Raw genomic sequence first — 72,089 nt, forward strand, 5'->3', positions numbered from 1 at the left:
TGAAACATCCGCTTCTCAGTTAAGCATTCCGCCATCATGTGCCGTGCAATGAAATCTGTTGTGTTTCGCCCCTGGAGAAACCTTTTCATCCATCTACAAAGAATCCGGACTTTAATGCGAAAAACAAGGGTCGCACATTTCAGGAAACGTTAACGTTGTGTAACCACTTCGCCTGGATGACAGTATGTACAGCACGTACCGAAAGCTTTTTGTTTCATCTTCAGAGAGGCTTTAGCAAGAAAGCAGATGTAGCTTTTATCAAGAGTAGCTCTCGCAACAATTGAAAAAAGTCGTTGGAGAAATTTAGCAAGCACGAAGGGTCCGAAGCCAATAAAGCAGCAGCTCCCACTTAAGCAATAGACCGCACTTTCCAGAAGTTTACCAGCGTAATAAAACCACGCGGGATGTTGGGAGCTTGTAAATCACGAGCCGCAGGCGAGTGATTTACAAGCTTTTCGAGTGTACTCCCAACATCCCAAGTGGTTTTATTACGCTGGTAAACTTCTGGAAAGTGCGGTCTATTGCTTTTATGAAATAACTACTTAGACAAAAACGCTTAGAAATCGGCGCTTTTTATTTTGTAACTTGATCAAGTTGTTTATTCTCTTCAAATTCATCAGTAAGGCGGGAGAACCAATCACAAATCGGGATCTATTTTGAGCATAAACCTGTTGAATCGCCGAAGTTTGAGCGAATGAATGAAAGTGTTTTTTGAGTTAAATTACTGTCTAACTCTCACAAAAAAATGGGTAAAAAAGGTTAATGCCTTGGCGAAAGAATGCTTTTTATCAGCAGATAGCAGTTACTGATGAAAAGCGGACAGCGGCTTGGTGAGTGAAAAAACTTCACTTGTTTTGAGCTTGGCCAGGTCTTCTTTTTCTATTGCTGGTTTGTGCATGGTGTTTTGCATGCCTTCTTGCTTAAGCTGTTTAATTTTGGCATCAAGCATTTGGTTTGAGAGGACAAAACGTGGGTCGTGAGTGAACCTTATTCCTAAACTGTGTGGTGGTGTGTTTAGATATCTCTCAATGCCATTTCTTATTGACAGAAGAGTCGCACGGCTGTAATTTTCGCCTTCTTTATTTCTTGCTTCGCCGTAGAATTGCCTCAGATTCCTGTCCAGCTCTTCGACCGCCATTTCCGCCAGACTTACGCCAATAACCTTTTGTTTACTCCACTCTAGGTGAACAGAGAAAGAGGAATTGTGATTTGAGCAGTTAATATCAAATACCTTGTACTCGGGTTGAAGTCGGTTTTATATTGTTTTAAACGCTTCAAGTTATTTGTAAACAACTTGACTTTGGCATAACCTTCAAAATATTACAAATTTTGTACTGTTTATCAATACTGTTTGAGCCGTTTATTTTATAAAATAACAGTTTCAGTGAAAAGCCAGGCTAAAAGATTATTCATGTAATTAAAACCAACCTGTGAATACGGAAACTGCCCACTGTGTTGCCTGCTTGGTTTTTTTGGCTTGTGCATTTTCGACGATCGAGTCAAGTTCTTCGTTTTCCACATCCGCAAATCTTCTCTTTTTGCTCGACCTTTCTTCTTCTGCCTCAGTATTTAAGCTCTCCTTTTTAGAATTTGGCTCCGAATTTTTATTGTGCGGCAAAAGCACATCAAAGCCTGACAATATGTCAAAGTTCGGAAAGTTTTCGTCGCGCTCGTCGGCCATTATCGAGAAATCTCCAGCGGGAGAGCAGCGGGAGTTTACCGGTACAATAGTACATAGGTTTGGCAACTCTATTGACCAATCAGAACGCGCGTAGTATGTTAGTTATTTTATAATAGCCACTAGACGAGCCGGGGCTTTTGAAACAGAATACGCCATTATGCTTATTTGTTAAGGTAGGGTCTATCGATAGGGGGCCACGCAAAAGACGAGGGAAACTTAAAACAGCTTTTGAGTACGGACGGATCAAAGTTCTACATCGGTTAAGCAGGACTGGCACTTTGAGGTTGAAAAGGTACTTCTTTTTAAAAGTTACATGTCGGCATAACCAGTCTCAGACTCAACGGTCTTATAACTGAGTCAAATTCTGAGTGTATACCTTAGGTACCAGAGGCATTTCTTGCGCGCGAGATCACGCGCGAAGCCCCTGTGTTTTTTACTCTAGAGAACGAACTGTAAAGCTCCTTGTTTTTTGCCACACGAAGGCTAAAATAAATTAGTTCTGGCACGTAAAAACGTAGACGGAAAATGATCCTTTGGAACACAGCCTAGCCGGTGATGAAGAGATACTAGGTCTCAATTGACGCCTTACACCTACGCAACTGAATCTCCTTAGGAAATTAGATGCTTACAGCAGTGTTGTTTTAATGTGGTCTACTGTAAATACCGCGAAGGAATTAGGCTTTTGCAAATTATGCTGGCATTTTTTCCGAGTATTTTAGTGAGGCAAAAGCATTAAACATTATTCGAGTATTTTGATGGCATTTTCCAAGATTTTCTTTCAGAGGGGTAGAAAAGAAAAATAATAAGAGAAAATGACAACTGAAACTCGATAAATGGCTTTAACAAGTACAGTCAATTACTTGGCTTGTTAAAGGATCAAACATCAAAGCCTTCATGGATTATAGATGTCTTTATTTTGTTGTGTTACACTGTATTTCATTGATTCATTGTTGTTTATGTGGGAGTCAGTTTACACTTCATTGAATTAATTAATAACATTAATTAATGAAATTGAAAGGCGTGTAATGACTCGTTATCCGAGCATCGGGTTTCACGGTAGACCGTGCATTTTACTGGGAAAAATGGAGCAGTTAGTTCCCGGGGGTTGGGGGGGGGGGGGGGGAAGTTATCCCTTATATGGGCTATATAGGTATATGCGGTCCCAAAGGGTATGGTTTTTCAGCCGCTTTGGTCATAAATAGGGTATCGATTTTAGCCATTTTGCCGCCATTTTGGTAGTAAATAGGGTACCGATTTTTGCACTCTAGTCTTGAATTGTTTTTATTTTGAAGAAGCTACTTCTTCATTATGATGTTCACGACTGTGTACGTGCCGCAATGGCCTGTCACGCGCTGGGCTCCAGGGGTGTTTGAACTGAAGTTGACAAGACACTATCAGGTCATAAATAGGGTATCAAATTTTTGGTCAGGTCATACAGTACTGTAAATAGGGTAGGGAAAATCGCAGATTTTGGTCATAAATAGGGGGTAAGGGTTTTGGGAAGCAGGCCGCACACCCCTATCCAATTTTTTGGGGAGTACCCCCCCCCCCCCCGGGAGTTAGTTAGAGCATTTTAATGGGAATTTAAAAGCATAATGCGCAGAAGCCTAGAAGGAATGCTAGTAGAATTTACTAGCATTCCTAACATACCTTAATCATGGACGCACCGGCATCGATCCTCCTAACCTGCGTAGCGGGTGGTTTTGTTCGCGCGGGATCAAACGTTTTGACGGTGGAAAGACGCTATAAGACCTATAACCAGCCGCGAAACTACGAAAAAAATAGCCAGCTGCGCAGGCTAGGATCCTTCCGTTTTGAGATCACAAAGGTGTCAAAACTTCACATCAGATGATCAAGTTTTGCGAGTAAATAGTCCGGTAGCGCGCAACGGAATCATGCATAAATAATGTGACACTATAAAGAATGTAACACTACACTCAGCTCACGTTTCCGAAAAATATTTCTATTTTCGAACAATTTGAAATGCTCGAGAATACACCGGGGACAAGGCGATCCAAAGGCGATGAAGCTTTTTAAATTGAAGGAACAACTATTGAAGTTTACACGCACTGGTAAGTTGAAAACATTGCATGAATTTATGGCCGATCAAACGTGTTGCTAAATAAGCCCGTCTGGTTTGAGGGGAAAATTACTGTGTTTTCCGTGTAAAGTCGGTTTGCGGACGGTCAAATTTGAACAATAGTGTCAAAATATTTTATTGTCCGCTTTCTTTGCTGTAAGAATAAACCGTTGCATAGTCACTGTTCGTCTTGTTACGGGCTCTCACAAAGTTTATAAAATATTTCGATCTTGACCTTATATACAGTGCTGTCTCAGTACGGCGCGGCAAATGGGTATACAGTCCACTCTCGATAACTCGAACCTTCAAGGGAAATTGAAAGAGGCTCGAGTGATCAGGAGTTCGAGTTATCGGGGGTGAAAGTTTATAGAAAATGGCCTCAAAGGAAATGAAAATTGGTTCCGGTTAGCGAGGGTTCGAGTTATCGGGAGTCGACTGTATGCATTTTTCAATAGACCATTTTCATAATAGTATCATTTGACTGCAATAACCTTTCGTTCTCGTTTTCAAATCTCTGGGACTAAACGGTTGTCTGCGTTCGGTCTAGAGCTAATGTCTTACAAATCTAAAAAAAAAAAAGAAAAAAAAAAAAGAAAATTCTTTCCGGGTGTTCTACGCCTGAAGACCATGACTCGGATCTCGTGGTCAGTAACGACTGCCAAGGCCACAAGTTCGAGGTTTCAAGTTGCCGCTCTTGAACTTTGATCTAGCTGAGACATAAGAAAGACATTTACGCGAGTTGTTGGGAAAATTTTAGTTCAGAAGAGAGAACAAATAAACGGAAACAAAGGCCGGTACTTATATTTGTACAAATCGCGAAATAAACGCGCGTTCGTGGATGATTCCAGAGAGTGTCTGTTGATCGGGTGGAGCAGATGTTGTACGCCTCGCGACAACAAAGCGCTCCACATTTGTCAGATTACATACTTTTCGCGTTTTGAATGCATTATTGAGAGACAATAATCACTCAGTTTCCAGCATCTCCAGGAGTCTAAGGGTCAGTTGAGACGGTGTTTAATAAAACTACGTTCTAAGCCATTTTCAATTTTGCCAACAAATCATGTCTTAACATTGTCTGTTGCTGATGGTAATAAGAAGGCTTGCGTCACAGACTAGAAAACTATTTATCTACTTATTATAAACAGATTTGGAGGCCCACTGATTGTCTTAAGCCGCAGCCTAAGTTAAGAATCTGTTTAAATAACTGGCCGTTATTATTTACTAACATTGAAATTAAGCTGCTTTTTTCTTCTTATAAAGTCAGTAGTATGTGTTTAATAGTGTGAAGTATCCTTTGCCTCTCGATCTCCGTTCGCGTGTTGTCTACAAATTTCCTTGTGCAGGATGTAACAGCCGACATCTTTCAACACGCATCAGTCGCATCTTAATAGGGACTGGAAGTAACTTACAACATCCACAAAAATCTGAGAAATGCCGCAAATTTTCTTCAAAGGAACGCTTTCCTATTGTGGATTCTGTTAGCCAATAGACCACAGCTTCTTTTAAGGTTACCGTATACCTTTAGAAGTGTCTCGTGTCCAAGCGATGTAGCGCGTCCGGTTTAAACTGTAGATACCTAAACCCCTGAATATCAAATTAAAACTATCAAGCTATACCAACAATTTTTCATGACTTCGAAATGCCATCGTCCGAATCACCTTTTGAAAGCTACAAGTCAAAGCAAATTTTGTTTTTCGCTTATTTAATTTCCTCCTCAGTCTCAGGACCCAAAGCGCTAAAAAAAAAAAACAAACGTTCTTTTATTTACGATCCAATGTCCAATCTTTCACAATCTTTCAATCTCTCAATCTTATTGTTACCATTTATCTACTTTTTCCAGAAGAACACACACCTTTTGTGTGTATCCGAGATTTCCCAAGGGCTTTATTTTGTAAATTACAAGTCCATTGTTCTACTTTAACCCAGACTAATGCGATTAAATGTCTCTTACACCCTGTATTCATGACACGAACTGTTACACTCTGTTTTTTTTATATATATATTTTTATATAAGAACTAACGTTTAATTTTTGAGCTGAGGCTGAACGTTCATATATATATATATATTTTGCGATTTGAGGCTGAAAACGTTCTTAAGATGTTCTTCAATTACATGGCATACACTACATGTATTTTAGTAAATCAATGTGGACGTGAACAGGAAACCTATCAAAGTGCATTGCCTGCTGAGATATGGTATCAAGAACCGCTGATTATGACAAACCGAGATGTGTGTCACCATTGTTAATGTTATACAAAACATATGGCGTTACATCCCCGCCAAAATTCAAGGTTTGCTTTCGATGTTCAAGTTTGTCATTTTAACCTTGTTCTTCACCATGCGACATTTGAGTTTCGTAATTCAACATTGCTGTTCACCATGCGACATTCGAGTTTTATAATTCAACATTGGCTGAGGTCACACTAGAGGCTTTACCATGGTAAAAATTGCTTTACCAAGGTAAATTGCGCAACCACCCAGATACCGTAGTAAAGCTGTCAAAGTCATAAAAAATAGATTTGACGCTTTCCATGTACACTTTTTCGCATGATCAGTAAACTTGTACGTGACGAGTACACTAAATGTTGACATGTCGCGTGAGTTCATATCGGCGGTAAGTTACTGAACTGTGACTTAGCGCGTAATAAAATTATGGATCAACAAGAGAGTTGTATTTTCAATTGTTCCCATTTTGCTTTTAATTCTTCTGCTTAGACGAGCACGTAGAATTCACTTCCTTCTTACATACAGCTATTTAGATCTTGGGACCAAAGAAAGTGCAGCGGTTTCGTTAATTAACCGCAGACGGTAAAGACACAGACAAAGAAGAGCGCACAGGCAAGCCTGGGTTTACCCTCGACCACAGGGGTGGTTTGAGGATATGTATAATAACCGGATCCTTCGAGCCCTTTGGAAAGACCGTTTCAGGGTAACACGAGAAACATTCGACTTCATTTGCCAGCTCGTTGAAAGGGACTCAAACGCACACGCGAATGAGCGGGAAAATAAATTTTATGTTTATAAAATATGAATCCACAAATGTATTGTAATTACTGCGTTTGTCCAAAAAAGATGACAAACTGTCAACAAAATAAGCATGGTTTAGATAGACAAGAGATGTACCCACCTATTTTTTTTGGTAACTAGATTCTTATCTGGGGTCAAGTCAACTTTGTTCTTGCCGCTGTTGTCAGGGCAACTTACCAGAGTTAGGTTAACCATGGTAAACTGAAAATTGGGGGTCACACTTGCGGTGCCGTTAACCATGGTAAACTTGAGTTTACCATGGTTAACTTTCTCCAGTGTGACCTCAACCATTGTTGCTTTATACGATGCGACATTAGGGTTTCACAATGAGACATTGGAGTTTTACCTTCCAACATTGGTTGAGGTCACACTGGAGAAAGTTAACCATGGTAAACTCAAGTTTACCATGGTTAACGGCACCGCAAGTGTGACCCCCAATTTTCAGTTTACCATGGTAAACCTAACTCTGGTAAGTTGCCCTGACAACAGCGGCAAGAACAAAGTTGACTTGACCCCAGATAAGAATCTAGTTACCAAAAAAAAAAGGTGGGTACATCTCTTGTCTATCTAAACCATGCATATTTTGTTGACAGTTTGTCATCTTTTTGGACAAACGCAGTAATTACAATACATTTGTGGATTCATATTTTATAAACATGAAATTTATTTTCCCGCTCATTGGCGCGTGTGTTTGAGCGAACATGGATTTCAACAGCGCTAATTCTTCGTCCTTCACAACTTTTAAAATGAAGTCGAATGTTTCCCGTGTTACCCTGAAATGGTCTTTCCAAAGGGCTCGTAGGAGCCGCTTATCATACATTTCCTCAAGCCATCCCTGTGGTCGAGGGCAAACCCAGGCTTGCCTGCGCGCTCTTCTTTGCCTGTGTCTTTGCCGTCTACAAACCGCTGCACTTTCTTTGGTCCCAAGATCTAAATAGTTGTATGTAAGAAGGAAGCGAATTCTACATGCTCGTCTAAGCAGCAGAATTAAAAGCAAAATGGGAACAATTGAAAATACAAATCTCTCTTGTTGATCCATAATTTTATTACACGCCAGGTCACAGATCAGTGACTTACAGCCGATATGAGCTCACGCGACATGTCAACATTTAGTGTACTCGTCACGTATAAGTTTACTGATCATGCGAAAGAGTGCACATGGAAAGCGTCAAATCTTTTTTGACAGCTTTACTGTGGTAAATAGGTGGTTGCGCAATTTACCTTGGTAAAGCAATTTTTACCATGGTAAAGCCTCTAGTGTGACCTCAGCCATTTCCGTTTTGTACGCGACATCCGACTTTCCCAATTATACATCGGCCTCACATTTTAAAATAATAGTTTCCACTCACCATTCGAGTTTCGCATTTTTAATGGCAAGATTCATGTAACATTCAAGTTTCAACATTTAACTTCAATTCACGGATGAATGGTTGACCTTTAGTAGCGAATCCGCTGTAGTAATAGAGCGTGGGGGCAAGGAGTAACGCAAGCACGACACACGAGACAGCTACACGACCGCTCCACGGCAGCACGTGTACGATGGATTCCAATGCCAGGAACGCAAGATCAACGCTTCGTCGTGCAGCACAACAGCTACTTACAGAATTTTTTTTTAGATAAAACTAGTGAGCAGCACGTCTGCGAACTCTTACAGTTGTAAAACGATTTATTTTCTCCTACGCGTTTCGTGTGACTAACGCACGCTTCGTTAGTGAGTTTTACAATAGAACATAAGTGACCTGTATATATACCTACATAAAAAAAAACTAAAATAAATTTTACATTACCGCACTTACGCTAGCGGATTTACATGTAGGAAACAGGCGAAAGGTCTGCAAGGTGTTACATATTTTGTGCGGTTTGCCGTCAAAACTCTTACGCGCGGAGAAGCAATTCCGCTAGCTCCGCAGGCTAACATAACACTGTCACAGCGAACAGTGAACAAACTTCTCTGAAAGATGTTCCATGTTCCTAGGTTTAATCTAGTATTTTGTGCTTGATGCTTAACTTCCGATGTTACAGGAACGAAATAAAGCCGTTCATGACATTAAATTCTTAGTTTTTGTTTTTCCCTTGAATAGGCTGTCATTGTTCGGGTTTGGGCCTTAAATAGGGTATCAATTTTCGTTTGTCTCATCCTTAAATATAGCCTGCGTTACAGCCGGACTTATAGACCTATAGAGAACTCGATATAGTCCGTCTGCGAAACGGCTCCAAATAGCTTGTTCTGGTATCCCGCCGGTTTGCAGGGATATTTGTAACCATTTCTGATTGGTTTAATTTCTAACGCGTTCTCTGATTGGGCATTTTCCTATTGAGCAATCACGCAGTACTCTACGAATAAATAACGAGTTGTTTATTCATCGCACTCAAAAATGATTAGATAGAAGTGATTAGATAAAAAATAGCCCGTGCATGAAAATAACGCTAAAAGCAGACAAAAATTGCATATTTTTAAGCTTACAATTAAGATTTTTTTTTAGCAAAACGCCACATATATTTTCAGCTTGATCAACAGGTTGCAAATTATAGCTACGTACCATTGTGTAATACAATGAGGCGACTCCGATTAACATCTTTTTTAAGCTTTCACAATCAAAAATGCTTCTCCAAGATTCAGTGGAGAGCAAAACTCAGGAGAGCCATAGACGACCACGAAATTACAATTCAGGACCTGTTGCGTGAACTGCTCGTCATCTTCGTCTGTGATAGCAACCCGGGGATAGCAATCGCTGGAATTCCAAAATCATTTAGGTGACGAACCTGGTCTTCCATAAGAGCTTGCAACGGTGATATTACTACAATGACACTGGAACCACGAGGCCTTTCGAAAATATCGACCGCCGCAATCAGAAGACATTGGAATATTAAAGATTTGCCATAGCCAGTCGGCAAATTCACAAAAATATTTTGACCTAACAGAAATTCCCGAAGCGAATTTTCTTGTTCCAGCAGAAGATTAGATATTTCGAACTGCTTTTTTCGTGACTCTAAACGCTCGTTCCCAACTTTCTTCGGAAACAGCCATCGATTTCTTTTGATTCACAACGCTAAAATATATTTCAGAACGGTCAATCGATCAATCTAAGGGAAAACCCGGGGAAGTACAACAAGTTCAAATCGTATTTAGCTTGCTATTTCTAAGTGGCTGTGCCCTCTTCCTTAGTAATTTTTTTTTCTTGAATTTATGTAACACTGTATAATTTCTGGGCACGAATAATAAAGATTGTTGTTGTTGTTGTTGTTGGATCGCAGTTGGAGAGAAGAGTATTGCTCAAGAAGGAACGACCAGTCATAGAAAGCGTTAGAAATTAAGCCAATCAGAAATGGTTACAGATATCCCTGCATAACTGCGGGATACCAGAACAAGCTTTTGGGAGCCGTTTCACAGACGGACTATACCAGGGATTGTATAGACTGTCTGCGACGCAGGCTACCTTAAATAGGGTCAGGGTTTAAGAACCTGGGCGGCACACACCTATCCGAAATTTATGGAAGTACCCCCCCCCCCCTCCCCGGGGGAGGAGCAAGGGTCAAGTTCTCCTGATGCCGTGCTTTGCAATGAAATCACTAATTACTGTCAATATTTGGAAGGCGTCCATCAATGAAACCATATCTTATCAAAAACTAACGATTTCATTTCCTATTCGTATAATTGATTCAAACAAAATTTTACAGCAAAGTGTCACGCTGTCATGCTACCCACTACAATTTCTCATCACCGCGTTTTGCCATATCTTGAATTGTCGGTAAAAAGTTGCAGAACATTTTCGAAATAGGATCTCGGAGAAAAAATATTTCGAAAGAAAAAATTCGCAGACACGTTTTTGTTGTTAATATGTTAATTAAACTAGCTACTGTCCAAATTAGAAGGCAAACGAGCAAATTCCCTTTGAATTTTAGCTCTTTAAAGTGTCCCCTTCAAGTGAAAAAAATTAATTCGAGCAAACAGCGCTAAAAGTTTGACAATTCAATTTATTTCAAATACTTGGTATAGTTAATAGCCCGCGATAAGCTTTAATTTGTCTTGTTACATTTAATTTTGTTCATCCATAGAATTTTGCACTTTGTGTGATAGTTGTAATTATTTTTGTTGTTTATACTATGTTTCTCTTTGTATATTCGGTTTTGAGTGTTAATTTATTATTCCATGCTTCACGCATTCGAATATTGTCCGTTTAATAAACAACTGTAAACGAACTTACAACTGATGATGATCGTTGAACAATCGAAACGTGTCTTGTTACAAACTCAAAGTGGTGTCCATTTTTTATCTGCTTTTATCAAGACCTTTTGAATTATTATGGGTGTTGGGATTTTCGGTTTTTTGGTTTTGGCCATTTTTAGGCCGGCTTTTCTGTTTTTGCACCGTTTTGGTGTCTGTTGCGGTTTGAGGTTTTCCCTTTTATATTTCTTTGGTATGGTATGGTAACTTTATTTAAACACGGAAAATCCTTCAGCAAATATTAGATATACATGTACATTCAGAGATAAAAGAAAAAAGATAACCAAAATCGAACCTAACTAAACTAACTAACCTAAACTACTGTTAACCACATACTAAAAGCTGCTTTACAAGGATGCCGTGTTAAAACTCATTCATTTTAATAGCATTTGGTTTTAGGTTTTCGGCGGATTTGGTATCCGATGTGGTTTTCGGTTATTCCTATTTGGTTTCCGGTTTCTCTTCGGCAATTAAAAAAGACTGTTTATTAACCACATCGCAGCTAGCTATTATTGATTTAGAGGGTTGCATACATGTTTCTGAGATATTGCATTATTTTACAGTTGTGTGCTTAGTGACCTGGCCTTGGATTAGAAGCGAGGCTGGGGGTGACCTTGTTTTGATACAAACCCCACTGCTTTTCATAAGCAAATGCAAACTAGTTAGCATAAGAACAGCACGATCTACGTATGAAAAGCAGTGAGGTTTGTATCAAGACAAGGTCACCCCCAGCCTCGCTTCCAATCCAAGGTCAGATTACTAAGCATACAACTGTAAAATGGGCTATTGTTAAATATAGCTACAACTATGTTATAATAAAAAGTGAATAATGCTCCTAGAGAACAACCACAAATGGACCGTTGGGGGAAGGGAATCTTAATTTGTCTACGCCCCCTTTATTGTTGATTATGCTTCTTTGCGCAATATTGTGTAATTTTTCATATTTCTTCCCCCTACCTTGAGATTCCTGCTTTCCGCGCCTCTTCTTTCCCGCTTTCCTTACACTTCAATTCGCTTCCTCCCCTCTCTCGGAAATGTCTTTGGTGTCAAATTCTCCGGAAACGGTCCATTTGCGGTTAAATAGTGACTATTTTAGTATAATATCTTGATGTATTCTCATTCGTAGTCATTCCTGGTCACTCGTGGTCATTCATTTGCGGTTAAATAGTGACTATTTTAGTATAATATCTTGATGTATTCTCATTCGTGGTCATTCCTGGTCACTCGTGGTCATTCATGTGTACTTTTAGACAGTGGATGTGGATAGTGATGGATATTTACCGAACCGACAATGAGGTGAAAAAATGTTTTAATATATACCACACAAGCTGAATAATTATACCGACCGACCTATGGTCGGAAATTAAACTGGTGAAAATCTGGCCGTACGATGCTCATTCGCGGTAAGAGATTTCTTATGCCGGGCTTATGTTATAAAAATTCCTGTCTTGCTTTCCTGCGGATAAGTACAACTTCTGGAGGCACTTTTTTTAATTGCTTGGGTGTCTCGACTTGAAATAATGCTGCAAACAATTAGATGTTTCATCTTTTACTTTTATAGTGCTCGACAGTTTACAGTAACTTTGATTTTTCACCTTAGAATATAATTAAATAACTTAATTTAATGCCGTCAGACTAAACTTTGTTGCTATTTTTGTATTTTTTTGTGACAGCTAGCTGCCTCGTTTATCGAAATAATTTCCTCTTAAGTGACCGTGGCGAAACGGGAAGCCATCTTGTTTGTCTTCGGCTGCTCGGAGATGAATAGTACTTGGCTAATCACCTCCGAGCTAGCCAATCAGCGCGCGGGAAAGACACTATTCACTTGTGTGGTATGTACTAATTGTCTTTAGTATATACCACACAAATGAGAAGTGTCTTTCGCATCTAATGTTTTGCAGCATGGTTCAACTGAACAACAAGATGAATTTCACTCAACAATTGAGGAAATGACACCTTGGCAACTAAACAAGTGCCTTTCTATTTGTACGCAAGAAAGCGAGAGACAATAAGAAATAGCTTACGCCTGGGCTTACCGCGCGGCGCGCGAGATTTTAAATTTCCCACCATTTGTCGGTATACCGTCAAAAATGAAGGAATTTTTTGGTCGGCGAAAAAATCCATCACTATCACTCCTTTTAGGTGAATGAATTGTTAATTATTAAGAGGAATGTAAGTTCCTGCTGACGACCAAAAAAGTAACTAATTAAACTGTGTGTAATCGCATGTTTGACCATTTTGCAGTCAATACAGGTCACACGTGACTGCACTGATTGCTGTAAGATTTCAATCGAATCTCCAAATTTACGACCAAGTTCTCAAAATTTTGGATTTGCGATGGAGGTTTTCAGAGCTATAGGATAACTTTTTGCGATCGCGAAATTCCCCTAAAGTCCTCTATTGTGATTCAATGAACGATTTTTCCTTTTTGAAACAGAGACTAAGATATATACATATGCCGGATTCACGGCCATAGTATCTACAAATACCGTCATGAAATTAATACACCGTAGCTCATCTGTGAACTTGCCCTAAGGGCAAAATACCCTTCAGATAATTTCACCCGACCCCCCCCCCCCCGCTCCCCTTTACCTCCCCCCACTTATGTTGCCACTGTAATCGCCCGCTAACGACATGTAATTAAGACCCCAATTAATCCCCATAGAAAAAGTCTACTCTAACCCAGACTCGGTCGGTAAAGTCAGGGAAGACTTTTTAATCTTAAATGGCAGAACACTTCTTCCACAGGGCCTTAATATTCGCGAAGAAATTTACTAGCATTTTTTCCCTTTTTATTTTTTTATTTTTATTATTTCGTTTAATTTATCTTTTTATACTTTCAATCAATTTAGTTTTACGTAGTTCCGTTATTGTGCAAATACTTGTAATATAAGTACATGCCCCAATGTAAATTCTCATTGTACCTGAAGAAGGCTGGTTTGGCCAGCCGAAATATAGTGCACTTTAAAACGTAATTCTACGTTGTATCGGTCTCTACTATTTAAAAGCCATTTTAAAAGGATAAGTTTTCAAACGTTTTTTGAAAGTGTCAATGGAACTACAAAGTCTTAAATCCAAATTGTGTCACCAACACTCCATCAAACCAATCCTCCCCCCTGTTGCGTAAAAGTAAGCAAATCCAGCTTTGGGAACTTAATGTGTTAAATTAATCTGTTGGACTCCTTCCCTTCACCCGTTTAATCTGAGCAATAATTGTGTTAGATTAATTTATTTATTACTTCCATATGTTTCACTCCTCTTAGTCACCCCCCTCCCCCTCCCATCTTATGTTGCCTAAACTCAACCAAATCCAGCTTTGGAGGACTAATGTTTTGCAATCAAAGCCGCACCCAGCTTTTCAGTTTTTGGATATATTCAACGAAAAAAAAAAAACAAAGGAAACCAAGCAAAATGAAAAATAAGTAGTTTCCATGAAGCATACAAACCACAAAAACAAGTAGAACAGACAAGATAGCCAACTCGGATAGCTTTTACGCCAGCGGGATTTTTCTCCGAAAGACGTTTTTGATCTAATGGCCCTTATCGACGCTATCCCTGCACTGTGGTGGCAATCTCTGAAAATGAATGGGTACGTGAATGAAAGACCATTTGTTCTTCATGATCAAATTCAACTTGTTTTAACTAATCAGGATGTTTTGATCGACAAAGCGTTGTCTAAAAGCATCTATAGGGAATTAATTTCTGGATTAGTAACTCCGCCAGCAGCACAATTGAGGTATAATGAAAGCTTTGATAATGTCTGTTTGGAATGAAAGGAAATTTGTAATCACGAGAATTTCAATATAAGGTCTCGAACAGGTATCTAGTAACAAATACGTTTTTACAGAAAATAGGCAAAATAGATTCTTCAGCCTGTTCCTTTTGTGGTGTGAATGAAGAAACCGTTGAACATCTATTTGTGACTTGCCTTTTCACTGCAACGCTATGGGAGGAACTTGTAATATGGTGCAACAACATAAATATCCAGGTTTAATCACTAACTGCTATAGATATAATATTTGGTGACTTAGAAAGGAAGGAGGAGTTTCTCTTGTTGAATCACATTATTCTCATTGCTAAACAATATAATTATATACTATTGTAGGATCATCAATTCAAAACCATTCTTTAATATAATGTTCTCTTAGTCAGGGTTTTCATTTGAGGCCGGAGGCCGGACGTTTCGTGCGGTCGTTTGCCATTCCACGTCCGGTACTTTGAGATCAATATTGGCGATTTTTTTTACTACTGTATTATATATTTTTCTTACTAAGGCATCTCATGAACATACTGACTAGAGGATAACAGAATAATCAATTACATTCTTCAAAACGGCCATAACCCTTTTTTCTTTGCTTATTGAGCGGCGGGATATTTTATTGGTTTCCCCTCTTCATTTAAACGGAATTGAAGTGACTATTTCGTGCTCATTCCTGCTCGGCCAAGTCTTAAGGGAAATCCCAAGGTAAAACACGCAACTTGTGTTAGTCAAACCGTTGAAAGAACGAAGAGGATAAGCGAGTTTTTCGTCCCGACGGCCAAGAGAAAACCTACCCTACCAACTGACCATTTTCATTCAGTAATTTACTTTTAAAAGAGAATTTTAGTGAGCGCCAGCATTGCCTAGGAAACTGTTTCCTTGGTTCCAGAAACGCTGGAAATGGCGTTTCTGAGTATTCTATTTTAAAAATTTCCTGCGGGAGCATGCCCCCAGACCCCCCTAGATGGTTGCGCCTTCGGCGCTCGCGAGGCGCCTTACAGGGCCAAGAAAACATTAACGTCCGGTGCTTTCAGAACTATGTCCGCTACTTTACAAAACAGTTGAAAACCCTGCTCTTAGTACGAATCAAGTCAGTTTACTTATTAGAATGCCAGATGTCTACATGGAAGAACAAAAGGCAAGCTTACTCTTTGTGTCGCTTTTGAAGATGAATAGCTGTTTCGAAACAAGCATCCACAATTTATATTATTATACTACAATATCTTAATTCCTGTCTAAGCGCTTTTTGTTAGATGTGTGATTGTGTGTCGTGTTAAGTGTATGTGTATGATTGTTTGAAGGGGAGGAGGGGGGTCGGTAAATAAGTCTACATATTCTATCTGTATTTTTGGCTGTAACTTCTCAGGTGACAAAAATTAATGAAATACAAGCTGAGTTTATCAAGGGCAATTTGACTGCATGTACTATATGTTGACTATTTTTCTTTCACTCTACATCTGCATCTAATCTTTATTCAGTGAGATATGTCCAGAAATGCACGCTAATGAGATGCATGAACTGTATGATAGACATCACAAAGTGTCCCCTACCCTAAATTCTTACCAAAACACAAATAATTCTGTCAAACATGAAGTCATATGAAAATGACAAAAAGGTCTGTTTTATATAAAGTACCCAAAATCAGGGTTAGGTGCATTTCTGGACATAAGTGTATTCAGTCGGTAAAAATCCTGATAAGATATCACACCAACTATTTAAAACAAAAACGTCCGTACATAATTAAAAACTAGAAAAAAAAAAAACTTAAACTAAAAACTCAAAAAAAGATCGGCTTATTCTAGTTTAAAATGGTAAATGAAGTTGCTGTCAAAATTCTTCGGGAAGGGAGTTCTATTCTCTAATTGTTTTTCAAAAAACAAGAGAATTTAAAAACGTCTTTATTTGCTTGAGGAACTCTATACATAAATGGCTGTCACGGGTTCTTCTTTCACTATTGGGTTTCAAGTAATTTTCTGCCGGAATGTTGGTTAATTCATGGGAGAGTTTGTACATAAAGGAGAGTCTAGCTGTTTTCCTTCGTGTTTCGAGAGTTTCCCACTTTAGTTTTCTGTAACACTTCCAAAGTGTGCTCTTTTCCTTTGGCCTTTCTCCAATTTTTTGAATATCCTTCTCGTAATAGTAATCCCGTTCTGAACTTGCGTATTCAAGGATTGGTTGGACTGTGACCCGTACGTTTGTGTCTTAATATATCTGGAAAAATTTAACTAAATTACGCCTTGGAGACTGAAATGTATGGCATCCTTTTTATTCTGAACTTGTTGTCTTCGGTGAGCCCGCTGGGACAAAAACCGTTGTGCACGCATGCTGGTACACGTGATGGATTGTACGCCAATGAGTGATGTTTGTAATACGGTGTCATAATTCATGCTTGAAAAGTTCAACTTCTGATCAAATCGGTCGATCTTCTGCCGTTTTATTCGACTACCACAGACGATTAGAACGGCGGGTTAAATTAGTCGAACTTTTCATGTTCCGAAACTTTTTAAAATAAAATTAAAATCAGGTTAGGCAGATGAAACGTTTGACGTTTTTTTAGTGTGCTAAGCCGGTATCCCAAAACAAACGAAATATGTGCATACGACAAAACATTACAACAAACTTAGAGAACGATCATTCTATTTTTTATAGACGGGAGAGGAACAGTGATGTCATGTTTTTCGTCGCTGACGTTTCATTTGTCTTGGACACTAGGGTAACCATAATTGAAAAATCGGCTTTTAAACCTGGGACAAAAATTACAGTAAGGAGCCAATCCTGACAAATTATCACGAAATCCGAAATTACAGATTTCCCCCCGAGTTCTCGATATTCTCTGCCAGCTTCTCTTCCATCCCCATGTTCCCACCTGTATGTACCAAGGCAAGCTTACATTGTGTGTTGTCCGTCATTTGTATGTCTACAGATACTATGCGAAGACACAAATTGAGGTACATATTTTCGGCTTTGCTGTTCGTCACCCTGCAAGTTCTCCTTGTCACACGGCCGTGGAACGATGCCAACATGAAAGCGACGTTCACCATCAATACGACAAACTCAAGAATGGCAGCAGAGTCAAACACGACAAAGGTGAATATTAGCAACAACAAACCAAGGTTAAATGTGATCATTTTGACCCACATGAGATCTGGGTCGTCTTTTGTCGGGAACATGTTTAACTTTCATCCAGACGTGTTTTACCTTTTTGAACCACTTAATGAATTGAGGATGGTAACGTACGGTGATCGAGATTTAGGCGAGTGGCCATCCTTAGATGAGAAGGCGAACGAAGCATACAGGACCAACTTTTCTAACTTGCTTCAGGACATATTCACATGCAACTTTAAAAGAAATAACACACTCAAGTTAATATTTCCTTATTGGTTAAGAAAAGCAAGAATTGGCAAGTTAGCGTGGAAAAGTAACAACACAATCATCTCCAACGAATTAACAGCAGAACTTTGTAAATCCCGAAAGATTACAGTTATCAAAATCATGCAGACCAGACTTCCAAGAGAAATTGGAATACGTGAACTTCAGCGGGTATGTACCACTGAACCGACACGGTTTGAATGCTTGATAATTCACCTTGTTAGAGATCCCCGAGCTGTGATAACGTCTGCAATTAGGAGAAAGTTTTTTTTGCCTAGGCGGCCAAAGAGAAACCTGATTACTTTAATAAACACAACCAGCGAAGGACAAGAAATCATAAAGAATAACACGAGAATCATATGCTCCCTAGTTGAAGAAAATCTGAATTATGTAAACGAAGAGTGGTCCAACTGGTTCAAAGACCGCTACATCCTGGTTCGTTACGAAGACGTACCTGGGAATTTGTTAACAACAGTACACCGTATGTACGATTTTACTGGTCTGCCAATGGTCGATTATGTTAAAAAGTGGATTATTGGGGGCAAACCGCCCGGCGGTGTGAAAAATAACGAACCCGAATTCGTCATTTCTAATAACGATGTCAAAAAAATCGATCGCTGGAGATTTGTCATCGGCTCGTCCCTGGCAGCCGAGTTTGAAGAGGTCTGCTGGCCACTAATGTACATTATGGGGTATATTTCTATTAACGGATCTGAACATCTTTTACACGATACGAAGTACAGGTTGTGGACTGAAAAGATGCCTTTTTCTTTTGGAGGCCCAAAGATGGCGAAGTAATAGAGTGTATGGCTTACATCCGTCTTTCCATCCCTCCTTCCCTTCCTTCCTTTCTCCCTTTCTCCCTTCCTCCCTTTTTTTTTTTTTTACTTCCTTCTTTGCGTGCTTACATCCATCTTCCCCTTCCTTACTTTCCCCCTTATTTCTCTTTTTCCTTTCTTCTTTCTTCATCCCTATCTTCATCCCTTTCTTCCTTCCCTCTTTTCTTCCTCCCTCCCTCCTTTTCTGTTATCTTTCCTCAGTCTTCCTTCCATGGCTGCAAATATCGGCCGTTCAACGGACAATGTCCGATCAAAATTGGATATTGGCCGGACAAACCTTCAATTTTGCCGTGGGTCTGTACTCTGCTAACGCACAGAGGACGTCAAAACGTGGTAAGAACATCAGCCACGCTACTCGCCTGCGGCTCGTAGCGTACTTCTTTGTTCTCACCACGTTTTGACGTCATCTGAGCGTTAGCAGAGTACAGACGCACGGCAAAATTGAATCTATTAATTTTGTTAATTTAACTAGTAATACATGTATATCACTATGTGTAATGAATAAGTACTATGTAACTCAAACGGTACCATATTTCTTATTTTTTCTAATTTATCTTTACTATAATTAATTGTAAGTGTAATGTCTCTAGTTATCTCTCCAGGTCGCGTAAGAATGATTTGAGTTGAAATCCAAACACTTCATATGGTTCTTATTGAGTTCTAATTACAGGATTTTCTTGAGAGAAACATTGCGACTTTTAAGAGACAGTTTTTCGCCACAATTATCGGTGAAGCTTTGTAAATAGCGGGCTGTTCATTACGTGATTTGTTGGTTTTTTTGGTAAGGAAGAATATCGCATAAAATTAACTAATCGAAATGTAGAGCTAGATTGGAATCTAAGTGGCATTTTCAAACCACAAATTTGGTGGAATATTTTAAATTCAGATGTCGCAGGCAAGTTTAGAACTTCTAAAGTTTTTTGGGTGTTAACATAATGTTTATCATGTCTTACCCATGAGGTGATACTTTTAGACTACAAGGGCAATGTTAGAAAAATAATAAAATAATAATAAAAATAATAATAATAATAATAATAATAATACTAATACTACTACTACTACTACTACTACTACTAATAATAATAATAATAATAATAATAATAATAATAATAATAATAATAATAATAATAAAAATTTTAATTTTTGTTATCTGGGCAAGCTCGAGAAAACAGAAAAGCAAGCAAACAAATGAAATAAATAAACTTTCAAGAACGCGTGACTATTTGAAAGTTGCTTTGTTATGTGTTTGTTTCTTTGTTTTGTTTTTTCCTCCCAAAAATAGTTTTCGTCGAAACAAGAAAGTTCAGGTTTAAGTCAAAATGAATTTGATTTTTTGGGGGCCCAAGGTGGTTAAAATGGACCCTGATAGGACTAAAGAAGAAATTTACTTTAATTTAGTCGTACAAGAAACATGAATATGAAGGGATGACTAGAATTTCGACTTAAATAATTACAGTTATCTGATTTGACTACTGAAATAAATTGTCAAAATTTTATCAACCAAATTTCTAGAGCAAGTTTATAAAGTTTCCTAAATGTTGCACAATGGCAAATAAATACCCCTTGGAAAGTTGTAAAAAGACTAGTTTCTGGCAACCGCGAACAGCTACTTTGTTGGGTATTCACTCCATGACAACAAATCGTGTACTAATTCAATAAGAATGATTGAATGGTAACATGAATTATAAACAGAATAAAATGGACTTAATTAAACTACAGCTTGTTAGACAAGCATGTTGCATTAAATAACCGTATGAATTAGGTTCAATTACCAGACGCTGTTCGCGAAATAAGCCCGCGCTTATCCCTGAAAAGAGGGAGGAAAACCTGGCGTGCGTTTCTCAAAAGTTCCGAGAACTTTTCGGACCTGCGGCCCGTTTCTCGAAAGTCCCTCAGTAACTTACTGGGCCCGATAAGTGTCTTTGGTGCTAAATGTTTCTTAACAAGAGTCAATTTTTGTTAGCTTTAAATAGGACACTCACATGACTTTTGGAGGGCATATATAGTTTATTTGTGGCCCGAGTAACATCATTTGCGCCCGAGGGGAGCGAGGGTGCAAATGGTGGGTCGATGCTACGAGGGATGTTTTGAAGTGTTGACAGGCTTAAAACACGACTCCTGCTGGTGTCGCCCATGTTGTATACTCGACCTTTAGAGTTTGGCTCTGACGAGTATTTAAGGATTTCCTCTCTTGTAGGATATAATTGGTGGATCCTGATAAATTTCTTTCAGCAAAGGTTGATTCTCGATTAAATGCCATTTATACTCCCCCAAACCTAAAGAACATCTTAATGGGTTACTCATTTCAATGTATATAAATTATTCAATATTCATTCTACGCTCAATTTAAAGCGTTACCTTTCTTGTATGTATGAATAAAATCAGAAGTTAAAAATTCTCTCCAATTTGAATATTTTGTCCAAACCCTCCTAGCACATCTCGAAAGGTCGGCATTACAACTGGATAGAATAGCAGACATTTTTAAGTAATGTCGACCTTTCGGAATGTGCTAGGAGGGCTTTGACAAAATATTCAAATTGAAAATGAACAACAGAGTCTTCAGTTGATACGTTGATAAATAAACACTGCGTCACAAAACGTAAAGAAACCAGTTCACATACTATAAGAGGTAAAAAGGAACTTTTTCCCCAACTAATTCTTTGTCTTGGAGAGAGTTTTTAACAACTGATTTTATTCATACATACATGAAGAAAGGTAACGCTTTAAATTGAGCGTAGAATGAATATTGAATAATGTATATACATTGAAATGAACAACTGTCAGTCACGCAAAACAAACACTGCTATAGCACATGGCGGAAAAGAGAAATAGCTCAAGAGGTTTAATTTAAAATACCAAAAAGGATAAATCTTCTCTAAAATATTGGCTGAATGCCCACAAATTTTATTCCATACATTAGTAGATTGGTGTCAGTGCTTTTGAGTTAAAATAGACTTGACCCTAAGTCAGATCCCCCTTTTGTGAAAATAGGCTTTAACTACATGTATGTCACGTTTAATGCATTCTAAAGTTTAGGAGAGGGTATATCGAAAAAAATTGTAACTCAGGCAAAATTTCACAGAAAACCAAAGTTAAACATTCAAATAGTTGCTGACAAATGAAACTTCAATGTGTAAAATATTCAAGCTGTTTGAGCAAGGAATGACGTTTTAACAGGACCGGCAATGTATAGATAAAATGTGGATTCCACAAAGGTAACGTGATTGGGTAGTTTTGAGGTCACCTTGTAAACCGTCTCGCCAACAAAGGAAAAAAATGGCATTGAGCTCAGCAAATGTGATATTTGTTTAAGGGATGTAATGATTGATGTTCGTAGAAAAAAAATCAGCGAAATCGGTGAAAAGCCGAAATTTGCCTTATCCGTTTTAACGCGGACGGCCTCTTAAAACGTTTTCGTAATCGGGTGCTCAGAAAGCTTGTTTATATTTGATCACACAGTGGGCAGGACTTTACGACCTGAACTGTTGCCATGTTACTTTACCTTACAAACGACAATCTGTAGTGACATTTAATTTGCTTTTATTAAATTTTCCACTGTTTAGGGCCGGTAACCAAGGTGGCACATTACTTGCATGTTTCGTCCATTTCATATGTCGAGAACGTGATCTTGATCCAGTCATACTAGACTCATCTGGACTCCCATTTCACGTTTTAAAAGAACAGGTATAGATTGGGCTTCAGAAAAAGTAAGGGAAAAAATTGTTAAATAGATGGGTCTCAGCTGAATGGTCACACTAAGGGTGCGTTCGATTGCCCCTATTCCGAAATAGGAATACATAGAATGATGACAAGAAATCCCTCAAAAGAGGTTTTTGTTACTGGAGTACAAAATGGCTCTTAAATTATTGTGTATCAGCGCAAGTTTGCAGAAATTGAGTCCCAAATTTTTCTTAAAAAATAAATCTTAATGCTATTTCGCTTGTTCTTATTCCGGAGCACGATCAATAAAATACAACCTTAAGGTTTAAATGTTACCTTTTATTTGAGTGACAATATATTTTATATTTGAGAAGCCTAACGGCTTAGTTTTTAAGATAGTTTAGACCCGGGAGTTTAGAATTTCAGTCACAACAGCCAAATCTCTTTATAACCCCGGATAAGCGATGAATAGTTCCATCATTCAGCTTCGACTTGGGACACAGTTGTCAGGAACTGATAGCTGGCTAAACGGACCGATTCGAAGGGGTACCAATCGAGACAGTAACGAGAATCGTTAAGCACAATTTATACTTAGAATGTTGTCTCCTCTGTTCCCATGCAGATCGTTTTGTAGTATGTAATAGTTAGCATAATCTTTTTGCATCGCCGTTCACCTGAAATTTACATCGCAGAAATTTTCAGGGAACGGCGCCTTACTCTCGTTATCTTACAACTGAGCTGTTGCTGGCTATACGAAAGTGCTAGCTGAACCTTTTTTCGTATTTTTACAACACAAGGTGTGCTCCCGGAGAACGAAAGGAATTGTAAGTTTTCCAGTGTTACGAAATTTTCAGAGCTAACAATTTGCCGAAGAAGATTCGATTCGATTTTCTCTACAACTAAATGCAAATTTCTGAGGCCTTTTTAAAGTCTAACTGCCGAACAGATATCCCTTGAAATGAGGCGCATGTTGTCCTTGTATTATTGGTTGGATGAAAATGATTGATCTTTGTCGAGGGCTTTTACAGGATGTCATGTACAAGATTACAACCACCTTTACAATATAAAAACATCCCCTTTAATAGTGAGATGGTAATGGGTTTAATGCAAATTGAAGTCTTGGAGTTGTTAAGACAAGGTGTTTCTCACGTTCAGTTGTACACGTGTCTTCGTAAAGTGTCACCCCCTGACATGGTCCGTATGAATATTTGCATTTTTAATGCACTCTTCGGCGCGTACGTCGCTTAGCTTTAAGCGATATCAAAACCTGTTCAGACTGAAGTTAATGTACCATGACGTTGGACAACCAAGAATTTAACTGCAAAACACCGCTTAAAATCTAAGATGAACAGTCCTCGGTCTACTAATCAACATGTACAAACTTCAATTAAATTAATAAAAATTCAAAATAAAGTGTCACAGCACCAAATATGCCTTTTACCCTCTGCATGCTTACTTCTCCAGATTAAATTAACATCAATAACAATTTTGAGAAACAATGAACACATTTCGATGTTCTCAAGACTCATGTGGATATCGAAACGTTGTTAATTCTCACCATCGCTTATTAATTAAAACCCGGCAGAGCATTTTTAGATTCCTTAATCAAAATTCTCCCAAAACTATTTTAAGACCGCTTAGCATATGTAATCGCACGAGGCCGAGTATAATGGGTCGCACTTAGCAAAATTGTGCGAGAATTTGTTTACCCTGCAGTCAAAATCTGTGAACGAGACACTTTTCCTGGCTTGGAACATTTTGGAAATCGGCAAAAACATCAGAGGCGCCGTAGTGCTTGGGTGGGGCAGGCAGATTTTGGACAATAGGAATCACAGCGAAAACTGTCATCACTTGTCACTGAACAGCAGACAGAAAGTATGCAATAAAATTAAACAGGGTGCGAGATCTGCTTCAGTTCGCGCTGTTTCTTTACCATGGACGGACGTGGGATTTATAATTATTGCAATTCATCACAGTTCCCCGTTTTTTTTTTTTTTTTTCGGTGGCAGCGCATAGTATTTGCAATATATGTTTTCTCAAGGCCAAAGTTATAGTCCTGAAGATGCAACTATTGAGAGCCCCTCGCAGAACTCATTCCTCTGTATCGTCCGGAGCTCGTTGGCGGACCAAGTTTGTCGTCTTCTTATGCTGAGGAAAGACGGGTGGACCCTCGCTGTTCGAACGACGAAGAAACAACGTTGCTAAGATTATGGGCCGAACACTTTGACCGAAGATTTTTTTAAGTTATGCCAAGTGTCATTACTGACATATTTTTTTCACCTAGTGCGACTCTGATAGTACCCTGAGAGCAGACGCCCTTCGATCTTCCTAGATAAGTTGACTTATCTAGGAAGATCGAAGGGCCTCTGCTCGCAGGGTACTCTGATAGTTGAAAGCAAATGTTAGCTTTCCGGTTGCGGTTTCAAATTTTCAGCTTTTTTTTTGCCGGCAAATTTGAAAACTTTGCCCAAGTGCGACCCATACATAACTCTCAAGCGTAATTTCAACGTTTTCGCAAAACCTTGGAAATACAAGTGAAATTAATCCTTAATTCTACGAGGACTCATTGCGATTACGAGTTTATAACATAGAGGACAAAATTTTCTTAAAACTATCCAGGCACTTCGTAAAACAGAAGCGGCCCGGAGGAAATTAAAACGCCCACCGTAAGCAAACCAAACAAACAAACAAGCAATTCACCTGTTTCTTAGCGCACAAAACAGACAAAACGAGAAAAGTTGATTGTTATATACATGTAATTAAGAAAAAATAGAAGTTTAATTCATGAGCAAACACACAACAATTAAAACCAAATCTTACGCATCAATAATTTTGATTCACCTGTGCGGTGAAGCTTTCTAGATTTCTACCGCTTGAAAATCACACGATTACAGATCAATAAAATTAGCAAACCGTGGGTCCAAAGAAGGAACTTGCAGAGTAATTTCTTCCACTGAATTGGCTGCTCCTTCTTCTTATTGTTCGGTTATCGTTCGTTGAAAGAAACCGTAGCGAGGTGTAAGCGCTTGGTCGCGGCCATGAATGATTTCAGTTATTCAACCAAACAAATCCGATCAAGTTTTTAGCTTTTGACACAAATAGTCTCTTGCTGTTTCTTGTTTTAGAAGCGAAATTTAACCTTTAGGAATTTCCTCTGTAGCTGTAGCACTTGATTCCCAAGTATTTGTGGCACAAGCAATCTAGCTTAAAAAGTCAAACTCCAACTTGAACTTGAAAGAAATTGTTGTTGTCGTGGCACAAAATGAGAAGCCAACAAGATATAGAAATGGCGTGCTCAACCAATCAGGAGCAAGTATTTTTGCCGCTCCACCAATCAGAACTGAGTAATTTTGCCCTCGGTGAAAGGAAATTTACTCACTGTTTCGACCAATCAGCATTCACTAATTTTGCTGTCTGTGTTATAAGAAACCCTTAATTACTCTCCCAGCGAAAGCTAATATGCATAACTTTTCTGTTTCTTTTTTTTCTCTTTTCTCTTTTACAAGCCTGTTTTCTTGTACTTTACGCGAACACAGCACTGTAATCAAGGATCGGAACTGACTTACGCGTTCTCCACTTGTTCACATATAGCTTCAGGAGCCATAACCAGGGATGGAGACCGTAACGAGATGCTATTTTGACTTGTAGGCTTGTCCCCATGTGTTGTACCAAAAAATCTATCTTTAGAAAAAAATTTGCCATACGCGCGTGCGCGTGCGCGCACGCGTGTAAATGGCCAGGAATGCGCGTGGAGAAAATGAAATTTCTTTTTACCCGTTCAAAATGGCGTCCAATTTTTAAAATTCTGCCAGGGAATATGTCCTCAGTGCTCACATTTAAGGAATTAGACACTCACAACGAAAAGGTAACAATTGAAAGAAGACGGGGAAAGTTGGAATAAGCGGCGTATTGATCACACGACTCTCACAGTAAGGATAAAAAGGCACCAGAACGGTGGCGCTGCGTGCGTTGCTACAGTTGAGTGAATGAAAAAAAATTACACTTTACGAATATGTAATCAGACACGTAAGAACTTTTTTGACTTTAGTAAATTTTTTCTCAGCTGCTTTTGCCAGCATGATATGGTTCAAATAGAACCCAAAAAATGTCTAAAGTTCAGTTACCTGTTGTTGGAGAAAGTCTAAATAATTGTGGAAAGTTATGACACTGTAAAGTTGTTACGCAGTTTTCGCAACCTCCATATTGAACTCTGTCAGCTTTGACTGTTTTCTTGCTCATGTTGAACTGGAAAAAGAGCTTTTTGCTGCTTGGAATCAAGTTCCGTGACCATGCAAAGGAAGAAGGAAAACAACAACCGGCTACATGGAAGGGCTTTTTAACCAGGAAAAAAATACGCTAAAAAATTATACCTTCTCACATTCGTAAAACCGCAGCCGGTTTCCTTGCTATAAACAAAGCCTATTACTGATGCCGGGAACAGTGGAGGATGCATTTGGCTGTAACCGACACCGAGTTGAAACATTTGGATTGGTTTCTTGGTTTTAGTCAAGATATATACGTACTTCAAAATAAGGTAAAAAATGTTTTCTGTCATTTTAGCTTGTTTTCACTCCCGCGGACATGCATGAAAACTTGTCGTTTGTCTGCTAGTAGTTTTGTTTCACCTCGTCAGTTCTTAAGAGCCGTCCTCTGTAAATATCGACTATCGTCGTTTGGACGAGAAAAAATGAAATCCCTCAAACTTTCTCAGAAGAATGGTCTATATAAGTGATTCACATAAATATAACTTTCAGCTCAGTTCGATTCGTATTTTAGCTGTAGTGCGACCATCTTGGTTTTACAGCTCTGAGAGGGCTTTCAGCGGCCATTTTAGGCCACACTTTTAAGAATTTGCCTTACAAAGAAAGCGTTACAAATCCGAACAAAATCTCATTATTCGCGACAAGCAAATGTTTGTTGTTGTGTTGAGAAGCTTTTTTGGGAATTTGATCGAAATCTGATTTTTTTACAAAATTTTTAATTTCTTCCCTATAGAACCACTCTTCAAGTGCCAAAAAAATGGCCTAGTTTAAAGAAAAATATCGCTAAAGATACATTAGTTGGCATCCTAAAACAGCATCCCGGTTAAAGAGCAATGTCTTGTCTGTAAGAATATGCAATAAAATTTTTGGGCAGTTAAAAAGAGAAAATTATAGAAGAAGAAGTTTTAACTGTACTTTTGTCAACAAACACCGCCTTCGTAACTAGCATAACAACATGAAAATAACGATTTACTAAGAAAATAATGACAAATTCCACTTACCTCGTGAAATATCGAGAACTGGATATTTTAAAATATATCAATTTATAGTTTCAGTCGGATACAGCCGCATTTTCGATGATTTGTTGTGCGAAATCTCCGTAATACACCGCAGCCGTTAAACTGAGTTGAATTCTTCAAAGTCCGTCAGGTCAATCATCGGCCGAAAAATTGCCTTCCGCCCCATAAGCTGCCGTGTGCAAGGTGCCAAATATTTCTTTGTTATCCTTAATGACCAAAACTTCTTTCAGCAACCATTTAAATCCTGCTTTTAACTGGAGATTCTCGTCAAGAAATCGTTTATGTTTCGTTGACCTTCGCCGTGATTAAACAATGAGATTGCGTTACAGAAACGGGCGCACATCAAGACGGGTTGGGGTGGGGGTGGGGAAGAGCTGGGGAGGAAATAAAGATGTCACGGACCTTAGCTTGTAAGATGCTGCGAAAGCGTGAGCTATTCTTCGCCTATTCGGGGCTATAAATTAAATACCTTTCTCGGAATAATGGAACATGACTAGTGACTTTGGGGAACGTTCGGAAATTTGTGTAGGTTATATATTTTTTCTGGTTTCTGGGGTATTGTACCCTCTGTAAAGTCATGGTCTCTTATTTAGATGGGTACCTTTTCCAGCGAGTTCTAATATTTTGTGGTAGATCTAGGGGCAAAAATGGACTTCTGGAACTTTGGTCGACAACTAGTTTCATGTTTTCCCTCTCTCACTGTGATCAAATTGCCCTGCGGAAACGCGAAGCCGATCGTTAAGTAGATTTATATATTAATGACTACATAAAATTAAATTTCATAGGTGTGGCTACTTTTCATTTTGTTTCGTGTTTAATATTTTAAGTCGTTTGGGTCGCAAAAAAAACCATAGAAATATAATGTGTCAATCAGAACGTATTGTTTCCAGTTTTAATATGTACATTCTTTTCGTGACACGCGTAAAGCGAATGGCTTAGTAGTCGTACTTTTAATTGGTCCTTGGAGAATTCCTGGTCATGGCCGCCTATGGCTATACTCGTCGTATGTTGGAGGTACCTGCGGATCCAGTACCCAAAACGATAAAAATGTGCAGTGTGTCCTACTGAGTGACTGCCGAGGGGACGTGAGCACTGCACGTTTGGGACGTCTCTTTAAAAACCGAGGCACAATTGCTCCTAGCAAGGGCAGGTATAGTATGAGTATTTTGATATTTATTTTAGTAGTTTTCTCTTATAAGAAACACCAAAGTACAAATCACAAGTATTCATTCCTTGAAGCGAATACATTTATTTTGAACTCCCCCACGAAATTCACAATCTGGTTTCCATGCCATTTCGGATCACAAGTTTATCACCTGCAATTACACTTCATTACACTTTTTCAAACGAAGACGCTAAAAATAGAAGCATTTGCGGAGTGAAAAGCGTGTAACTTAGTAAGAAGCAAGCTGTCCCATTAGATCGTACTCTCTAAACTAATGCTTTTGAAAAACACGTATTTGAATCTCATAAATTCTTTTCTTCCTTATGAAATTTGGTCTGCGGCATCGGTGAGGGTAAAAGGCGGCATGAGTTTGCGGAATGGCATGTGGCATGACCAGCGGCATGGCATAATTATGCGAAATACGATACTTGTGGAATGACTCAAAGAAATAGATTAACTGCAGAGTGCGTCTCTTTTTGGCGCCAATTTTAATATAGGAACACTAGCCTTATTAGCTTTTTCGATGTTGCGGAAAATTCAACAGAGAGGCTGTTTAGAAAATACAAGCCTGCAGCTGGGTTAGAATATGTCTGATCGGTGGTTAGGAAGAAGTGAGGGTGAAGAAATCGATAACTGGAATACTGTTTATTGTTCGCACATTCAAGGAAATATGAGTACATGTGCGTATTTTTGGACACTTTTTGCATTTATCACAATGTTTATAAACTTACCTCAGAAGGCCGGGAGCAAGCTGAGAATTTCCTGGTATATAGTTCCTTCCTTTAATACTTAAACACGTCCTAAAGATTGGCTGATTAAACGCCTGAGGTTTCTCCGTAATTTTGAAAAATATTGTAGACGTTGAGCGGCCTATTCTCGGAAGAGTACGATCGTTCGCAGATGTTTACGCCTTTTCTGAAAAAAAAAATATCTCCCTCATTTCAAAGTATATGTTACCTTTTCCCGACTTAAAAAACATTTTAAAGTCAGTTTGGGTGAGACTTCGGCCCGGGTATTAAAGCGCTGAAACAGTATGAAGTGGTCTATAGTCACCGGTGCCACGGCACCTCCGCCGGTTAATTTTTTTTTTTTTTTTACCACGTATCGCATTTGTTATCTAATTAACATTATCATCCCAGAATTTTATTTCATAGATATAATAGTTGTGTTAACGTCTAATAAAATATGTGGGTCGTGAGGAAAAATACCCCGCTACCCTCCCCCTCCGGTCAGGGCAATGAAACTTACAACTTTTGTGACCTACCCACCGAAAGCACTTTCTTCCCTCGCCGTTTTAAATCACAAATATTTATAGGCAATTTTTTTTTAATTTAAGGGGGTAAATATTCCTCGATGCGATGTTTAACAAATTTTACCGCTTTTAGAAATTGCATTTGTTAGTTATTCCGGCTCACTATCAAACCGGCCAGGTAAGCTATCAGGAAAAGCTGGGAAGTTTCTTCGTTATTCTTTTATGAAACTGTTATTGGACTTAAAAATGCGTCTGGCCTTCGCTTTTTCCGAGAATAGTTTTATCAGACGCTGTGAACATTTAACGGTTACATATTGTAACGACTAAAAAAATTGTAACAAACTCATGACAAAAAAAGGTTCTTTTTTTCTCACCTTACATTATGGGCGAGATACGTACGCAAGTTGAACTTGTCAATTACATGGAAGTCAAAAAGTGAAAAGCGAACATGACACTTAAATTTACTCAGTCCCTTGGCTACGAAAATTCATAGCTTTCTTTACCCTCACTCCTTCCTAACCAGCGATGGACATGATTTATCCCGGCCTTGTATTTTCTAACCCTCTTTCTGTTGTCTAGTTGTTTTTAAATATTCAGCTTGGAGTCCACAACATCTAAAATTATAAAATTGGCGCGAAAACAGGACGCGCTCTTCAGTTAATTTATTTCTTTAAGTCATTCCGCAAGTATCGTATTTCGCATAATTATGCCATGCCGCAGGTCATGCCACATGCCATTCCGCAAACTCATGCCGCCTTTTACCCTCACCGCTGCGGCATATATTAATCACGTGCCAGGAGACCGTGGGAAAGTGCGAATTTCATTGACGCCCATACAGTGTACTAATGTATTCATTTAATTTTTTTTATTAAGTGATAGTGTATTAAATTAAATGGATATTGAAGCTGGGGACGTACACGTGTGCATTAAGGGCCGTCGATAAAACCAGAACATGGAACATTCCGGAACATTCCGGAACATCCCGGAACACGAAAAAAAAAATTAATAAAAATAAAGGAAAAATGAAAAAAAAAGTGTGTATATTTATATAACATGAAATTACTTTGTATTCGAAAAAAAAATCACATAAGAAGAAGTACGGAGTAGGTGGGACGATAGTATAAATGGGGTATGTACTTCAATGGTATGTAATTCATGTATCCCTGATTATAATAGGGCATATATGTAATCCCATACAAACCCTCATATTAATTTTACGTGCTGGTGAATATAACTTTTTCACTGTTACCTAAAATTACAAATATGTAGCTGTCAGTGAGCTTGGGATAGTTGTGAACATGTATGAACCCGACACAGAAGAGCAACGATCAACTGATGCTGTAAATTAGTGTTTTACTTGCCAGCCTCCCCCCCTCCCACGCCCCAACCAAAGAAATAGAGCACATATCATATTCCACATTATTCTGGGACAGCAGTTTCCTATTTAGTACCCGAAATGCATAAAATAGCTTTTACAGTAATCTTGAAAGGCCCTTTTATTTTTAATTTAGGAGCTGTTCCATTTTTGTTTCCTGCCCACCCCCACCCCAACCCGTCTGGATGTGCGCGTGTTTTTGTAACGCAGTCTCATTGTTTAATCACGGCGGAAGGTCAACGAAACATAAACGATTTCTTGACGAGAATCTCCAGTTAAAAGCAGGGGATTTAAATGGTTGCTGAAAGAAGTTTTGGTCATTAAGGATAACATAGAAATATTTGACACCTTGCACACGGCAGCACATGGGGCGGAAGGCAATTTTTCGGCCGATGGACTTTGAAGAATTCAACTCAGTTTAACGGCTGCGGTGTATTACGGAGATTTCGCACAACAAATCATCGAAAATGCGGCTGTAAAAATCAGATTTCGATCAAATTCCCAAAAAAGCTTCTCAACACAACAACAAACATTTGCTTGTCGCGAATAATGAGATTTTGTTCGGATTTGTAACGCTTTCTTTGTAAGGCAAATTCTTAAAAGTGTGGCCTAAAATGGCCGCTGAAAGCCCTCTCAGAGCTGTAAAACCAAGATGGTCGCACTACAGCTAAAATACGAATCGAACTGAGCTGAAAGTTATATTTATGTGAATCACTTATATAGACCATTCTTCTGAGAAAGTTTGAGGGATTTCATTTTTTCTCGTCCAAACGACGATAGTCGATATTTACAGAGGACGGCTCTTAAGTTCTGCCGGAGGCATTTTGCGAATTATTAGCTTATTTTGATGTTGAAGAAATTTATCCTCCGAACTTGAAAAAAAGAAAGAGTTTGAAAACAGATAAAAACGTGTTTACAGCTTTCTTGTCCCTTGGATGACCATAGAAATCAACAACTAATAAACGAATGAACATTAATCTCAAGTCTTAGGTGTAATACTTCTACAAAGCAGTAAGCCAACAGCCGTCATAAGAGGCATAAGCTTTTGGGCAAAGAGAAGTAATCGAGAAATTCACTTCTGACCGATGTTTAAGAAGTTGGCACTGATTTGAGAACGAAATCTGTTCAATTCGACAGCTTTTAGCTTGACTACGTAATTTCTGCCAATAAACTTAATTATTTTTAACCTTTCGTTCGGTAATCCCTAACTTGTTTAACCATTACTTGTTTCACAGGCACTGGGCATTAAAAGTTTTTGATGCTAAACTTTGGCCGGCTTATTACGTAAAATCATAAATTCGTAAAATGACAGTTTACAAAATTTGGTGTAAGTGCCGAATCAAATTTTCAAGCCAGTGAGCGCGTAGAAAACGTTTGAGACGATGGCCATAACTCGTCTCCTCAAGGATTTACCAACAATTTGAAATAAATTGTTAAAACTGACTTCTCGAATAAAAATTAAGTTTATGTATATATCAGCATCGCGGAGAATATTTTATAGTTGTACTGTAAGGTTTAATGTTTTCTACTCAGCCAGGAGAATTTCCTGGAGTTGTCCCTAATGCTTTAGTTTACAGCTGTAGTTTAGTAACGTTAGACGGAGGAACTTAAACATGTACAGGGTAATAAAATGTTATTTTCACATTCAAAGTATCAAAAATTATGTAATTTTGTCGAAACTGAACTGGACTTTCTCTTCCATTTTCCATATAAGGTAGTAGCTCCACGCAAATTTGCGTGTATCCGCGCGGTTTTATGATAAGAAGGGTGGCGCAATTGTTTCTAAAAATAGATTTTTTGGTACAACACATGGAGACGCGTGGACCCCACGCATATGGTCTCCATCCCTGATTGTTGCTCCTGGTAGCTTCTAGTTTGAGCATGAACATGACCTTAAGTATCGAAAACGATATAAAGAAATCGATATCGGCAAATATTACCGCGATATCGGATCGATTTGAAAAACTGGTATCGCCCCTCATCATCATCTACAGGGCTTTCGAAATAACAGAATCTTTGCCCATTACAAGTCGAACCGCTGGGATATGAGATCTCACTAGGGGTTCATTGAGAGTGAATCGAGATGAGCCAGTTCTGGCCTGAAATTCCAAACGGTCTCGTGTACAGACCCCCTTACTGTTGGTGTGCCAAAAAATCATCACTTTTTAGTTCCCTCTCAAGTCCCATCTTTTCTCCACAAAATTCTTCCAGTTAAAAACTCACATGGTGTGGGCCTAGCCGAGTTAACCTTGTCAAATGTGTAGGTCAGGAGAAGAAGGGAAATGATCACTAAGGATAAAATACAAGTTTCTCAACCAGTTGAGCCTAAGCACCATCTGACTTTCAAGGTCAGGTTGCATATATTTAGTGCGGGGCGTACAGCCTTGAGTTGTCAGCCAGAACTTTAAACTTTTACAGCAAGAGCTCATACATTTTCCCAAATGCCATAATTAAGGCAGAAACGTTATGCAAATTTCTCAACCGTAATTCAGTTAAATTCATTCTAAGATAAGAACTTGAATCGTTTCTTTGGCAATGGCAACTTTTAATGCCCTCAAAGATAACTGGATCATAGTTGGTCAAAAAAAGGGTTATGAAAGTATGAAACTCATGGTGGTGGCAAAGATGTCGCATTAGATGTTGGAAACACACGAAGGGTACCTCTCTGCTGACTTACCCTGAGTTTCTCTTGATCTTTCTGAGATCAGTGGCACCACTCGCTATCACACAACGAGAAAACTTAATCAATCTACTTCAACTACCATATTCCATTTTAAACCCGTTTTTTTCCTTTGAGAGCGATCTTTCCCCAGGCTAACGAAATTCGATCTGTAGAAAAATCCGTCGCCCATCGAGTGAATTCCACGTTAAATGTCTTAAACTTCACCCGAAAATCCGATATCGCACACATTGCGAAATGAACCTTGTACTACTCAGTACTGTTTTAATGAACCATTGGGTAAGTTTGTAAGTGAATTTCGTTTTTGATCGTGGTTGAAGTGAAACGAATCAGTCCGGTCGAAAAACACTAACATGCCACGGCTAAGTACTTATGCAGACTTAACATATGATATTGATGCTCACGCTCACAACACGCTAGTATGCCAAGGGTAAGAAATAATGAAATATGCGGATATTGATGGTCAATTAGCAACATGCTAAACAACGCTTATTAAAAAAAATTAAAATAAAATAAAAAGAATGAATAAATAATATGAGTAGTGGCTTGCTTACCTCGCAAATAGTTACAGCTAGTCGAAGCGGAGCAAGACGAACATAAGAAAAGGACAAGAACAAACTACTAAGACTATCCACGATAATGTTTCATCATCTTAACATGCTCGATATTTATCTACTTCACTGAATCAGATAATTGCTAATTAAATACAACTCTCTTCAACTGGAGGCGTGAATCATGCACATAGTTACTTCGTAAAACATAGCAAACAGCGCACCAACTCATAACATTTGATGAGCAAAACACTTAAAATATCAAAATTGTTAAAAAGGCTTAAAACTGATCTAAAAAACTTAAAAAAGTTTACCAACTTTTCGAACCGTGTCTCCGGTTCTTCTTCGAGAAATAATTCAAAATTCAAAAATAATTGAAATTGAAAATAACTGCTTCATATTTCGGCTCTCAAGTGATCTTAACAGCGGCAAATATCCCTTGGGAATTCCGAATTCCATACTTCCGTTGACAGATTTCTTGTCAATGTGCGAAATTCTTTAAAGGAATGAAAGTAATTACAAGCACAGACTGATTTTTCTGGAGTCCTTACACTCAAACAATGACAAGAACTCTGTATACAGCTATTTCGATTAACGTTGTAGCATCAAAGTATAAAGAAATGTTAGGATATCAAATAGATGAGGTGTCAGCCTCTTTGAAGATGTCTTAGAGCTTTAAACTTTGATCTGACAACGTTAATTGAAATAGCTGGATAAATGTAAAGAAAACGTGAGACAAACAAGGCGTTTACACTCTTGAGAAAACATCTGAAAACATTTTGGAAAACACTTGACAATAGGTGTTTACGTTTCCGTTGGCAAGAAAACATACTCATCAGAAGTTAATCAATTTGTTGGTTGGTTACCAAACTGCACGATCCATTTGCTATTGCGTAAACTGAAAGGACTGCTCCGGATAGATTGCTTAATTACTCGTGTGATGAAACGTGCAAACCTGAACTGAAAGTCACTTATCTTGGCTTGGTTTCACAAGAAAACAAAAGAACAAAGCTGTGAAATCATTCAACACCAGACATTCCGCTAAGTGTTCAAGGTAAAAGGTACGTTCCTTGCTTTATGCTTAGTCGAAACCATGGTAAGTGCAAAGCAAATTGTACATCTGTGAACTGGTAAGAATGATCGAGAATTGAACTGTTTCTGAGAGCCGTGCAATCACCACTGATACACACGCTTTCAATATGGCATGCTATTTCATAACACGCTTCAAAAAGATACTCATTTTAAGAATACTCTCGCACGCTTAGACGGTCTTAATGCCGGGGCAAATGTCAAAATTCACATGAGAAGAACTATATCGCAGTTTTGCTAAACCCAAATGGAGATAGCTCGACGTGGGTCAGAGGTAGAATATTTTGGTCAATAGGATTTCAGGGGGATTTATTCCGGTCCAGTTCGACAAAAAAAAAAAAAAAAAAAAAAAAGAGATCGACGTTTGCCCCACAGTCGATCAGGTGGATAAAACATGTTGGTCATTCAAAATCGAGTCGGACGAACTCGATTGAATCAAACGAGGAACTCAAAAAAGGAACTTAATTCGCTCAGCTAAGTTCATGTCTTATGAAGTTCCACGTTTGACTATGGCCTAAATGACGTTTAATGAAGCGTGCAACGATCACGTTTTTCTATAAGGTCTATAAGACCTTTTATACGAATATTAAGCCTGGAATAACGGACAATTATACAAACATATAAGCTTGTAAGACACCGTTAAACCCTGATGCATGGACGAGATATAATTACTGGATAAAACCACAAAGCTTACAGACTGGTCTAGCTGGCTCGACCCTACTTCGTCCTTTAAGTGACTTATTTCCAATCCAAAAAACAAGTTATTAGTCTTCCAATGTTTCGAAAGTTTGAAGTGACTTTGCGCTAAAGAAAACTCTAGTGATTGACAATGATTGACGATTGAATCCGAATTTCTGAGGCGTTTAAGGTCTACCAGATAGACTGATGGCAGATACACTGACTGAATATTTGTCCTACCGAAACGATTGAAGTATATTTGTAAAGCTTGAAACACGTAAAATAAGGAAAAAAAGATTGATTGTTGCTCTGAAACGCATTAGACTAGTAAACGGCTAGCAAGTTGCCTAAATTGGTAGAAGTTGCGTTCAAGTTAACAGAGAAAGAAAAATTCACCGTCATTTGTTCATGTTCTCTACAAATCCCTTAAATTAGGTCATTGCACGTTGTTGTTTTGCGGAGGACGGCAAAGAATTATACCAAAATATAATTGCGGAGCGATTGTTTTTGTTCAAATGTTGTTGCTGCCGTCGTCGTTGCTCAACAGGGTTCCCAGACTTATTTGGCGTTCGGATAAAAATGTTTGAAAAATCATAACACAGTCAATATTCCTCCTACTAAAATAATTCTGGCCCTTACAAAAATTTTAACACTTTAAGGCTTGGTTGTGGCCCAAAATATCAGAGCGTTTAAAACTTGGGCGTGTTTATACAGTCCAAGCGCACGGAAGCAGAGCGGCGCAAATGCATCGCATGTACACAGCTCCAAAACAAAATGTTCCAAAAATAATTTCTCTGCCAATATCGGTGGTATCGAAACGTTTAAGTATCTGTGTAAAGCTTGAAACACGTAATATAAAGAAAAAATATTGATTGTTGCCTGGAAGAAAGCATTTTCGTTTACAAATGATTTGTAAACGGCCCGGTCGAATCACGTACTACATGATATTTTCTGCAAGAGCAAGATAGCTCCCGGGGAAAAATGTTTGGAAATTCAAAACTTTGTCAATTCTGCTCTTATAGTAATAGTTCTAGTCTCTAAATAAACGTTAACAAATGGAGAATACGGGAAAATAGTCTTTGGCTTTTGGTAGAATTATTTCAGAGCTTTTAAACTTGTGTGTGTTTATAAACACATGAGAGCCGCGTGGTGCGAATGAAAAAAGCACAGCCACCAAAAAAATATTTTTCAAAAATTAACTTCTACCCCAATATCGATGGTATCGAGAATTTAAAAAACTATTGAAGCATCTATCGGTAATGCTTTAAACACGTAACATAAAGAAAAAATTATCGATTGTTGCCTGGAAGAAAGCATTTCGTTTGCAAATGACCTATAAACGGGCGTCGAATCACGTAAACATAATATTTTCTGTGAGAGCAAGATAGCTCCCGGGAAAAATGTTTGGAAATTCAAAACTTTGTCAGTTCTGCTCTTATACAAGAGAGGATGAAAGTAAGAGAGGTAATCCCTCATATAGGCCCTATTCCCATCGTAATCCCTCTGAAGTTATTTTTAGAAGGTATCGATTTTCTCGCGGATGATGTTACCTCGCGCGTTACGCGTCTTTCACCGTTTTTAATTTTACAACGGCTAATCACAATTAACACTTCCATAAAAGAAATTGTTTCTCGCCTTACTTCCAACGAATCTCTAAGAAATACACGTGATTTGAAAGCTAAGAGAATGTAGATTTGAATGTCCGAAGAGATTTTAAACTCACTGTGAGGAAAATATCAAAATTTTTGTGCCGCGGTTGTGATATTTATACTCGTCTGTTCAATCGCGGCTTCAATTCAAATATAATATAACACTCTTGCATAATAAAGCTAAGATTTGTTTCTCGCCTTTTTTTTAAAGAATCTCTTGGCTACATGCGTGATTGGAAAGCTAATGGAATGTAGATTTCAATGACCAAAGGGATTTGAACTCAGCGGATAAAAATGTTAAAATTCGTGCCGAGATTGTGATGTTTATACTCGTCTGTTTAATCGCGGTTTTGACAGCTAAATGTAACACTCTTGCATGAAAAAAATATTTATTTCTCGCGTTTCTTACAACGAATCCCTTAACTACAAACGTGATTTAAAAGTAAATAGAACGTATATTTCAATGACTGAAGAAATTTTGTACTCACTGCGATAAAAATATCAAAATTCTTGCCGGAGTTTGTGATGTTTATACTCGTCTGTTCAATCGTGGCTTTCAATGTTATGACAGCTATTAAAATGTAACACGCTTGCATGAAAAAGGATTTGTTTCTCGCGTTTCTTCCAACGAATCTCTTCACTACATGCGTAATTAGAAAGCTAATGGAATGTAGATTACAATGACCAAAGGGATTTCGAACTCACTAAGATAAAAATATCGAAATTCTTGCCGGAGGTTGCGTTGTTTATACTCGTCTGTTCAATCACGGGTTTCAATGTTTCGACAGCTAAATGTAATACTCTTGCATGAAAAAAGATTTGTTCTTCCGTTTCTACCAACGAATCTCTTCACTACATACGTGATTAGAAAGTAAATAAAACGTAGATTTTAATGACTGTAGGGATTTTGTACTCACTGCGATAAAAATATCGAAATTCGTGCCTAGGTTGAGATGTTTGCATTTGTCTTTTCAATCGCGGCTTTCAATTTTCGCCAGCTAATTGTATTGTAATATTCTTGCATAATTTCCGCACAGCTGGACTCTAAAACAAATCATGCCAGAGCAATTCTTTTCCAATCTGCGTTGTCCAAATACAACCACTTTAAACTCGCATTCGTCCACAAAACATATGCAGACACCGCTTTCTGTATGCATGTTCCGCCATTTTGTTTTTAGATCAATTCGCGAAAGACGCGTAGCATGGCGTGGGAATCGGCTCAGCTGTCAACGTGGGTAAAATTCAGGATATATGATTGGCTATCACCTAACCCTCTTGGGACACTGGATCTCGTGGGAGATCTAAAAATAACTTCAGAGGGATTACGATGGGAATAGGGCCTATATGGGGGATTACCTCTCTTACCTTCATCCTCTCTTGTCTTATAGTAATAGTTCTAGTCTTTAAATAGACGTTAACAAATAGAGAATACGGGGAATAGTCTTTGACTTTTGGTACAATTGTTTCAGAGCCTTTTTGAAAGCTTGTGTGTGTTTAACAAACACATGAGAGCCGTGCGGGGCGAATGAAAAAAAAAAAACGGCCACGAAACAAAATATTCAAAAGTTAATTTCTACACGAATATCGATGGTATCGAGAATTTAATAAACGATTAAAGTATCTGTGTAAAGCTTAAAACGCGTAGCATAATAACTTATCGATTCTTTCCTGCAAGAAAATATTTTCGTTTACAAATGATCTGTTTAAACGGCCGTCTATTAAGTAAACTTGCGAGAGCAAGTTTAGTTAATAGCACTCGGGAAAAAAATGTTTGGGAATTCAAAACTGTGTCAATTCTGCTTCTAATAATTAATAATTCTACTCTCTAAATGAACGTTAAGAAAAGGAGAATACAGAAAAATACTCTTTGGTGTTTGGTAGAATTATTTCACAGCTTTGAAACTTTTGGGAGCTTGTGTGTGTTTACAATCACATGAGAGCCGTGCAGTACCAATTAAAAAAAAAAAAACACGGCCACGAAACATATTTTTCAAAAATTAACTTCTCCTCGAGTATTAGTGATATCGAAAGCGATTAAAGTGTCTATGTAAAGCTATTTTAGAGTTCTGAAAGTTGCCATAACTGATCACGAACGGGTGATATAGACAAATGTAAGGTTTCTTTAAACTTACTTTTCCGGCCGGTCTGGTCTAACTTGCTATTTATCGTTCTCTTTCACGTTAAACTTTTCTTAATCGTGCCCGCTTTTCTGTTTTATTTTTCTCTCTCTTTATTTTCTTTCCACGTTTGTCAAGATATCCAGCGAAAAGATATAAATTGACTTTGCATTTTGTGTTCTTTAGCAGTTCTGTTGTAAACGCACCTCTCCATGCAACTTCCCGCCAAACAAACAAGGGCGCAGTAGCATTGTGGGATTGCGTACGGACGGTCAGACGATCGGATGGACAGAAGTGACGTCATAACCAAACCAAAATTTTTCGCTTTCATGGGTTTCCCAAATTCTCTTAGCTATGGGGGTCCGCGCGCACGCCTTCAGCGCGCGGAGCTCCGCTTTTAAATTTTCAGAACCCTAGACCAGACGATTTTTGGTTGTTTTTGTATTGGATCTACGCGTAAATTGGACTGTGATCCGAATCCTAGTAAGACTTCACATCTGTATTACTTGTGCGAGGAATCAGGTGCTTCGAAATAAGCCAATAATCCAAACTACACCTTATCTTTCAAGAGCTGTTCTGCCAGGTGAATCGCTTGTGGGATGGATGATGGAGTCTCCAAATCTCGACAAGATTTAAATTATTGTTCATTTCAAGTATGGTTTGAATGGCATTTTTTGCTACTTTTGATGTCTTTTTCACCTTTTTTATCGATTTTTTTGAGAGGACAGTTAAAATCTCTTTCCAGTACAAGATTTAAATTAACATAGGAATGTAACATACTCGTCAGATGAGTATAAAAATCGACCTGAAGATTTTTTTTCAGATTCATCGCAGCATGTACAATTTAACGTTAACACTTGCCCGGCTGCAAACAAAATCGCTTCGTTCGGAAGATGTACCAAATCAAAATGCTACAAAAGAACGAAATACACAATAAAACATCCGAAAAAACACACATAATGATTAAGACTTGATTGAGACTTGCTGATTGAGACTTGCTGTATAGATGAGAAAGTGTTTTAAAAAACCAGACTTTCGTGTTAGTTTGGATATTCTCCCCTACCATTCCCCGCGAATGAGTTAAGATTAAGATTTTGTAAGTTGAGTGAAAGCAATAAAAGAAAGAAATCAGATTTTGTTTATAAACTGGTTTGAAATTTGACTATTAACGAAAAGAGTAGCTAAGAGTAAACTGAAATCTTATGCAAGCCTTCTTGATTGCAAATTCTAACGAAGAGAACAACTGAAAATGAATTTAAATCTTATCTAAATCCTCCTGGCTATAGATTCTAACAGGTTGGTCTCGTAATGATAATTTCATAAAGATTTTATTGTCTATCGTCCAAGCACTGTGCCACTACTCCGCCTTCTTGCGCTTTCAGACACTTGCAAAGAGTTCACGTTGCCTTCTTGTCAAGTTTTCGTTTGTGTAAACAATGTCGGCGCCTTGCATTTAAGATATGGTCCATATTTTGATTCTTTAGGCTTTTGCAAACTCCAATAATAGGCCTGGGTTTGCCTCGGTTCCTGCCTGTAAACATTTTGTGGCAAATGTCGACATCGTCACGTCGAATGTTAACATTGAGCGCATTTCCGAGCGTAATAACTTGCTCGGCTAGGTTTTCCTCTGTTTTCTCCTGTATACCGTTTATTTCCAAATTGCGTTTTAGGGAGTATTGCTCAAGATCATCGATATGATTAATCGCTGTCCCCAAATCAACGTATAACTGGTCCCGCTCATCGTTAGTTTGGTCTAAGGTCTTCTTCAAGGACTTCACTTTACTCTTGAGATCTTTATTCTCGGTCGCTAGTTCCTCCATTTCATTTATATGGAACTCCGGTGACTTCTGAAGCTCATTGTACTGTTCGCGAATGACTTTGTTTTCCGCAAAAAGTTTGTTTGTGTTATCTTTCATGTTGTTTGGTGACTTTCCAGAAATAGTGTGTTATTTGCCCTTCCTTTCTTTTTTCCTTATCATCCATTCCTTAACACGACAGCGGCGAATATAAGACAGACAACGAAAACGTGCTGCCGTCATTCATGTCATTCATGCCATTCATGTCAATCATTCGTATACCATGCGTCTCATCAAGTAAGCCCAATGAAATGACATTTTTTTCAAAACGAAATCAAGTGTGCCCTCCTCGGGAATACGCAGCGCTTTATTTCGATTCATATCTCTTCGGATGGCTTCAATGAATGGTTTCAGAAATTTGGATTTTGTTGTGAAGAAGATTCACAGTCTTCTTTGGCAAAGGGTCAGCTGAAAATTTCGTAACTGGATGGAAAACTAATTCCTTTCTTTTACGAAGGGGCAAATATGTCATTAAAAAGCGACTAAATTCTTAAATTTTCTGCAACTTAAATTTCTTCTTTACCTCACAGAAATATTTCGTTTGAAGTGGAGCGGCTCCTGTTTTAATTACGAATTAAATACGTGCATACACTCGATTGCAAAAACGTTGACACCCAAAAGGCATAAACCATGAACGATGAGACCCAATGGCTTTATGGGTATAAGTGTACTAAATTTATTTGCATAATATTCTATTTCCGTGCGACAGTTGATGACCAAAATTAGTTGCACGTGGTGAATGATGGAAACTGTCCAAGCTTTCCTTAAAGTATCCAAGTTGGCCAACAAGGGCCAATTTGAGTGATATATACAATTCGCGATTTGCCTAAGTTGAAATCAGTCAATGACTTTAAGCAATATTTGGTAGGAAATTGTTCGAAAGAATTAAGTCAGCACTCTATTTTTTTTTTTTTTTGCAAAGAGTGAGAATGGTAAATTATTTATTATGGAAATGAGGTTATTGTTTAAACTTTACCCACAAATCGTTCATGGTTTATGCTTTTTAGGTGTCAACGTTTTTGCAATCGAGTGTATATCCGTAAACTTGGCGTGTTGTGAGCGTGAGCATCAATATCATCTGTTAAGTCTGCATTCTGATTACTTATATTAGCCGTGGCATGCTAGTGTTTTTTCGACCGGACTGATTCACATAACTTCAACTACGATCAAAAGCGAAATTCAGTCACTTACAAACTTACCCAATGGCGCATGATAACAGTACTGAGTAGTACAGGGTTCATTTCGCAATGTGTTGGCTTAAATAATAACTCTGGAAAATTTTAAGGACTTGGTTGTGATGTTTTGTATGCTTGTTACACTGCGTGGGTGGTGTGAAGGAAGTTGAGGAGCAAGTGCATTCGTCTGCGCCGCAATTCCCACCGACAATAATAAAAAACGAACAAGACATTGTTGTTCTGTATGTCTGTCAACATGCCCAACAATAAACTCTGGTTTTAATGTTTCAGAGATATGGATAAGAAGATTTGTTTATTAAGAGAACGATGCAATATTTGCTTTTCGTGGGAACAGTTACGTCCGATGGGCTATCGAAGAATTATAAAGCTTCTCATCCTTAATAGAATTGATTTTAATTGTTACAGATTGTATTGCTATCAAGTTATTTTCTATTTCTTCAGCAAGTTAACCGGGAAATTGGCACATCGTTAAGTAAGATATTTTAAAATATGACTTATTTTAAATCGAGGAATGTAAATATCTATTTGTTATTGTAGCCAAGTCGCTGGTGCGTGACACAGATTAGGGAGCGAGTGAGATGTGAATGCGCGGCGCATGCACAATGAACGAGTTATCGTGATGTGATGTGGCTCTATAAAGCGCTGCGCTGGGTTTGTACTGGAAACTGGTAAATTTACTTTGAAGTTCTTTTAGCGTTGCTATACAAAGCCATTCCCGAATGAAAAGTCTCAAGTAGACAACGCGACTTTTCCTCATTTTCCACAAAAGCTCTTAATAACTGCAGCATTGTATCATTTCAATAAACACAACAAAGTAAATCTGCATAAAACATCGAATGCATTTTGCGTAGACTTCCAGGAATTGCTTCAAATATCCTGAGAAACGTATCTCCGCAATTCATCGGAATTAATCTTCACTTGATTTCAAACTCTTTGCCTTCTCAAAAACCTGGCTTTCTGCATGAACCAGGATTTCTCCGCTATATATTGTTTATACGTCCTCTTAAGTGTAAATTAAGGCCTCAATCCGAGGGCCGCGAAATCGAGGCAAATTCTGTGATACCGTACACGTATTTATATCCGAGAAATCTCAAACGCTTCTGGCACAGGAGACGCAGGCTATTCACGTACACAGCCTGAAATGGTCCGTTTGGAAGCCGCCGATGGCGACCACGAATCTTCGTAGCGTAGTTTGATGCAGGTACCGCTTCTAATACGGTTACAACTATTCACTTCTGCATTCACGAGTTGGCTCACATGAGCCTTTGATTCTTTCACTCTACATCTACATCTAATCTTTATTGAGTCGGTAAAAATCCCGATAAGATGTCACAGAACTATTAAAACAAAACAAAAAACTGTTACATAATTAAAAACTAGTTATATTTTGACTATTTTTCTTTCACTTTAAATCTATATCTAATCTTTATTGAGTCGGTAAAAATCTTGATAGGGTATCACACCAACTATTAAAATAAAAAAATTATGTACATATTAAAAACTAGTTATTTAAAATGCTTTAAAAAAGATTGGATAATTTCAGTTTAAAATGGCCAATTAAAGTTGCTGTCAAAATTTCCTCGGGGAAGGAGTTCTATTCTTTCTCTGTTCTTCAAAAAAAGGAGAACTTAAAAACGTCAGTTATTTGCTTGAGGAACTCTATACATCAATGGCTGTCACGGGTTCTTCTTTCACTATTGGGTTTCAAGTAATTTTCTGCTTTGATGTCGGTTAATTCATGGGAGAGTTTGTACATAAAGGAGAGTCTAGCTGTTTTCCTTCCTGTCTCGAGAGTTTCCCCTTTTATTTTCTCAACGTTTCCGTAACTCTTCCATAGTGAATATAGTTCTTCGTGCGAAGGCGTGCTCCTTTCCTTTGGCCTTTCTCCAATTTTTGAATATCCTTCTGGTAATAGTGATCCCGTTCTGGTAAAATCTAAGAGACTATTATTTTTATCCAAACGTGAAATTTCCATAGATCAACAGGTGTAGTATCTATAGATATACATGTATATGTCTAATATATTATGTCTGTAGAAATTTCCATAGATCTACCAGTGTTATGGTAAAATCGAAGAGACACTATTATTTTTATAAAAGCGTGTCTATAGAAATTTCCATAGACCTGTCAGTCAAATGGTAAAATCATGTGGCAATGTAAAATTTGTTTTATGCAGGGCGTTTTCAGTACTTAGCTGTAATTCAAACAAACGTGTATGTCTGTATCTTCTAATTAAATTTTACCTTGTTTAATGTGCCAGTTATTTTGGTCAATGATAGATGGTGAGGTGCATAAATAAGCCGATGTACGTGACGGTGGCAAAGAAACACCTAAAAGACTGACCAAATTACTCTTACTTCAGAAAATGCGCACTTAAAAAATTACGTGTTTGATGGATTGTACGCCAATGTGTGATGTTTGTAATACGGTGTCATAATTCATGCTTGAAAAGTCAACGTCTGATCAAATCGGTGTCGATATTCTGCCGTTTTATTCGACTACCATAGACGATTAGAACGGCGGGTTGAATTATATTAGTCGAACTTTTCATGTGCAGAAATCAGGGTAAGGCAGATGAAACGTTTGACGTTTTTTAGAGTGCTAAGCCGGCTTCCCAATACAAAACCAAGAGTGTCCTCTTTGTTTTGTAATTGAAATGAAATATGTGCATACGACATAACATTACAACAAACTTGGAGAAGGATCATTCTATTTTTATAGACGGGAGAGGAACAGTGATGACATGTTTTTCGTCGCTGATGTTTCATTTGTCTTGGATACTAGGTTAACCATAATTGAAAAATTGGCTTTTAAACCTGGGACAAAAATTACAGTGAGGAGCTTCTGCTGACAAAATACCATGGAATCCGAAATTACAGCTTTGTTCCCGAGTTCTCGATATTCCCTGCCACCCTCTCTTCCATCCCCATGTTCCCACCTGTATGTACCAAGCCAAGCTTACATTTGTGTTGTCTGTCATTTGTATATCTACAGATACTATGCGAAGACGCAAATGCAGGTACATATTTTTGGCTTTGCTGTTCGTCACCCTGCAAGTTCTCCTTGTCACACGGAAGTGGAAAGTTACGAACATGAAAGCGACGTTCACCATCAATACGACAAACTCAAAAATGGCGGCAGAGTCAAACACGACAAAGGTGAATATTAGCAACAAAAAACCAAGGTTAAATGTGATCATTTTGACCCACATCAGATCAGGGTCGTCTTTTGTCGGGAACATGTTCAACTTTCATCCAGACGTGTTTTATCTTTTTGAACCACTTAATGAATTAAGGATGGTAACATACGGTGATCGAGATTTAGGCGAGTGGCCATCCTTACATGAGAAGGCGAACGAAGCATACAGGATCGACTTTTCTAACTTGCTTCAGGACATATTCACGTGCAACTTTAAAAGAAATACCACACTCAAATTAATATTTCCAGATTGGTTACTACAATCAAGAAGTGGTAAGTTAGCGTGGAAAAGCAATAAAACAATCATCTCCAACGAATCAATAACAGAAGTTTGCAAATCCCGAAAGATTACAGTCATCAAAATCATGCAGACCAGACTTCCAAGAGAAATTGGAATGCGTGAACTTCAGCGGGTATGTACCACTGAACCGACGCGGTTTGAATGTTTGATAATTCACCTTGTTAGAGATCCCCGAGCTGTGATAACGTCTGCAATTAGGAGAAAGTTCTTTTTGCCTTGGCGGCCAAAGAGAAACCTGATTACTTTAAGAAACACACCCAGGGAAGGACAAGAAATCATAAAGAATAACACGAGAATCATATGCTCCCTAGTTGAAGAAAATCTGAATTATGTAAACGAAGAGTGGTCTAACTGGTTCAAAGACCGCTACATCCTGGTTCGTTACGAAGACGTACCTGGGGATTTGTTAACGGCAGTACAGCGTATGTACAATTTTACTGGTCTGCCAATGGTCGATTATGTTAAAGGGTGGATCAGTGGGGGCAAACCGCCTGGCGGTGTAAAAAATTACGAACCTGAATTCGTCATTACTAATAAAGATGTCAAAAAAATCAATCGCTGGAGATTTGTCATCGGTACGTCCCTGGTGTCCGAGTTTGAAGAGGTCTGCTGGCCACTAATGTACATTATGGGGTATATTTCTATTAATGGCTCTGGACATCTTTTACACCATACGAAGTACAGGTTGTGGACTGAAATGATGCCTTTCTCTTTTGGAGGCCCAAGGATGGCGAAGTAATAGAGTGTATGGCTTACATCTGTCTTTCCATTCCTCCTTCCCTTCCTTCCTTTCTCCCTTTCTCCCTTCCTCCTTTTTTTTTTTTACTTCCTTCTTTGCGTACTTACATCCATCTTCCCCTTCCTTACTTTCCCCCCTTATTTCTCTTTTTCCTTTCTCCTTTCTTCATCCTAATCTTCATCCCTTTATTCCTTCCTTCCTTTCTTCCTCCCTCCCTCCTTTTCTGTTATCTTTTTCTCAGTCCTGAAACTCTTTGTTCCTTCCATGGCTGCAAATAACGGCCGTTCAACGGACAATGTCCGATCAAAATTGGATATTGGCCGGACAAACCTTCAATTTTGCCGTGGGTCTGTACTCTGCTAACGCACAGAGGACGTCAAAACGTGGTAAGAACATCAGCCACGCTACTCGCCTGCGGCTCGTAGCGTACTTCTTTGTTCTCACCACGTTTTGACGTCATCTGAGCGTTAGCAGAGTACAGACGCACGGCAAAATTGAATCTATTAATTTTGTTAATTTAACTAGTATCACATGTATATCACTATGTGTAATGAATAAGTACTATGTAACTCAAACGGTACCATATTTCTTATTTTTTCTAATTTATCTTTATTATAATTAATTGTAAGTGTAATGTCTCTAGTTATCTCTCCAGGTCGCGTAAGAATGATTTGAGTTGAAATCCAAACACTTCATATGGTTCTTGTTGAGTTCTCATCACAGGATTTTCTTGAGAGAAACTTTGCGACTTTTAAGAGACAGTTTTTCGCCACAATTATCGGTGAAGCTTTGTAAATAGCGGGCTGTTCATTACGTGATTTGTTGGTTTTTTTGGGTAAGAATATCGCATAAAATTAACTAATCGAAATGTAGAGCTAAATTGGAATCTAAGTGGCATTTTCAAACCACAAATTTGGTGGAATATTTTAAATTCAGATGTCGCAGGCAAGTTTAGAACTTCTGAAGCTCTGAAGTTTTTTGGGTATTAATATAATGTTTATCATGTCTTACCCATGAGGTGATACTTGTAGACTACAAGGGCAATGTTAGAAAATAAAATAATAATAATAATAATAATAATAATAATAATAATAATAATAATAATAATAATAATAATAATAATAATAATAATAATAATGAAATAACAAAATAATTTTAATTTTTGTTGTCTGGGCAAGCTCGAGAAAACAGAAAAGCAAGCAAACAAATGAAATAAATAAACGTTCAAGAACGCGTGACTATTTGAAAGTTGCTTTGCTGTGTGGTTGTTTCTTTGTTTCGTCTTTTCCTCCCAAAAATAGTTTTCGTCGAAACAAGAAAGTTCAGGTTTAAGTCAAAATGAATTTGAAATTTTGGGGGCTCAAGGTGGTTAAAATGGACCCTGATAGGACTAAAGAAGAAATTTACTTTTATTTAGTCGTACAAGAAACATGAATATGAAGGGATGACTAGAATTTCGACTTAATTATTAAAGTTATCTAATTTGGCTACTGAAATAAATTGTCAAAACTTTATCAACCAAATTTCAAGAACAAGTTCATAAACTTTCCTAAACGTTGCACAATGGTAAACAAATTACCCTTGGAAAGTTGTAAAAAGACTAGTTTCTGGCAACCACGAACAGCTACTTTGTTGGGTATTCACTCCATGACAACACATCGTGTACTAATTCAATAAGAATGATTGAATAGAAACATGAATTATAAACAGAAAAAATGGACTTAATTAAACTACAGCTTGTTAGATAAGCATGTTGCATTAAATAATCGTATGGATTAGGCTCGATTACCAGACGCTGTTCGGGAAATGAGCCCGCGCTCACCCCTGAAAAGGGGGAGGAAAACCTGGCGTGCGTTTCTCAAACGTTCGGACCAAAAGTCGCGAAAGTTTCGAAAGTCCCGGTCACTCACTGGACCCGATAAGTGTCTTTGGTGATAAATGTTTCTTAACAGCAGTCATTTTTCGTTAGCTTTAAATAGGACAATCACATGACTTTTGGAGGGCATATAGTTTATTTGTGGCCCGAGTAACATCATTTGCGCCCGAGGGGAGCGAGGGTGCAAAAGGTAGATCGATGCTACGAGGAACACAAATAAACTATATACCACACAAAAGTCATGTGATTATTATTATTAGCAATTATCAAAGGCCAAATCGTACAAGTTCATTTAATAAGAAAAGAAATGTTTAACAGAGATGTAGCATGAAAATATGGTATGGAAAGTTGTTGCTACAATACGATCAGCTAAACATGAGCCAAATAAAATTCCTTTCTGTTTACAATTAAAAGTCAAATATAATCTAGTTCTTAAAAGATTGGTAACAATGATTAGCAAAAAGAAAGTTTATATTCAAAACTAATAGTCTTCCCGTCCACAAGCAATGGACTCAGGCTGTCTTTGCTAATTTCATTAAATAAGTTACGGCTTTTGGTCGCTATCATCGCTCTCGATTATTCGGCGGCGTTTGCGGGTTGGTGGCGACGGTTCTTCATACTTTCCGTGATAAATACTCATTGTTCCAATATAAATATGTTGGGTGCAATTTTGGTGCGGCTGTGCCAATAAATTGTTTTTGGAGAATAGACTGTGGGTTTAAGTTTGAGCTAGGACCGGTTGACGTGCGGCGACATTTTGCATTTTGATTCTTGAACTTCTTGCTGAACAGCGAGTTGTGGCTGAAACTGTGTCACTTTAAATCTTTGAACACTCTCTTTTTCTGCACTTGTTGTATCACTGATGTAGTGGGAAAGGCTCCATTCATCATTGTGCTTTGTGATTGTACAGATTTCCCTTGCGTCCACACCGCGCTGGAACAAAGAAGTGATTTGAGTACCGCTCCGATAACTCTGCTTTGATGGAAATCCTTTCCATCATCTTGCTGATGGTATTTTTCCCAGAGGCTCATTTCTGTACCCGTGTCGGGCGCTTGCAAAGTCTATATTCTTGATGGTAGCTTTTTTGGAGTCTGAAACAGTGCCTTGTAGTCGGGATGAGCCTTGCTGAGGTAAAATTCAAACGAAGCCACTGGATCAAGTGCAGTTGAAGTTTCGTACATACGAACATCTGAGTTTGACTGCTCAGACTGCTTAGCGCCTCCTTGGTTTGTTCAGTAAGTTTTTCGGTGGCGTAACGGGCTCCAGTGTCATCAGTATCAATAGTTTTTATTTCAAATGACTGCGTTGTAAGCTCCAGCCACCCCTCTCTGCCGCGGAGAGCAAAATGAAAACACAACGAAAAACAAGTAAACTCAACTAACTTTTCCACATCTTTCCAAACGCCGTCCGGTTTCTGCCCTTCCATGAGGTATCGATTCAATTTCTGCATGTCTCCTGACTTAATAGATGATTTGTGTTTTGTTTTCGTATTGGTTTCTTTCGTAAATAGTTTGGCCTTCGCTTCAAACATTTTGTTGGCAGACATGAATTCGCTGTCTTGCAAAATGTTTATGTTTCAGCTGAGTGGAGCACTGGTTAGATTGCGGTGAATGGCAGCTCTAATTCCAGTCAATGCACTTGGAGTTAATACCTGGCTTTTCTTTGTTTTCACTTCAGCGAAGAACTTTCGCAGGATTTCACTCAAGTCCGTTGCATTTGCTGCCTTGAGATCCACTGTAATTTTTCTTTTCTCACAACATTTCTCGAACATTTTTGCTCCCCACTCCGGGCAGTTGATCTCTTGGTGTTTTTCGCTTGAGCTTTTTGCTCAATTTCATCCAGTTGCTCGTTGTCTAAGTCCGAGTTTTGACTAGAAAAAAGCTGAAAATTTGGGACTTCTTCCATTTTAAAATAAAATCCCCAAATGTCAAACGTTTACTACAGAATTACAAGGTAAGCAAGTGCAAACTGATCCACAAAAATTCGCGCAAACACTGGCATTGAAATGGTATCTTCAGGATCTCATTGGCCGAGCGAAGTTGTTTGACATCTCCGCAGCCAATCAGAATCAGGGCGGCAAACGCATTTTCAGCCTGCGCATTCGGCCCGCGTTTGGCCCGCAAAAAGGCGCGTTTTACAGAGGGCAGTTTGTCATTTGGCCGCGTGTTTTGATAATAATACTAAATTTTAAAATCTTATAATTCTATGAAAACATTGGCCAAGTGTCATGTCTGTAATCACTGTGTAATCGGCGAAAAAGCATTTAAAAATTTACTTATCGGGCCCGGTAAGTTACCGGGTATTTCGAGAAACGGGCCCCTGAAAACCTTTTGGGATGCTTTTCTGGTGTTTTTTTTTTTTCAGGTACCGAAAAGTATTTCTCAGAACACCGGAAACTGTCCCGAATTGTCTCCTGATGTTTTGGGGAACATTTTCGTGTTTCAAAGAACTTGGATGGTAAATACTATTAATTTTGACTTGTTAAAATGACCATTGTTGTTTTGTCATTGTTTCCATATATCTGTCAAACCGTCATGACTTGTCAATGTTTCCATGATACCATTGGCTACTCGTTTGAATGAACTGAAAACGTTGCACGCAAATCCCCAGAAAATAAAACAAGTGGGACCTTTTGCGGGTTTTGTCAGAACCAGTTTTAGCATCCTCGGACACCGCATTACTATGAACACAAAGTTTTGTAGTGGAGGCTTCTAAGAAATAAGTAGTATTGCAAGAAACCGGCTTATCGCATTTGCAGCTTAGCATCGCGGTCCGATGAAAGTTTTCCAGAATCAGACAAGGTGGGTATCTTTCATGTGTTTTTTAGTCGTTGTTTTTGATGTTCTTTTACGAAGTTGCTGTACAACCTGTTTGGCAAATACTTTTTCTACATTATTTGAAGATGAAATTATAACTGAATTAAGGGATACTTAAGATCTAGACGCGCTCTTCAATTAATTTATTTCTTTAAGTCATTCCGCATATCTCGTATTTCGCATAATTATGCCATTCCGCACGTCATGCCACCTGCCATTACCCAAACTAATTACGCCTTCTACCCTCACGGAATAAATCGACAGAATACAATCTGTGAAAGAAAAATCCATGTAATATTGGATTTTTTAAATTCCATTCAAGTTTGGTTGCTTTTGGGTTCGTTTCTTCGCCGATTTTCTGGTTTCGCGAGATGTTGCTCCGTGTACCTTCTTATAAGCCCTGGGCTTACACAACTTCGTATGGGGGTTTAGATGGGCTTATCAACGGAGGGACTTATATCCGAGGGGGCTTATAACCGGAATAAAAAACCATTTCGAAAGTACGACGCTACGTATGCAAGTTACTGTTGAACTGCTGAGCTTCGATTATCCGGACTCGTTGGGACTTGAGTAAATAGTCCGGATAATCGAGAGTACGGATAATCAAAAATATGAATATTAATGACACAGTAATGTGAACGAATTAATGTACAGCCTGTATGTTATGATGTATTTACAAACGAAAAAGTTGCTGTTTCAAGTGTTAATGTATTCAAAGTGCTCTGAAATGTTCAAGCATGCTTAATTATTTGTTTCAAAGAACAACAACGTGATCGCATAGCGAAGTCCATCATTTGTCCTGTGACGGGACGTTTTTCCACTCTAAGCGAACGGGAACGTTTCGAGCTATTCTGTACTTCAATGGGAAACTTCTGTGGCAATTCTTGGGGAAGAATAACTAAAAGGAGAGCTCGTTTGCGAGAAAGGACCGTCACTCCATCAGGGTACCAAAATCTAGCCGCATCTGGATGGCAGAATTAACAGCGACAACTTTACTTTTGGTTCCAACAGTAGTTTATTCTTAAAAGTCGAACTGACATGAGTTCGTCCAACAGTAAAGGTTGTAATCATGTAATCACTTAGCGCTACATACAGGGTTGTATATATATGATTTGTATATGTATCCATTGTTGACGGAATACAATAAGTGCGGATGTGAAAAGTAATTCAGTACAGAGGACGCGGCAGTACTTCGTCTACTTTGAATAACGCGTAGAAGATTGAAAAGCCAAGTTTTAATTAGCACCAAAACCTCACTATTCACGACACTTGTTAATCAGGGAGAACTTGCACTATTTAACTGTCCTAAATTAAAAGTTCTTGAGGTGTGTAAACGTAGCAAATGAGTTTTCCAAAGTGTCAGTGAACGGCTCGTGCAATAGGGACCTTAAGCAACCCTGGACGGCGAGCACGAGGACGGCAACCCATGACGAGGGGGAATGGGGCTAGAACGCCGTCCTTTGGCGCGCAAAGTTTAAACTTAAGCAATCAGAGGTCGCGTCGGTCAGGTTTCGCTTCACTATGGCCTCTTTTAGGGATGCGAGAAACTTGTTAACGGCGGCGCTGTGCGATGATTTAATTTCAGAAGACGAGTATTTACTTCTTTATGATCTGAACCGTTCCAAAAACCTTGATTTGCCGTACGACGAATTTACATTTGACTTGGATGAGATGGAGAATTCAGAGTGTGTTGCCGAGTTTTAGAGTAAATAAACATGACCTGCCTGCTTTAGATGAAGCCCTTCAGATTCCAGATGTGTTCAAGTGCCGACAGCGTTCCATCAGCGATGGTATGGAAGGCCTTTGCATGCTTCTGAGGAGACTTGCTTACCCATGTCGATACTCGGATATGATAGCGCGCTTTGGAAGACCCACACCGGTACTAAGCATGATTACCAACGAGGTGATAGATTACATTTACAACAATCACAGCCACCGAATCATGCAATGGAATCCCACTATTTTACAACCAGCGCAACTTCAAGAATACGCAAATGCAATCCACGTAAAGGGAGCGGCCCTTGATAATTGTTTTGGCTTCATAGATGGCACTGTGAGGCCAATTAGCCGACCAGGAGAACATCAGCGAATTGTATACAACAGGCATAAACGCGTGCATGGTTTGAAGTTTCAGTCTGTGGCTCTTCCAAACGGTCTGATTGCCAACATGTATGGACCCGTGGGTGAGTATCTTGTTTTAATACGATTTATAATCAAAGAAAAGCTGCATTTTCCGCAGAAACTTCCGTATCGGAGAGCTATTATATGAGCCGAGGTTTGATTTTCGACGGTAACGTACATAGAAAAATATAAATTGCCGGGAAAGTTATTAGTTTCCATTTTTTTTAGAGACAATTGTCTTATCAACTTTTGTTTTCAGAGGGCCGAAAGCATGATGCTGGGATGCTTGCAGACTCTGGGTTGCTTCATCAGTTGCAGCTACATGCTGTATCTTCCCTCGGTCAACCCATGCATGTGTATCTACGGAGATCCAGCATACCCTCTAAGAGTGGAACTTCAAGCCCCATACAGAAATGCTATCTTGACGGCTGACATGCAAGCATTCAACACCTCCATGAGTGAAGTGAGAGTTGCAGTGGAGTGGCTGTTTGGGGACATAGTGAACTATTTCAAGTTTATAGATTACAAGAAAAACCTTAAGAGCGACTTTCCACAAATATCGACCAAGTGGTGGCACAAGTCAAAAAAATCGATTTTGTTCATATTTTGCTCATAGGTAGTCCCTAGTGAGAAACAAACTGAGCTGTAGTTAGTTTTTCCAAATACCGCTTTCTTTCGCGTAATTATGCGAAAAACGATTTTGTCCCAGTTGAGCTCAAAGTCCGCTTTCGGTGGGATGGAATTTTTCTTAACTTTGGACGCGTCGCGTATCAATCCACAGACTGTTACTAACCTTCAAATGGTATTTATTGCTCTATTAGGTCTTCTTCTTTTGTTTCACCGAAAAACATTTAAAACCTAAGTTACTTTTACGTCCGAAATAGGTTTAGAAAAGCATGCTATAAATGCAAATTTTCAGCAACCACATTTTAGCACTAAAACAATGCCAATTTTTCCCACGGGCGATAACTTAGATTTCCCTATAATGACTTTCTATGGCTTCACTGTATACCTATTGATCATAATACAAAAACAAAACTCTGGGTAAATGAAAATAAATGACCCGTTAGGCTTCAGATTTATCAGCATTTTCTTGAGATTTGGCGATCGAAGCGTAAAAAAGATGGCGTGACACACTGTCACGGGTACAAATATTTTTTCCTTTTAGAAAAAAAAATGAAGCGACATTTAAAAGGAAGCATTTTTCATTCGCAGTAGAAAAATCTTTGGATCGAAAGTTCGGTAGCGTTACGGATAAATATATATTTCGGCTACGTTTCATAACTGGAAATTTCAGAGTATCCGTTCGCTCTGACGCGGAGTCCAGTTCGTTATTGTGTAATATTATTGTGTTAAAACAAATGATTGGAAAATTTATTTTCCTCTTTCTTTATTACTGCCATGAATAAATTAAACTAGAAATAGGTTAAACGCAGCAGATTTGAACTACATTAACCTGATTAAAAGTTTCGACTGTTATGTTAACCTGCATCGTTTGCGTGAAATATACCTTCGAAGTAATGTTTGTTTCACTCGTCCGTTGATCATGAGCGAGTTTTTAGATCTCTGTAAATAAAGAAAGGGAAGAGAAATAGCGTAAAGGGCCCATCTCCGTTTTTAAAAAGATTGGCTATAGAGTTTTCCAATCTTCATACATCTAAAAATGAGAGCTCGTGATTAGTGAATTGTAGATGCAAAAACTGCGTGATTTAGTTTATTAATTAAATTTGCAAAAGAATCAACGACAACAACAACAACAACCAAAAAAAAAAAAAAAACAAGACGGAATTCTGAACGTTTCTAAGGGAAAAAGAAATAACAATAAAGGCCGTAACAAATTTAATGAAACCAAGATAGTGGTCAATACTGGTGTTATTAGTAATGTTATTTTGCTGCGCTTTTTGATCCTGAAATATTCTTTGTGTGAAGATGAACGTAATTAACTAATTAGATTTTTGAACGTCCTCATTGCTTTTTTGGACGTATGAATAAATTGAATTATTATCACACCAGAGAAATAGTAAGGAACTGTAAACAAAACGGCGAGCATGGAAGTTTGCTGTTCGTTTACTTTGATAGTTTGTGGGCCATGTTCGTTTGATCGCAGACAGAACAAGGTCCAGAGAAATAGTACCTCTGCTGTCCTGTACAAAGAAAATTGACCAGCACAAGTCATGTTATGGTTTTCAAGATGTAGGGAACGAGATTCAGCTTATTCTTGCCCATTCGGCCACGTTTTCAACGCCAGGAAACATCAAGACGATGACGATTTGGGCTTATCTGTTGAGAAACATTTATCACAAAAGACACTTATCGGGCCCGGTAAGTTACTGAGACTTTCGAGAAACGGGCCCCAGGGCTTATATAAAGAGGCAGTTTACGGTATTTCTGGATAAATAGGAGAGAAGGTAGACACAGCGGGCGTGTTCCATTTACCAAAAGATTTCGGAAAATTCCGAGAATTTCGGTGGGAAATGTTTATCGGTGAAGAACGTGTTCCATTTAACACATGTTCCATCCATTTCCTTCTCCGTCCGATGTATTCCGCACAAAAAATACAAAATGGCGGCACAATTGTTGTGGTTAAACGAAATTGTAGAGTCGGTCTTTGGAAGAAGAGAGTCTCGTGAATTCAAAAATTTATGACGACATTCCTATCCTGGCGACGATTGCAACCTATATGAGACGCGATCTTCGCCAAAATCAAGGTTTTTATGAAAATATTTTGCCGCGATATAGATAAGCTTATACGATTGATGAATTTAAAAGCCACTCCAGGATGATTTGAGGGACAAGCTACAGGAAGAGCTCCTCAACGACACGCACTTGAAACAGCTGCTGTGCAAGGGTGAATGACAAAAGACCTTGTTTAATTACAGATGCAAAATTTTAGGCTTCAAGGCGGGAAATAATCGGAACACTCAAAGAACCCGAGGGTGAGATGTAATGTTTTCTTCGATAAATACTACTTACCATTGACATACATGGTACAGTTGTGATCAATTAACGTTTGAAAATCTGGAGCCAGGCCATGACACACGGAGCATTCGTATAAAGTACTACTCGAGGATAGGAAAGTCACCGAGGGAGTAGAAGAAGCCGTCATATTTCCTTACCGAAGATATACGGTCGTGAACAGCCTGGAAGTGGTCAAACCTTGTGAAACTCATAAATGGAACACGCAGTTCCATCGGAAAAGTTTCCAACGGGAAAACGGGACTGTCTTTTCACAAGTTCCATTCTTTCCGGAAATTTTTCAGTGGAGCGAACCAAACAAAGCATGTTCCATTTACAACCCAACCGGAATTTCTGAAGTATCTTGGTAAATGGAAAACGCCCAGAAATACCAAATGTATAGGAGCCGTAGCATGTCCTGATTGCTATTTCGTGACATTGACACAATGTTCTGTTTTAGTTATTTTTCGTTTCTCTCCAGAAAGAAGTCGTTTCCTCTTTATCAGGTGTGGATGAGTTAAGGGGGACAATTAACATACCGACCAAATTTGACGGCATTTAAAATGCTTTGTTGGACTTCGAATATAATGTGCTCGTTTCTGAGTATTTATTTTGCGTTCGAAAGTATGGAAGCAAACGGACATTAGTTACGAAAACTAGTCGCTTGAAATCGTCTTTATCCCTAATTTCAAATCATCATGGCAGAAGAAAACATCAAAACATAGAAATCTTTATGGTGACACTTCCGGTTCATGGTTGTTACGCAACAGTGTAGCTTGCGAGTTGTTTATTAGAAAAATATAGAAATGTTTATTAATTTGTAAACTGGATTGTTTTGTCAAAGTTCTCTTTATTCAGAGGATAAGAATACAGAAATAACCCCAGTGCGGGTTAATGAAGAATTCGATGCTAAATTCTTGTTAAAACGTGCATGAAATGATCATGAGATACTAAAAATGAACTCGTCGTCGACACACTAATATTTTGTGCTTGTATCGAGCACGAATAGATGAAGAAGATGCCCAAATCTTATGTTGGATTGTTAATTAAGGTATCAGCTTAGTTTCCCTACCTTTATGTCTCAAAATAATGCACGTTTTTGAATCTCTTTTGGCTTTCGTAGTTAGCGGTCACCGGCTATGTCACACGCCATTGTTTACAATGCGAATGACAGATTTTCTACAGGGTAGGTGATAAATTCGAAGCCCTGCGAGTCACTTAAAATAATTTACCCAAACCTTTGTTTTGATATTATGATTGATAAGTACACAGTGAAGCCATAGAAAGTCATTTTATGATAATCTTAGTTATCGCCCATGGGTAAAATTGCCGGTATTTAAGTTCGAAAATTTGGTTGTTAAAAATTTGCATTTATAGCTTGTTGTTCTAGATCAGTTTCGGGCATAAAAGTAACGTAAGTTTTGAATGTTTTTCTGTGGAACAGAAGAAGAAGACCTAGAAAAACAATAGATGTTATTTCAAGATCCGTGACAAACTGTGGATTGATACACGGCCGGCCAAAGTTAAGGAAAATTCCGTCCGGCGGGAAGCGGATTTTGGCTCAACTGAGTTGAAAATCGTTTTTCGCATGTTTACGCGTAAGGAAGCCGTATTTGAAAAAACTAACTACAGCCCGTTTTGTTTCTTACTAGGGCCTACCTATGAGCAAATATGAGCGAAATCGATTTTTTGACTTGTGCCACCAAAAGTTGATTTCGGTCGATATTTGTGGGAAGCCGCTCTTAAAATTGCTGGAAAAATGTATCTAGTTTGTGCTATACTGAGAAACGCACATACATGTCTTTACGGCAACGCTACATCTGAGTTCTTTCACCTTGATCCTCCAACACTAGTAGCTCAGTGGTAGAGCATCCGAACTAGTAATCGGAAGGTCTTACAGGTTCGACTTCTGAGCACTCGGATTTCCTTTTCCGACTGAGTTTGCCCGTCAAGCTCTGAATAATACATTATTTCTCAAAAAAGCAGAAGACAAGTATGGTGTGTAATCATCGACAGGTTATGTGAAACTATTCTTATCACAAATGCCTTTTGGTCGAATTGTTGTTCAGACCCTTTTACGATCTCAGCGACAATTTTCCCGCTCATGCTAAAACTTTATTTCGCGCGCGCCTACAATACCACCAGCTACGCGCAGGCAAGTTTAGTAGGCGCATTAATTATCCACAAAATTCTGTCGCCTCAGTTTTGCAACAGCTGACAATAGGTGTTTCCGTTGGCAAGAAAGCATACTCATCGTAAGTTAATATTTGCTAGTTGCCTACCGAACCTTACGATCCACTCGCTATTGTGTAAACTGAAAGGACTGCTTGATAGATAGCTTAATTACTCGTGTAGTTATGAAACTTGTAAAGCTGAACTGAAACAAGTCACTTATCTTGGCGTGGTTTCACAAGAAAACAAAAGAACAAAGCTGTGAAGTCATTCAACACCAGACATTCCGCTAAGTGTTCAAGGTAAAAGGTACGTTCCTTGCTTTATGTTTAAAGCAAATCATCATTGTACATCTGTAAACTAGTAAGAATGCTCGAGAATTGAACTATTGCTGAAAGCCCGCAATCACCACTGATCCACAAGCTTTACATATGGCATGCTATTTTATAACACGCTTCCAAAAGATACTAATTTTAAGAATCCTCTAGCACGCTAAAGCCGGCGACACACCTGGCGGTTTTATATGCCGATCACGGCGAATTTTATTGCAAGCGATTTTCGCCACCGATTGATGCAGACACACTTGGCGATTATTTTCGCCGATCGCGGCGATGTGGCAGTTTTAAAAATTCATGTGATAAAATCGCCCAACCTGATGGGTTGACTTTACTGGCGATTCGCAGTAATAACCGTAGAAAATAACGGGAACGGACACACTTGGCGAATGCCGGCGAATTTAATCGCCGATATCTGACATGCTAGATATCGGCGATTTTATGGCCGGTTTTCACTGTCACGCCATTGTCGTATGCGTGAAAAAAAAATTGAAACCATTCCATGAATGAAGTCAAGAAATTGACATGTTATAGATGATAAGTAAATAAAAGAAACCTGTCCTAGTGTCAGGTCTGTGCGGTATTCCATACTCGAGTTATTTGACAAAATGTTTGACACAAATTTATAGAGCTTAGTATGGAGACGCCATGTTGGTGTCTCTCGGAGGGACACAAACATGGCGGCCGGAAATAGGAAAAAAACATCTGGAGTTCACTTTTTCCAGAAAAGAGGTTTGTTTTTCCTTGTGAATTTTCGAATATTAAGATAAATATTTCTCCTCAAATTTAAATTGTTTAGAATGCTGAAAATCACTTGAAGAGGCATTTTTAAGATACGGAACAGCTCTGTCATGGCCGTCCGCTTAATGTCACGCACGATGAAAACTCGGAAATTGAAACTGTTCTATTTTCAAAAGGCAGTACAACATCGAACTAAGAAATTGTGAAAAGACATATTTTTAGGTAATCTTTCCTTGAATGAAGGTAAAAATTTTGTAGGCCTCCCAGTTTTGAATTCTAGAATTTGGTGACGTCACGTGAAAACCAAGAATACGCCGATCGTGGAATCGCAATCGCTCCACCGGGCACACCTGGCGATTTCCGCCGATGGCCGTATAAAATCGCCAAGTGTGTCGCTGATTTTATACGCCGATCACGGCGATCGGCGAAAATCTCAATCGCCGCACCGGGCACACCTGGCGATTTTCACTGATCGCCTCTATGATCGCCGCTATGATCGACGCTATGATCGCTATGATCGCACTGATCGCCAGGTGTGTCGCTGGCTTAAGACGGTCTTAGGGCCGGGTCAAATGTCGAACTTCGCATGAGACGAACTATATCGCAGCTTGGTTTGACCCAAATGGGAAAGCTCGACCGTTGGGTAAGACGTCGAATGTAATTCATCGAACCAAATTAAGAGCAGCAAAAATGAATCTTTCGGTCAATAGGTTTTCCGCGGGATTTATTGATCAAGTTCGATTCAATAAAAGATCGACGTTTGTCCCACAGTCGATCAGATGGATAGAAAATGTTGTTTATTCACGAAAGCGAGGCAATACATAACCACGCGAGCATGTACTCTTATAAAGACTGGTAACTAGTATTTCAAAACAGATAAATCACAGGAAGCCTTTATGTTTGTGCTATTACAAAATGACTTACAAGCTGTAACTAACAGCAACTTCATTTCAGTTCCTACGTCCTCATCGCCTGAGTTTAAGACTCGCTAAGTGCCCTGTAACATCTTTCGTACAATCCTTGAGAACGACAAATTCAAAATGACAAGGGTACTCTCTAGATTTTCCGCAAGGAGTAGTCTGACTGAGTAGCATACTATTTTTATTTTATTTATTTATTAGCTTTGTCCAATAGACATCGCAAGAATGTAATGACATAACAGAAAGTAACAGTAAATACATGGACAGGGATACCGCAACAGCGGACCCGGGCTAAAACTTTAAGACGGACGAATTTATATCATGCAAAGAAAACTTAGCGATAAATAAGAGATAATACTTAGTAACAGCAAGTGATATTTGTAGCAATGCTTCTGGTTGTATTGCAGTTTGGGCGGATAGATTTCCACGTTTTTGGTGTTTCAGGGTCTATAGCTGCAAAGAGCCATTACTTACACATTACTTTGAAGACGCCGAAGAATAAACACTATCGAATTTTTGTGTGCCTCGGTTGATTTCCTTCGAAAAAAAAGATTAGAAAAGTGCTAAGCAATTAAACCCTATAAATAGGCACCTCGTGATGTTCTGGAAACCTGTTTTACAGGCGTTTAGATTCTAAAAATAATCTGGAGTGTTTGGACAATGACGTAAGTGTTCTGGAATGTTCAAGATGAATTGATTAGGAGATCTACCGGTAATTTCCGATGTTCAGTTTTCGTCAATTGTGGGAGCAACAGTGTGAAAACGTATTATAGCTTATATCTACAGCTACTCAGTTTGCGAATTCTGAAACTGTTTCTGGTATAGTTAGGTTGAACTTTGGGTTGCGTGACACGTTACAAGAGTTTTGAAGGATCTTTGTACGGATGCTCAATGGTCTTGAATGCGTGTGCTGCGAGAAAATGGATTAAATTAATGACCTCTGTTGAGTAAGCAACTGTATGGCATTTAAAGAAACTTAGTGGTGCAGCATTAAAGGTGGAATTGGAAGAACAGAACAGAACCGGTATGTTTTATTTAACTCTTTCCAACATTATAATAACCATTATTAAAAACTGCATCATTGTATAATGCAATTCGAGGGATTTGATTGGCTTAGCGGCCATGGTATATGAGCAATTATACCATGGCCGAGAAGTGGCGACCATTAAATTGCCTTCTGGTCGTTCTTGCACAGCGAAATCAGTAAGATCTAGCAATATTTCTCGGTTGTTTTTAATAAAACAATTATTCCACTTGCGCTTGTTGGATATGAGATGATTATAGCCAACTCGGCGCTACGCGCCTCGTTGGCTATCTATCATCTCATATCGAACGCGCGCTCGTGGAATAATTGTTAAATAAACAGTGCTGTGTATTTGTTCTGCTTTCTACTCGTAGACGATATAATTCAGTTTTGAAATTGCCACATATATTATATAACTGGCATTTCTTTTTCCCTGTGGATATTTCTCCATGACCAAATCTCTTGACATCCTAACCTTTTGAGGAATCGGCAAATTGTTTGTTTATCTGAAATTCATAGTACGTTTCAAATTACACTCGTACGACTTCAAGCGCTTTGTATAATAAAATGCTCGCAGGTATTTGCAGCTCGGTCAATGTTAAACACACTGTATGCAGGCTTAATATGTAAAATTTCTTTGTGTCCCAACGATTTAAAATGTTTCTCTAAAACATTTAAACCGCTAACAATTCACAGCATTTTGTTGCCTTTTAAATGTAAGCAATACCTGTTGAAAACAGTTAGCAATTAGGGGAGTCGACAAGGTGAATACTAACCATGATAAAAGTGGTGGGATTTCCAGCTCAAATTTGCTTTTCCTAGGGTCACAAAAACCTCAGGGTATGTTTATTTTAAACGATAATGAAATTTTTTAAGGTCGAGTTACAAATTAACAAGACTAAGGTTTATTTTTGGAAATAGTCTTAATTGGAGTTGATTAGCTTTCATTTTGTCGATCCGGCTCAATGCCTTCAATTTCTCAGAAAAATTGAGTAGTTTGCATTAGCATCAAAGGCCAGAATTATTTTGCATTATTCTCATCCATGTACTCATTTTTTCGAGAAAACATAAACGCGAATCTCACGGTTTTTCGTTTGCCGTAAACGCGTTTCTAAATCCCTCTAGTTATTATCGAGCAACTATTTTCAACCTGCAACCTGAAGATAAAGAAAGCAGATGATATTGAGTATGAAGAAAAAATACTGTGGATTCAATTGGCGTCTGATGCTTATAACAGTTGTATAGTTTCAGTGGTGTACAATCAAAAGGGGATTCATGGTTTTGGGTAAGACAAGTGCTAAAAAAGCACGGATTTTCATTTCCAATTTAGACTTTTGAGAGGCCATAACACCTCTGTGACTGTTGTTTGCATGATAGTGGACATTTCTTTAAGGTCAAAGTACCAATTAACAAGAATGAAGTTTATTTTTTGAAATAGGCCTAATTGGAGTTTATTAGCTTCCATTTTGAAATCTTGTGTTATTTGAGCCGAGCACATTGCAAAAGTTCTCCGATTTCTCAGTTGGAAGCGTTGCGAATCCGAGCTTGAGACTTGGCATGGTGAATGTTTAATAACTATATGTTAAGGCTGTAAAGTAAAACGATCGAAAACGGAGGTACCAGTGGCACTTTTCTCCCGTTAAATATTACCTATATTTCGCCGCTATTTTTAGCGTTCTTCAAAGGTGGTTTTAAAGTGTCCGCTTAGAATCACAAAATGAATAGATTTGAAAATGGGGGGTTTAGTAGTGAACAATAAACAAGAATAGTTGCTCATAGCTTGTGTGAAGTTTGACTACAACTGTAGTTATTTTAAGCATTTGGCAGTGCTTCGTTCTCGCACCTTATTTTAAACCTTCAGTTCGCCGAAAAACCGCACTTTGACCGCATTTTCAAATTCTTGCGAATCTCTCAAAATTAAAAAAATCGCTGGAACTTTAGATATGATTTTCGAAAATAGTTCACCAAAGGGTAGTTTTGGACCGAATATGAGCGATTCGCCAAATTCTTGTTGACGGCGAATTGTCGATCCTTACAGGCAGCCGATCTTAAGCTTCCTAATATGAAATACGAACGGACAAAATCGAATTTTCACACAGTCCCGGGCTGTACTCGAAACCCACTGGCAAGATCGGGCCGAATTTTGCAAGACTTGCAGCTGTTAGTTCTGGAGAATACAGATCATTGAAAACCCCTTAATTCGCTGTTTATAAACGATGACCCTTCACGTTTATAATATGATGAATTGCAACCATAAGCCTCAATAACGGTAATGAAATGAGGGCACAAAGTTATCTACTTTGAGCCGATATCGCAACAAGCGATTTGGCCCAAGTTCAAAGAGATAAATTGCAAAATTGGGTCGTACTCAAAAGCTCTTCTACATATCAGTGTAAAGTTTCATCCATCGGCTGTGAAAATCTATTAAAACATTTGGCCGCAATAAAGTTTCTGTTCCACAAGTGAGAGGTGAAAGTTGCGAAATTCGATTAACGTACACGGCCATCGAACGTGTCATCAACGAATGTTAGCAACAAACCCACAAATGAGATAACTAACGCTTTGAAATTTCTTCTCGAAGCAAGATTGAGTATTTCGTACCAATTTAATTTGGCTTCGGCCAATAAACCAACTGGTCAGCGGCTAAAAAAACATTGTGGACAGTGAATTTGTCTCAGAGTGATGGACTTATCTCGTTACATGACAGGTATAACGAATCTCTTCCAGCGTTTTAATTACAATCAAACTGGTACGAAATGCTCAATCTTGCTTCTTCAAGAACTTCAAAGCGTTAGTTATCTCAATTCTTGGTTTGTTGCTAACATTCGTTGATGACATCTTCAATGGAAATATGGCCGTGTACGTTAGTCTAATGTTGCAACAGGACTTCCCTGAAAACCACGTTTTTACGTGATGGGCGCTTCCTTCTTAAAAATTATTTATTATTACTTTTTTTTTTTTTATTATAACTTTCACCTCTCAACTGTGAAACAGAAACTGGATTGCGGTAAATAGTGATTTGCATGATTTGCACTGTTTGTCATTTACAGATACTATGCGAAGACGCAAATGCAGGCACATATTTTTGGCTTTCCTGATCGTCACCCCTCTAGTTCTCCTTGTCACACGGCCATGGATCGGTACTAACATGAAAGCAAGGGTGACCATCCATACGACAAACTCAAGAATTAAGGCAGAGTCAAACACGACAAAGGTGAATATTAGCGACAACAACCCAAGGTTAAATGTGGTCATTTTGACTCACATGAGATCTGGGTCGTCTTTTACCGGAAACGTTGAACTTTCATCCAGACGTGTTTTATCTTTTTGAACCACTTAATGAATTAAGGATGGTAACGTATGGTGATCGAGAATTAGGCGAGTGGCCATCCTTAGATGAGAAGGCGAACGAAGCATACAGGATCGACTTTTCTAACTTGCTTCAGGACATATTCACGTGTAACTTTAAAAGAAATACCACACTCAAATTAATATTTCCCAATTGGTTAATACAATCAAGAAGTGGTAAGTTAGCATGGAAAAGCAAAGAAACAATCGTCTCCAACGAATCGATAGCAGAAGTTTGCAAATCCCGAAAGATTACAGTTATCAAAATCATGCAGACCAGACTTCCAAGAGAAATTGGAATACGTGAACTTCAGCGGGTATGTACCACTGAACCGACGCGGTTTGAATGTTTGATAATTCACCTTGTTAGAGATCCCCGAGCTGTGATAACGTCTGCAATTGGGAGACGGTTCTTTTTGCCAAATGGGCCAAAGAGAAACCTGATTACTTTAAAAAATACAACCAGCGAGGGAAAAGAAATCATAAAGAATAACACGCGAATCATATGCTCCCTTGTTGAAGAAAATCTGAATTATGTAAACGAAGAGTGGTCCAACTGGTTCAAAGACCGCTACATCCTGGTTCGTTACGAAGACGTACCTGGGGATTGTTAACGGCAGTACACCGTATGTACAATTTTACTGGTCTGCCAATGGTCGATGATGTTAAAAAATGGATTAATGGGGGCAAACCGCCCGGCGGTGTAAAGAATGACGAACCGGAATTTGTCATTTCCAAGAACGATGTCAAAAAAAGCAATCACTGGAGATTTGGCATCGGCTCGTCCCTGGTGGCCGAGTTGGAAGAGGTCTGCTGGCCGCTAATGTGTATTATGGGCTACATTTCGATTAATGGATCTGAACGTCTTTTACACGATACGAAGTACAAGTTGTGGAATGAAAAGATGCCTTTCTCTCTTGGAGGCCCAAGGATGGCGAAGTAATAGAGTGTATTGCCTACATACGTCTCCCCATCCCACCTTCCCTTCCTTCCTTCCTCCTTCCCTCCTTTTTTTTTTTACTTCCTTCTTGGCGTGCTTACATCCATCTTCTCCTTCCTTACTTTCTTCCTTCCTTCGCTTTTTTCTTTCTTCCTAGCTTCATCCCTCCCTTTATCCCTTCCTTCCTTTCCTCCTCCCTCCCTTCCTTTCTAGAATCGTTCTTCAGTACTCAAACCCTTTCTTCTTTCCCGCCATCCCTGTCAGTCCTTTGCTTTATTGAACCTTCCCTCTCCTCCTCCTTCCTACTTCCCTCCCTCCTTCCCTTATTTCCTTGCTTTCTTCTTTGCGTGCTTTCATCCATGCATCCTCCCTTCCTCCCTTCTTCCTTTTCTACTTCGTTCCTCCCTTCCTCCATTTGCTCCTTCCTTTCTTCATAGCTTCATCCCTCCCCAAATTTTTTCCTTCCTCCCTTCGCTCTTTCCTTCCATCCTCTCTTCCTCCCTTTCTTCCTTCCTCCAGTGATACCTTACTTCCCTCTTTGATTGCTTACCTCCTTCCTCCCTTTCTCTCTCTTCCTCCTTCCCCCACCTTTCTTGTTTTCCTTGTCCCGTCCCAATGACCCGTCTCCTATTGCTTTTACCTCTATGAAGCGGTCGCCAAGAATTCAATACAAGTTAATGAGTGAGCCATATTAGTAGTTGGCTTTATGTTAAATTTTTACTCATTTTACGCGTTTTTTAGGTAAGATTTTTTATCACCATTTCACTGTGCATTCGATCATATTAGAACATGTTAACTTGCGTATTTAAAATATTTAACATTATTATTATAATTATTATTATTATTACTATTATTATTTCTATTACTACTACTATTACTATTACTATTACTATTACTATTATTATTATTATTATTATTATTATTATTATTATATGTTTATTGTCGTCTTGACGTGATTCCGTTGTCACTATCCTAAATCAATCAATCAATCAATCAATAATCTTTATTTATACACGATAAGTATTAAAGCGACGCTTCGCTTGTGGAGTCGTGTCTAAATAATTAAATAAGTTAACTAATGAATTAGAAAATAAATAGGATATACACCAGCTATAATCATATAGCTACTTACTACATATAAGTCTAAAACGATAAAAGCTTAAAATTCTAAAGTACAAGGTGGTACTCTAGTATCGACTAATTATTAAGACTAATTATACTTAAAATCTTCCTCCCTTCTGGTTAATGTTTGAGGGGAGATACAGTCGAAATCTAGGCAGCAGAGTCTTTGACCGTCTTGCCATAATCGCATATTTCTTAACATTGTCTATATCTTCATTGAGTTGAGGAACCAACGTGTTCCAAACTATTGCTCCTCTACGAGCTACAGAGTTCCTCATGCAGTTGGTGTTAAAACAAGGGACATCAATTTTCAGTTTCTTCCTAAGTTGATATCGCTTGATGTTATCATTGTTCTTAATAATAGCAGAGCTGACATAGCGTCTGGAGTCAGGTTATTGTCGATTTTATACATAAGCTTAGCTAAGCTAATTTTATACATAAAGGCTAAAGAAGACCAATTAGCCTTTTTTATGAAGGCCCGTTCTGGTCAAAATAAAGCATTTAATTTTCACTTGTCAGTAAATTAATTTTTTCACTGTTTATAATAAATATTATGTACGTCTGATATTATTTTTGTCCAAGGCCAAATGGTTTAACTGCTATTAATTAATTTTTTTGTACTTCATAATTATTTTTTTCTAAGGAGGAATTAATTTTATGTTCCTCATGATTATTTTTGTTAATTTTTTTCTGAAGTGAGCAAAATAAATTTGTTGAACGTAGGAATTATTTTTGTGCTTTTTTTCCAACAAGCCTTTGCGGCCGTGCAATTGCCATGTGCAACAAACATGGCGGCTCGTGAACACAGGTCACGTCGAGTGGTGTTACGAGAAAGAAATATACGCGGTTTCGCACTTTTTCTGCAGAATCTCAAAAGCGTTCTTAATCTTTTAGCCAGTGAACAGGTCTTAACTGCAGAGATTCTAAGTGAATCAAGGCACCGTTTACTGGATGCATCTGGTACGTTGACCTTCCTGATGAGTGACATAACGAACGGTGTTGGAAATGCAACCGGTATTTCATCAGTTGTGCTTCAAGATCCTGTACAGAACTTGAAGCATTCATTGACCCAGCTAATTGCATTACTGGCTAGTCTGATTGAAAGCCATGACAATGCAGACTTTTACGATGCCCTTGATATATCTTACTCAGCACCAATGCATTTTTCACAAACAGGACGAGGTCGTAAGCGCTATGAAATAACGAAAGAACAAGTTGAGCATTTGCGATCACTTTATTTTTCTTGGGAAGCAATTGCTGGCATTCTCCAGGTCAGCGTTTCAACCCTTCACCGGCGACGTGAAGAATTTGGTTTGAGGGATTCTTCCTTTTCAGATATATCAGACGATGAACTGGATGAAATTTACAGAAGTATAACCGGCGATTCAAGTACAGGACTCCTTACTCCTAACATTGGGAGAAGAAGATTTATAGGTGCACTGAGAAGTCGAGGCTTCAACGTTCAAAGATGGAGAATCACCGAGTGTCTACGACGTGTCGATCCTGTTGGAACTGCTTTACGCTGGAGAATGGCCATTCATCGCCGAAAGTATAATGTACCCACTCACAATAGTCTATGGCATATAGATTCAGGGCACAAATTTATCAGATATAAGCTTATAACGCACGTCTGTATTGATGGGAAGACGAGGTTAATTTTGTATGCTGCTTGTCGGAACAATAATAAAGCAGAAACAGTGCTTTCCTTGTTTCAGAATGCGGTGGCGACATGGGGATTACCCTCAAGGGTGCGTTCTGACTACGGTATGGAGAATTATCATGTTGCTGCTTACATGATACAACATCGTGGACCAGGAAGAGGCAGCATCATTACTGGATCTTCGGTCCATAATTCCAGGGTTGAGAGGACACATCGTGATGTTTATTCTGGTGTGCTGGTATTCTATTCTCGCATTTTTGGAGAGCTAGAAGATGAAGGTAACTTAGATGTTCTAAACGATGCACACATTTTCAGCCTGCACCATGTCTACATTCCGAGAATACAAAATTCTCTCGAGGAACTAGTCAGGCAAATGAATAATCGGCCAGTATCAACTGAAATTAAAGAAACCAATCACCACTGCAAATGTGGGAGAGGGGTATGCTGGAGAACTTGCATTCTGGGCATACTGCATTGAGCGAAACTGAAATTGAACACTTTGGAGTTGATCCAAATGGCGTCCTAGCAGTGGAAGATGAAGATTACCAACTAGATGTTTCCCAACCATTAATCAACCTTTCAGATGGACAGATTTCGCAGCTTCCAGACCCTCTGTCAAACGATGGAAACAGCGGAAAGCATATTTACTTGCAGTGTGTTGAAATTATTAACAGGTCTCTAATCTCTAGTTAAGACTCTTGAACCCTAAAGAATCAAGCAACAACTGTAACAAAAATATTTCTCTTCAGTCTACATGATATATTTTGTTCCATTTGTGACATATATGTAGATGAAGTAGGCCACAGGAATGTACGGATAACTTAAATTGTTGTATACCTAGGGCGCGTTTTTTTATTCACAATTCTGGAATGAGAATGGCCAGAATGTAAAATGTGCGCGTTTTTCTATTCCGCATTCCTATTCCGGAATGGAGAGAATGCCATTCCATCCGTTCTGCTCTCAGGAGCAGAATGAACAGAATGTTGCGAATGAAAATCCAAGATCGCGGACAGCGAGATGAGCGCTGCGGATTCAAATGCGTCTCTATCGGAGAAAAAAATCAGGTTACACTCTTGGACACAATGAAACATTGCTTTTAATTTCATTGTACCAAAAGTACGAGGTTTTTTCAGTGACGTTTCGTACAAGAAAACGGCAATATGGCAAATGATTGCCAACGACATGAAGAAATATGGCTTCTCTCCGTCAGCAATTAACTGCGAGAACAGGTGGAAATGCCTTACTTCTTCGTTCCGGGCGTTTTTTTATGCAGACAATCCGAGTTGCTCCTAGCATTCCGTGCCAACCATTCTTATTCCAGAATTGTGGATAAAAAAACGCGCCCCTAGACTTTCACTCAACAAAATGAGCACTGTGATTGGTTGATTCTTGGTCATGTGCCCCTGATCAAATACAAATGTATCCCGACCGGGATACAATTCTGCAGTTGTTGCCCTCTCAGTTACTGAGAGGATAACAACTGCAGAATTGTATCCAACAACTGTTGTTTGTTTTGCTGTGATTGTTGAAGGGAAAGTCTAAATATATAACAAAGCACTTAATGTAGGGTCCCGAGGGAAACTAGTTAGTTTTGTTTTCCCTGAATCCTGAATCCTGATGTTTCCTGAGACAAAGTTGAGGGAAACATCAGGGCTCTCAGGAAAACAAAGCTTACTGTTTCCCTTGGGGCCATAACAAATGTATAGTGTTTCCTAGGGAGTGAACGGAAAGTAATTTATTGGGTGTGATTAGAATTCTCACTAAAATGCTAAGGAACAACTAAAAGGCTATCTTATGTAAAACATGATCACCAAAAAAGGGATTTCGATCATGATTTATTTACTGGTAATTTAAGATGAACAAGAAAGCCCCATGTGGACTTGATGTAGACTGTATGTACTTCCACCACCCTCATCCCATGTCACCCCAGACTGATGATAAATGTTGACTATTGCTTGATGCGGCATGTCCATCTTTAAGGGATTTGTTCATTATTGCTTTATTCAGAAGTCTTCCTTCAGTTGAAACATATACAAATTCAACTCAGAAGCTGAATATCGTTACAATTTTTTTCATGAGACAGAATATCTATATTAAGATGGTAAGAGCCGTTCAAAATAAAAAATGACATCTAGAATAGCAGTACAAGTCACAGAAAACTTGACATGTATTAATTTTATTGTATTTAACCAACAGTAAAAGGCAACAAGCATTTGAGTAACTCTTGAATTCTAATTGTCATGCACCTCAGATAACTCGAATTGCCAAGAGAAAGAGCAGGAGCATACAT

At 38.6% G+C, this 72,089-nt stretch overlaps 2 protein-coding genes and 2 pseudogenes across 4 annotated transcripts; 3 read left to right on the forward strand and 1 right to left on the reverse strand.

Moving 5' to 3' along the window:
* The first annotated feature begins 3,550 nt into the window (after nucleotides 1-3,550).
* LOC146448519 (carbohydrate sulfotransferase 5-like) lies at nucleotides 3,551-49,093 on the forward strand. 3 transcript variants are annotated; one of them, XM_085102544.1, is made up of 2 exons: nucleotides 3,551-3,753; nucleotides 46,526-49,093. In XM_085102544.1, exons 1-2 carry the CDS (start codon nucleotides 3,705-3,707, stop codon nucleotides 47,767-47,769), a joined length of 1,293 nt encoding a protein of 430 aa, XP_084958670.1. In that variant the 5' UTR covers nucleotides 3,551-3,704; the 3' UTR covers nucleotides 47,770-49,093. The 3 variants fall into 3 exon arrangements, with proteins under 3 accessions (XP_084958670.1, XP_084958669.1, XP_084958671.1); XM_085102543.1 differs by lacking the exon at nucleotides 46,526-49,093 and adding an exon at nucleotides 17,698-19,958; XM_085102545.1 differs by lacking the exon at nucleotides 3,551-3,753 and adding an exon at nucleotides 35,830-36,007.
* A 4,889-nt stretch (nucleotides 49,094-53,982) lies between these two features.
* LOC146448520 (uncharacterized) lies at nucleotides 53,983-59,404 on the forward strand (annotated as a pseudogene).
* Nucleotides 59,405-68,775: 9,371 nt separating this feature from the next.
* On the forward strand, nucleotides 68,776-70,634 carry LOC146448521 (uncharacterized). The gene is given in 2 exon segments (XM_085102513.1): nucleotides 68,776-70,199; nucleotides 70,202-70,634. Coding segments are annotated over 2 exon segments (1,563 nt in total). The 5' UTR covers nucleotides 68,776-68,927; the 3' UTR covers nucleotides 70,493-70,634.
* Nucleotides 70,635-72,028: 1,394 nt separating this feature from the next.
* Nucleotides 72,029-72,089, reverse strand: part of LOC146448522 (uncharacterized) — a 2,570-nt pseudogene continuing 2,509 nt past the window's right edge.

Source organism: Pavona decussata, unplaced genomic scaffold (assembly GCF_977016875.1).
Source record: "Pavona decussata unplaced genomic scaffold, jaPavDecu1.1 SCAFFOLD_912, whole genome shotgun sequence".
Lineage (NCBI taxonomy): Eukaryota > Metazoa > Cnidaria > Anthozoa > Scleractinia > Agariciidae > Pavona > Pavona decussata.

What these genes read in the sequence shown, in the direction of transcription:
- LOC146448519 (XM_085102544.1), top strand. Translation starts at nt 3,705, where the DNA reads ATGAAGCTTTTTAAATTGAAGGAACAACTATTGAAGTTTACACGCACT. An exon ending in ATTGAAGTTTACACGCACTG is followed by an intron (nt 3,754 to 46,525) that starts GTAAGTTGAAAA and finishes GTATATCTACAG; the next exon opens with ATACTATGCGAAGACGCAAA.